The sequence below is a fragment of the Lolium perenne genome, chromosome 3, assembly GCF_019359855.2.
Source record: "Lolium perenne isolate Kyuss_39 chromosome 3, Kyuss_2.0, whole genome shotgun sequence".
Taxonomy (NCBI): domain Eukaryota; kingdom Viridiplantae; phylum Streptophyta; class Magnoliopsida; order Poales; family Poaceae; genus Lolium; species Lolium perenne.
In genome coordinates, this window is record NC_067246.2 from 51400092 (window position 1) to 51472180 (window position 72089).

Below are 72089 nucleotides of genomic sequence, written 5' to 3' on the forward strand. Positions count from 1 at the left end.
TGGTTTGAAGAACCATTCATCGCTCTACGATACAAGGGGATGCTGATACAACTCACACCTACGAAAGTGCTTTAAATGAAACTACTCTTCAGGGTGGATTCTTCGTCTTTACGGGTGATGTGCTTGGCGAGAGGCGAGGGCGTTGTCCAAATCCCTGCGGGTTTTGTACAGCCTGAAGTCCTGGGGTGCTACATAGTGGTTCATCTCCGGGGGTGGGGGCATGATCATCGGTCTTCCCATGGAGTCATGTCTTGGGTAGTAGATGAAGCGAGTGTTCTTGATCTTGTCCTCATTTTGTCCACACAGAAGGGAAATTGCTTCTTGCATAGCTTTGACTAGTCCTTCCTTCCAAGTGTTTCCCGTTACAGAAAACCATATGGTTTCCCATACCGGGGCATCAAGCTTTCTTCGTAGATTAGTAGAAACGTCCCACTGAGGTGGTTCTCCTAACTGAGCTTTGAGGGGTATTCCGAAGAACTCGGGATACGGGTGTCCTAGATAGTCCACTAGTTGCTTCAACTCCTTTTCGAACCTTAGGTCGCCTCCGGAACCAAGCTGATAGGACTCCCATTGGTACTTCATCTGTGAGCAATTAGGATAAGTAAGTTAAAGAAGTAGTCAAGTGTGCAACATTTTAGGTAGGCTTGTAAAGAAAGTAAAGTATAGATTTCTCATTTTTGCAAAAGATCTCAAAGATAAGAGTGAGAATAAGTTTTTCACAAATATTCACTTCATGGGTTTTTGAAACTGGGTTTTTCAGACGTCCATTCTAACTAGGGTCTCCTAAGGTCAAACAATGGCTCTGATACCAACTTGTCAACACCCGGATTTTTAAGTCCAGATGCCTGTTATGCCATACATCGCAATCCCAGGAATATTGTTGTTGCGAGACATAACAGTTGAATATCATAAGTCATCATTCATTACATATCATAGTCGTCTTACAAATAGATCACATGATCCAATATTACAATAATAGTTGAACTATTGTTTCAACACACATCACAAATACATAGCGGAAGCGTAGATAGAAGGGGACTCTATAGTCCACAGGCCAACGCTTGACGTCAGGAGTAGTCCTAGTTGTCGTAGACGTCCTGCTGTCCATCCTCTTCATACTGCTGCTCCTCTTCATAGTCTGGCCATTTGAATAGCCAGGGACACAGCCGTGAGTACTTTAAAGTACTCGCAAACTAAATACTAATGTAAGTACGAACATTTCTGGTAAGGGGGTGCTAAGCTCTAGTTTCTTTTGCATAAAGCCAATTTTAGTTCACAAGTATTTGAAATCAAGACCTTTCATATGCTAACTAACTCAAGTGGGAACATTAGTGTCATTCCCACAACATTGGTTGTAATACAAGTCAAATTCACCATCCACCTTTCAAAAGTAAAAAAATCACAAGTCATATGTCACCTTTTTGAAAAATGGTCTGATGACGGAACAGTATGGCCTTTCCAACCGTCCTTAACCGTGGACGCGGCTATTCGAATAGGTTTACACTCTGCAGAGGTTGTACGCTTGTGCCACAACTTTTGATTACATCCGTCAGGAGTAACCCTGAATAATCGTAACTCAGTACGCGGATCATCAACCAAAACCTTTCACTTACATTTCCTAGTATAGGTACCTCTCCCCATGAGCTTGGCCTCCCAGTGAAGACCAACTGTCAACCTGGGAACTGCACAGGGCTTGGGCCGGACATTCACCTCATCTTTAACGTCGTTTCTTTTGTGGTGGAGGCAGCTTTCGGCATAACCCCGATGACGCTTGTTTTAGAGGGAACCCATACTAAGACACATAAACTTCCAGTTAAGCCCTACCCATAATCAGGTATTGTGGGGGTACTTGTAAATTGGAATGGTATCGCATCCGAACCCAACCATCAGTTTTCGTAAAATTCACCAAGTCATTCACAAGTCATATTCACCTTCAAAATCTTTCAATAGAATGAATAATCATTCCAAGGTTTTCAAAGTCATTTCATTTCACCAGTTCCCATCTAGAGTAGTCACTTTTAATTTAGCACTAGCATCTATGTATGAGGGGTGCTAAGTGTTTTGCTTTGCTTCTAGGCTAACTTTGATACTCTTGTACTAATCCAAGACTAACCAAGTGAATCATGAATCAAAAAGATACTTTGATAAAACAGAAGTAAGTAAAGCTTGTAAAGTAAAACTGGGCAATAGGATCATGAACATAAAATAAATGGGGAATGCCTTGCTCATGGTGAGCTTTGCACTTTGCAAGAGTATTCTTTTGCAAGAATATTAGCTTGCCTTGGTTGGTGTATTGATCAAAATGTTCCTCCTTCTTCTCCGTAGATGTTCTCGTCGTCCCCTTCGTAGCCTTCGGAACTAGCGTCTATAAATGAAAACGGGGTACACAATCATCATACCAAACTTATTTACTAAACTAGGCACACTCATGAAGCACACAACTAAATCTAGCATTATCACATTGTCATCATGTGGGTTGATATGGTTTTATTTTTAAGAAAAAATAATTTCCTCTCGTTATATATGTAAATGATAGTTTCCTTTTAAATTCTTGAGGAATAATTTCCTCTCATTGAATCTTCTTAAGATTTAATTTCTCAAACCATCGCACATGAGTTTATGTTGACCTAAGTCAACCATTCATCATCATCATTTGAGAAAATGACTTAAATGAGGTAGAGATACCTCATACCCTTTAATAATGCCTATTATGATTTAAAATCTCCAAGTATTTCATGTGAGAGTATTTGACCAGAGGTTCAAACTTCATATGAAAATACTTGAGACAAGATTTAAATGAAGTGATACACCTCATATAATTTACACCAGTAACTAGCATCACTCATTACTATTAAGTGGGTAAATGTGTTGTTTTCTTATTTAGGAAAAATAATTTCCTCTCATACTAAATAAGGTGTTACTTTTAATTACTTAGAGAAATAATTTCCTCTCATTGTCTTATTAAGATTTAAATTCTCTCATGAACAATATATGACCTAGGTTGACCAAAGTCAACCTCTTCATACTCATTATTTGAGAAAATGATTTAAATGGGGTTCCATACCTCATGCAATTTAATACTAACAGGGTAGTGATTTAATGTCACTAAATAACTCAACATGAGATTATATAGAATAGTTATTACCTCATGTTAAATTACTTGAGAACAAGGTTTAAATGAGAGGATTACCTCTCATATGATTTAACACATAGTTGTAACTAATTTAATAGAAACTACTATTGAGTTGATTTAATATTCTCAAATAACAGGAATGATACCATGTTGACCAAGGTCAACACTTCACATTTATTATTTGAGCAAAGTGATTTAATTGAGATTCATCATCTCATGTGATTTAAATAACTAAAGCAATTTAAATACTATGTTGATTTAAAATCTACAAGTGAGCAAGCATGAACCTAAGCATTTAAGGGTCAACACATTACTTCATATCACTTGTGAGAAAGATTTAAATGGGGTGCTACACCTCATAGATTTAAATCCTAATTTTGAACATAATTTAAATGAGGTGGTGCACCTCATGCATTTTACTAACACATAGTAATGATTTAATATCATCAACTAATTCAATATGAGATTTAACTAACCATGGTATCTACCTCATGTTGAATTAGTTGAGACAAGATTTAAATGAGAGGGAGGCTCTCATACATTTTAATAAATTATCTTATCTAATTTAAATGATCTAGAACTAGCCATAGGGCCAATCTTTAAACTAGGCCATGATCATACACAGAACCTATATCATATTTTTACATAAACAATTAGAGTTTGTGAAATGTGAATTATGAGAGGTGGAATCACCTCAAAATTCAAAAGGGTTGATTTTTAATAATTTTTCTAAGGCAGAAAAGTCCCTGTCTTGTTTATTTTGCTACTTTAATTCTATAAGAGATCTAGGTTTGAATCCAGTGGCATTTGATAGAGAAAACTCTAAGCTTTCCAAAAATATGAAATTCACTAAAAATGGCCAAGTAGATTTGTCCCTATTTATTTTTGAAGTTGACACCAGTTTGTAATATTTATCTAATCTGGAATTTTTGAATTTAAACTGTGGGCTGGCGGGAAAGGGTTTGGGCCGTAGAGGGGAAAAAAAAGTTGGGCCAGCCCAGCTAGCGTGCTACGCACGCAGCGGGCCGCCTGACGGTGGCCCCCGCTTGTCAGCGGGCTTAACACGCCGAACCGGTATGCAGCGATGTGAGCCATAGGATTAGATTTGGGATCGACGGTCCACAGCCGCTGTCGTCGACGACGAGGGGCAGGGTTACTGGCGGCACTAGGCGGGGGTTGGCGGCTCACCTGAGCTCCGGCGAGGCTGGGTGTCGGCGGCGTTCGACGTTATCGAGGACGGCGCGTCGAACGGTGGTCGAGGGAGGGCTTGAGGAGGACGCAATCGTCGGCGGCTTCTGCGGCGGTGCTGCGGAACTCCGGCTTGCAATTGGGCGGCTACGGCTTAAATTGAGGGGCGGCGCTGCTCGAGGAGGAGTTGTGAGGTGAGGGAGGAGAGTGGGGGTGCAGAACGACGGCTGGGGTGGCCTCTTATTTATAGCGCGAGGTGGTGGCCGTGGCTGCGGGTGAGGTCGTCGACAGCGTCGTCGTTTCAAGGCGGAGAAGGGGCAAGGGATGGGGGCGTCCTGTAGGCGACGTCGTGGCGGTTCGGAAGCGTGACGTGGCGAGGACAGGGAAGGACTGAGCGGGTCACACGAGGAGATGCACTGGCGCGGTATTGGCGGACGGTCGTCGTCCTCGACGACGGTGACAGGGCTCTGGCGAGCCAATGGCGATGTCCAGGAGGGAGCTGGGATCCTGGCGAGCAAGTGGGTGAAAGGAGGGGTCGCGAGATGGTCTGAGGCGACGGGTCGAGCAGGCGTACTGGCGCGCCCGTGACCGTGCTCGTGCGCGCGCTGGCGCGTCTGGACGCGGTGATCACGTCGGGGACTGGCCTGTGTGGTCCTCTCCTGGGCCAGGGCTTGCGCCAGCAGATGCAGGGTGAGATGAGGGTTCGCCAGGACATGGTTGGGCAGGGCTGAGGTGAAGGGAGAGAGGGGTGACATGGGGGTGACTAGGGTGGCCGGCATGGCATGTTCTAGGGTTGTTTAAGCCTTTCTTTTGGTCTCTGAGGGCTTGGCACTGGTGTGTGAGGTGAGTCCAGGCTAGTTGACATGGTGGCCCAGGTTGGAGAGGTCTAGGGTTTGTACATTTAATACAATTCAAAGTGTATGTGACATGAGACAAGATTTTTAGAGCATGGTGGTGATGGGAGGTGACCATGCACTTGGTGAGGTCATGCTAGAGGGTTTTGGGCACCAGGTAGTGTGGATGAGCACAAGGGAGAGAGAGTTGAAGTGATGGAGAGTGGGTGGAATAGTGGTTGTACCTCTATGGAATCATCTTTGATTGTTTAACAAGGTCTCTTGTGTGATGACTTTTGACCAAATTTCTGCATGGAGGGGTTCTAAGTAAGGTTTGACACTTATTGGTGGTCTTGGTTGGAGGTTTGAAGTTGTTTTGCAAAATTTCTAAATTTTGAGAGAAACTAGAATTGGTTTCAAAGTTGCCACTTGGCTTGACTTTATTAGTCAATGGTCAATGATCTGGTCAAAGTGGTCAACACAAAAGTTGCTCACCTTGATGAGGTCTTGGATGACATGGCAAGAGTTGGTCAAGGTTAGTTTGGGAAAAGTCAAAGCCAGGGGTGCAAAGTGGGTAAGATTTTATAAATGGGTCACATGACCATTATCACATGTAAGTTGCATTTGCAAATTTCTTTGATTGGAATTGGGTTTCTTTGATGCATTTGTGTTTGTTATTCATATATAAGGGTTTTACAAGCAATGGCACAAGCCAAAGTGGCCTTGGGTGAAGATTTGCAAATATGGCCATACACATAAGAGGTGATGTGTTAAAATTTATTATTTTTGTAAATTGTTCACCTTGCTTTACTTGGGCATGGGTTAGGGTCAATTTAGTGTTATATTATGTTGAGAGATGGTGTCCCATCCTTTGGTCAAGGTTTAAAGCCATAGGTCAAAGTTTGGTGAAATGGCTATGTGCCACATATGCTTCTATGCATATATTGCATTTGATTTTTGATTTGAGTGTTCTTGGCCCATTTGATGTTGTTGGGTGTTGAAATGGCATATGGAAGTGATCCAACCATTCAAAACAAGTCCTAGGGTCAATCTTCTCAAATTCACAAATTTGCATTTTTCTCTCATATGCCTCTATGGCATTTTTAGTTTCTTTTTATTTTCTTTGGTTTCAACTTGGAATTGGTTTGAGAAGTACTAGATAAGGTGGATGAAGGTTTTCCAAACCTCTAAGCAAAGTAGAAAGTCTTAGGGTAAAGTTTTATAAAAATAGCCATAGGCACATATGCCTTTCTCTTATTTATTTTCCTTTTATTATAATTTCACTAGGGTGGTGAAGAGAGGGGTGAGGTTTAGGGTTTAGTGGGGTTCACAATGGTTCACCACCATTTAGTATAAATAACAAAGGTAGGGTTCAAGATTTACCTATTAGGGTTATATGCCCCTATATGTCTTCTACTTTATTTTGGTTTCTCAAAACAGATCCAAATGATTATTGGAGAAGATTAGGGTTTGAGGTTTTTCTTATTTGATTTCTTTCTCTTTTATTTTATTGGGTTGGTGATCTTCACTTGATCACTTTAGGGTTTTAGGGTTTAGCACATAAGCATAATAACACTCATCATGGCAAAACACAAGATTTAAACAAGATCTATATGTATCAATCTTATTTTAATAAAGATTTTTGTTGGTTCCAAAATTTGGAACTAGGGAAAATCATTTTATTTGTTTTGAAATTTTTGGGTTGTTACACATGTACTGGCAGAGCTTATCCTCGTTCCAAGTCGCCGACTCGGCAACGATAAAATCTGCAACTCGACTTGGTGGTTCATCCGCGATGCAAGCAATAGGTCTCAACATGCCCTCGCGTGGAAGCCATTGGTCGTTCCACGGGTGCGTGTTTTCTCCCGTACCGATTCTGCGGATCAGACCTTGCTTCAATACCTGAATTCCCTCATGTACCGCTCGCCACACTTGAGATGGAGCTGAGCCGACCGTGGCTTGCAATAAATCAGTCCCAGGGAAATACACTGACTTCAACACCCTCGCACTCGGTGACTCTGGGTTTTGCAACATCCTCCACCCCTGTCTGGCCAACAAGGATAGGTTGAACAATTCTATGTCTCTGAAACCTAACCCTCCAAGCTGCTTCGGCTTGCACATTTCCTTCCATGCAACCCAATACGCCTTCCTTTCCCCATCCCGGCTCCCCCGCCAAAATTTGCTTAACATGGAATTGATGTGGAGACAAAGGCCTCGGGGCAACTTGAAACACGCCATCGAAAAGATCGGTATCGCTTGTGCAAAAGACTTAATCAAGACGTCCTTGCCTCCTGACGATAATAGTCTCTCCAACCAACCTTGGATTCTACTCCATATGCGATCCTTGAGGTATTTAAAGGATCCTCCTCTCGAGCGTCCCACGTCCGACGGCATCCCCAGGTACTTCTCATTGAGAGATTCGCTGTGGACATCAAGCGCTGATTTGACACTCTCCTTAACACTTGCAGGACACCTCTTACTGAAATTTATAGAGGATTTGTCTCTGTTAATCCTCTGGCCCGGCGCCAGACAATACTTTTCCAGTAACACCTGAATTTTTTCCGCACTTCCCACATCCGCCTTGAATAGCAACAGGCTTTCATCCGCAAAAAGCAAGTGGCTCACCGTCGGTGCCGATGATGCCACCTTGAGACCATTAAGCTCTGATGATATACTGTGGTATTTTAAAAGGCACGAAAGGCCCTCTGCCGCTAACAAGAAAAGATATGGGGAGATTGGATCACCCTGCCTGACCTCCCTCGAGGGTTTAAATTGTCTGAGTTTCCCTCCATTAAACAGAACCTGGAAAGAAACCGTTGATACCAAACGCATCACCATCCTTACCCAGATTCTGTGAAAACCCAACTTAATCATTACAGCTTCCAAGTAGCTCCACTCAAGTCGGTCGTATGCCTTTCTCATATCCAATTTCAAGGCACGGAAGCGATTTCTCTTCGCCCGATTCCTCTTCATAAAATGAAGGCACTCATAGGCTGTGATAATATTATCCGTGATCAGCCTACCAGGTACAAACGCTGACTGCTCCTCCGAGATAATATCAGGGAGGCATACCTTCAGTCTATTCGCTGCTACCTTCGATGCAATCTTGTAGATTACATTGCATAGACTGGTGGGCCTGAACTGTCCTAATTCTTCCGGACTCGCCACCTTGGGGATAAGGACAATGAATGTCTGGTTAATATCCTCGAGATTGTCCTCCCCTTTCAGTACCCTAAGTAATGCCATCGCCTTGAGCGGAGCCACGATCGCTCCCGCTAGAAGCGCTGTATAGGAGCGCCCCTGAAATAGGGGCGCGCCTACCGGGGTGCTTTACATCGACCTGCTCGGTGGCGAGCGAGGAGCCGCACACCCCCCGTCGTTCTTGGACCCGGCCCACGATCTCGAACGGCTGTTTCAGTACCTGGATAGCTTTTTTAGTTTTTTAGATTTGAATAATTTTCAAATTGGAACAATTTTAAATTGGAACAAATTTTAAAAATTTACTATTTTTTATATATGAACAATTTCCGATTTGAACATTTTTAAATTTTGAATAACCTTTACATTTAACAATTTTCGAATTGGAACAATTTTTATATTTGAAAATTTTCGAATTTGAAAAATTACCATATTTAAACAATTTTCGTATTCGAACAGTTTTTATACTTGAAAAAATTTCGAATTTGAACAACTTTTATACTTGAACAATTTTCGCATTTAAATTCTTTTTATACTTGAACAATTTTCGATATTTGACTTTGTTTCGAATATTTGAGATAGAATATTTTACATTTAAAATATATTTAAATTTGAAAATTAAATCTTAAGAACAAAAAAAATAGAAAAGAAAATAAACAAGAAAATAAAAGAAAATAAAAAAAACAAAAAAATAACACGAACTGGGCTGACCAGACCGGCCCATACCGCGCTCGCGGGGATGTGCGGCGCGCGGTAACCACCGACCTGGTCGGCATATAGGATTTTCCCGCCTACCACCCGCTCATTATCGGGAGCGACCATGCATCGCCTGAAGGTAATCCTGTGTGGGCTGGCCCATTAACTTATTTGCTCGGTAGAAATAATTACGGTATTTTCTCGTGTTGTAATTCAAATCGAGCAGTAGCTCACTGGTTGCATACTCATGGTGCATACTCAGGAGATGCAAGTTTGAACCCCAGTGCTGATGAATTTTTAACCTTTTTCGAATCTGATAGAAAATTTGGATTTAAAAAAACTTCGGATTTGGAAAAAAAACATACCTAAAAAATTACAAAAATGTTCATGTTTAAAAAATAAAGAGCTTGAAATTTTCTTAAATTTGAAAAATGCACGAATGTGAAATCTGCTCGAATTTGAAATTTTCACAAATTTAGAATTTGCTCAAATTTGAAATCTGCAGAAGGTTGAAAAAATGTTGATTTGAAAACTGCTCATATTTGAAAACGGTTCAGATTTAAATTGTTGAAATTAAAAATATTCAAACAATAAAAGAAACAGAAAAAAAGAGAAGAGTAAAATGCATCAACCGTACCTAAACTTGACACCTAAAATCAATACGATCACCAACCTTTCGAATACGCGACATATGGTACCTAAATATGGTGTAGTGTTCATCTACACCTAAATACGAGTTACTGGGTCACGGTACAACTCCGTATTCGCTGATGCAGCGAATGTTGACTGGTGCAGGTGCAAGTGCAGCAGCTGCTGGTGCTGCTGGTGCTGTTGTATTGCCTTTCTCAGCGTCATCCAAGAGAAAACCTGTGATATCCCAGACTCGGGATCAGTAGGTACTTCTTCCAAGTCCGGATCAGCAAGCGCTTTGATCTGGTTCACCAGTGGTCAGGATCAGCAGGCGCTCCAAACTGGTTCCCCTCGACGTTCCGTTGCTTGTGATCAAAATCCTCGCCACATTCGTTCGAGAGCTGCGGATAATCATAATAGTCGCACGGCGGAAATCCGACCGCGGTGCCGGTGCCATCCGGACGGTCCGCGCCGTCGTCTACCTGCGCTTGCTGGGACTGGGACGGGTCGTCAGGAGGAGGAGCATTCTGCAGCTGCTCGTCCTCGTACGCCTCGTCGGCGACGACGAGCGCTGCTTGCACACCGTGAACCTCCTCCAACATCTGATCCGCCCCCGCGTTGCGCGCGATCCTGCACAGCGCCCACTCGTTCAGCTGGAGAAAACACAGAGAAAACATAGGTCAGTTATTATTCAGTAATACAGATAGAAAATGCAGCCAGGGATGTCGACACGCGTAGGTCAGATGAGCATTGACCAGCATTTTGTCAGGCGCCGAGGAGATGGGTTTGTCGGTGTCTTTAACTCTTTGGCGACGAACTCGCACATCTTCCACTCAGTGGCGAAGTCAGAACTTAAAATCAGTGTTGTCATTTCAAATCTGTGATGTTTTTACTTATTTTAAATACTTTTTATAAGATTAATACCAAAATACAAAGAACATGGCAAAAAGTTGTGTGGTCAATTGACCACACAGCTCTCAACGTGGCCCACTCCGTCTTCACCATCCGCCGCTTGGACCCCTGGGGTTGGACGGCGTTGTGCACGAACTTCTCGTACGAGAGCGTGGACTTGTGCCCGGTCATCTTCTCGTCGGCGCTCCAGACCGGACCGTCATGGCCCACCGGCTTGGCGGCTTCCAGCGGTCGTCGGTGCCCGTGCTCCGGCTCGGCCGCTTCCCCTTGGGGTACTTGTGTTGCCTTGACGTGAACGCGTGCCAGAAGGGCATCTCCAGCGGGCCGACGCTTTTCGGACGTCTGAAATATCCGTTTGCGTCGGTCCGCGGACGCGTTGTGGGTCAAGATGACCGTTTGCGTCGGGGGTAGCTCCAGCGCTGCGGACGCATATTTTATCCTGGGACAGCGTCAAGGTCGCTAATCCGCCCCGCCGTGGCTATATATGGTGGACACCGGCGGGGGCGACGGGCACACCTCAAGCTACCATCCATCCATGGCCGACCACATGAATTGGGAGCACGTTGTTCACATGTGCCGCCAGCTCCACCCGGAGGAGGAGGAAGACGAGGTAGCCGCCGCCGGCGTTGAGGCGCAGCAGCTGGACCTGGAGGTGGTGGCGGAGGTCGCGGAGGCGGAGGCGGCAGAGCGCGCGGAAGGGCGCCTCGCGGCGACCAGGGCTGAGATCGCCAACGCCATGGCCGAGCTCGCCGACGCCGGGGCCGAGCTCGCGGAGGCGCGGGCGGCCATCGCGGCCCTCCGGCCGACGCCGTCATCCACGACATCGTGGACGACGACGTCCCCGTGCCCATGCGCTTCGAGTGAGCCGGTGACCAGCCGGTTCTGCTCCCGTCCTTCGAGTCCCCGGGCCGGGGACGCCCGGCGCCGTCGGGCTTGGCCGGCGGAGGAGGAAGCCCACGGCTATGCGATGGCCATGGGCGGGGGTTAATGTGCTCCGACCCGGACTCACTCCGGCGTAGGGGGCCCTTCTCCCGCGCGGGTCGAGCAGAGAACCGGGAGCTGGAGGTCGCCATCGCCGGCAGGGACGAAGCCGTGGCGGCGGCTAGGGGCAGGGCCCGCTCGCCGCCGACGTGGCGGCGATCCGTGCGGCGGTCCAGGCGGAGGAGGACGCGGCGGCGGTGGGGCGGTCCAGCGGCGAGCGGAGGAGGAGGCCCGGGCGGCTGCGGCGGTCCGTGCGGTGGCAGAGGAGGAGGAGGCCCGGGCGACGACGAAGGCGGCGGCTACCAAGGTGGTCGTTGCGACGGTGACGGCCCTGTGGGACAGCTCCATGGCCGAGGCCCTCGAACGCCGCAGGCGGCAGGACGAGCAGTCTGTTCGCCGGCGTGCGCGGCGCGTGGAGTGCAAGAAGCGCTCCAGCTTCGACGACGGCGCCGGCCCATCCGGCGGCCAGTAGTAGGGCACGCGACTGCGAGTAACCGAGGCCGGTGTAGGCCGCGCGACTGCGAGTAGGTACGGCCTTTGTAGTTTTAGGTTAACTCGACTAACCATCTCTGTAAAGATGGTCCTTTTGGCCAATCAATAGTAATGAAAAAATCTTTTGCTTACCTAGTCACTGCCGACCGGGCCCGGATGTACCCAACGTGGACATTTTCCGCGACCGCCGAGCGTCCGCGGAGACGCAAACCTGGCGCATATTTGGGCCAGGTTTGCGTCTCCGCGGACGGCCCGGTCACTTTGCGTCGCCCCGCTGGAACAGGCCCCAGACGCATTTCCGGTCACGGTGGACGAAAACGGTCGCTCAGCGACCGTTTGCGTCGCGCCGCTGGAGATGCCCGAAGTCCTCAACCCTGTCGCCCAGTCTCCCGGCTGCCATCACCAAAATCATCAAAACCAAGTTCGACCCCAAAACTTGAGCAACCATCAAGTTCTTGTTGGATTATTAGGCAATTTCCGTGTGAGTTTAGTTACCGAAAACAAGATTACAGATGCACAAGCATACTTAACCATACACATCAGACTAAGCACATGCATCAGATCTGAACATGGAACAAGTAGCAGTGCAAGGTAGAAGAGGGAAATCACGTACATCGCGACCGGGAAGGTCGCACCAGCAGTACCACCACCACCACCATGGGAGTTGTTGATGTCGCCCATGGTGTAGTCGAAGTCGTCGATGAAGCAGACGAACCGGCGAAGATGAAGACGAACAGCAGCGAGCAGTCGTGCCGAGGCGCTCCCCAAAAACCTTATCGCCCGTCTCCCGGTGCAGGATCTCAACGGACGGAGTTTCGGAGGCCTGCTCTCCCGGACGGCTATGCACGCAGTCGCCGGGATGGGGAAGACTAGAGAGTAGCACAGCAAAAGGAACTTCAAGAGAGAGAGATCTAAGAGCACTTTTTCCAGATCTGATCGGTCTCCTTGTATACACCTGGGAGGAAGCCGACCCGCCCGCGTTGACACGCGTAGGAAGCCAGGGACACGCGGCGAGCATGCACATGCAGGTCGACACGTACCCAACACAGTTGGTGCACCAAGCAAAAATTTAGGCTTCCTTGAGTGTGTCTCGAACTCGAACTCGAGTCACGAAACGCGACGTGCGTGACGTGCCGAGCCGAGACGGGCGGGCGGAGGAGGAGGAGTGCGCGAGGGCTTCTTCTATTCTCACTCACTTGGAATGACTAGAACAGCATCCCTTATATACCACTCCAACTCTCTCCCAACTAGCAATGTGGGACTAAACTTTGTCCCCCAAGGCTGTCTCAAGCTGTCAACGTGATGGGCCTTGAAATTTCAGGAATTGTAGACCACATGGGCTGCCTTATTGGGCTGCAGCCCATCTACATTCAACAATACCCCACCAGATCTCATATGCACATCAGATGACACATTAGTTCCATTCACTGTTTAATATACCTGCACTTCGGTGGAGACTGTTAAGTTGAACTTCCACTTAGGCAAGGTGCTACGCTTGACTACAACTGAACAATGGACTATGCCTTGAATTGTCAGTCTTTGTGCAGCAAGTTTCGCTCAATGCCGGCATGGTACTGGCTACCTTAGCCTTCCCCTCGGGTGGAGCTTATAAGTCATACTCCTCGGCCCTTCATGAGCTTACTAGAGATTCACCCAAATCTCCCACACTATGACCGGTAGTGTCACTCATATAGGTGTGTTCTTCAAAAGATCGCCCTGTAGGACGGCGTCTTCGCTCATCAAGAGCCGCTCAGAACACATTAAGACATTGTCAACCTGCCTTACAGTAGCTATGAGAGAATTGCATCTGCAGCGGAGTGGGAGTATTAAATTTTCTCTCAACTCAGTTACTCCGGTTTGTTTTCCCAGGTCCTACTTCACGGAATTTCCGATTACATAGGTTGGGTTACCCCCTCGGCAACTCAAGTGGGTCTCAAACCCATCTCCATTGATGCAAGGTCTATCATATTTCTTGATAGTCCTTTTGTGAAAGGATCTGCCAGATTCTTAGCACTTTGGATATAATCCAATGCTATCACTCCGGAGTTTCTCAGTTTTCTGACAAACTTCAGTCTCCTCTTGATATGTTTGGAACTTTTCATATTATCCTTAGAACTTTTCACTTTGATAATCATAGTTTGATTATCACAGTTCATGAGGATGGCCGGTATTGGTTTTTCAACCATAGGCAAGTCCATCAAGAGCTCACGAAGTCATTCCGCTTCGATAGTAGTTGTATCTAATGCTGTGAGTTCTGCTTCCATAGTTGACCTCGTTAAGATGGTCTGCTTGCAAAGACTTCTAGGAAACAGCGCCACCACCAAGAGTGAAAACATATCCACTTGTGGCCTTCATCTTAGCATCAGAAATCCAATTGGAATCACTATACCGTTCAAGTCCTCTTGGATACCCGGTATAATGAATTCCATAACTCATGTTCCCTTTAGATAGCGCATTACTCTCTCAAGAGCTTGCCAATGATCATCTCCTGGGTTGGCCACAAACCGGCTAAGTTTGCACACAGCAAACGAGATATCAGGCCTCGTAGCGCAAGCTAAATACATGAGTGAACCAATGATTTGAGAGTATCTCAATTGGTCTCTAGTTGCCTTTTCATTCTTTCGAAGCAAGACACTAGGATCATAAGGTGTGAGAGAAGATTTGCAATCAGCATAGCCAAATCTGTTCAACACCTTCTCAACATAATGAGATTGCACAAGTGTAATCCCATTATTCTCATCTCTCAATAACTTGATGTTCAAAATAACATCAGCTTCTCCAAGATCTTTCATCTCGAAATACTGAGATAAGAAGGTTTTTACCTCCTCAATCACTTTGAGACTTGCCCCAAAAATTAGTATGTCATCCACATACAAGCAAAGGACAACTCCCTCACCCCCACCATGGCGGTAGTACACACATTTGTCGGCTTCATTAACAACAAAACCCACAGATGTCAAAGTTCTTTCGAACTTCTCATGCCATTGTTTGGGTGCTTGTTTTAGACCATACAAAGATTTCTTTAATTTACACACCTTTCTTTCTTGACCTTCTAGTACGAAACCATCAGGCTGTTCCATGTAAATTTCCTCGTCCAACTCTCCATTTAGGAAAGCCGTCTTAACGTCCATTTGATGAACGAGAAGACCGTGTGAGGCAGCCAATGACAGTAGTACTCGAATGGTGGTCAATCTCGCCACAGGTGAGTAAGTATCGAAGAAATCTTCGCCTTCCTTTTGGGTATAGCCTTTGGCTACAAGCCGAGCTTTGTACTTCTCAATAGTACCATTAGCTCTAAGCTTCTTCTTAAATACCCATTTACATCCTACAGGTTTGCACCCATAAGGACGCTCAGATAACTCCCATGTTTCATTAGCCAAGATGGAATCCATCTCGCTTTGAACTGCTTCCTTCCAGTAGTCTGCATCAGGAGATGCGAGAGCTTCTGAAATGGTAGTGGGAGTATCATCCACAAGATATACAATGAAATCATTACCAAAAGACTTTGCAGTCCTTTGTCTCTTACTCCTTGTGGGAGCTTCATTGTCATCTTCATCAGAATCTGAACTCTCATCATCAGATTCCTCATCAGACTCCATAGGAGTTTCATGTATTGGATCAGATTCCCAACTAGACATGCCATGCATATCTCTCATAGGGAATATATCCTCAAACAATGTAGCATCTCTTGATTCAAAGATGGTGCCAACATTCATGTCATCCACTCCAGATTTCACCACAAGAAATCTATAAGCAATGCTATGGGCAGCATAGCCAAGAAAGACACAATCCACGGTTTTTGGTCCAAGCTTTCGCTTCTTGGAGATTGGCAAATTCACTTTTGCCAAACAACCCCAAGTTCGTAGGTAGGAGAGCGTTGGTATTTTCTTTTCCCACTCCTCATAAGGGGTAATCTCTTTATTCTTGGTTGGAACGTGGTTTAGGACATGACACGAAGTCAATATAGCCTCCCCCCACCATTCCTTGGATAAACCCGAAACATCTAACATGTCGTTAACCAAATCTGTTAGAGTACGGTTTTTCCTTTCCGCAATCCCATTGGATTGTGGGGAATTGGGAGGCGTCCTCTCATGGATTATACCATGTTCCGCACAGAATAAATTGAACTCATTAGAAAAGTACTCTCCACCACGATCGGACCGAACCCTTTTTATCTTTCTTTCAAGTTGATTCTCAACTTCAGCCTTATAGATTTTAAAGAAATCAAGAGCCTCATCTTTGGTTTTCAAGAGATACACATAACAGTACCTAGTGGAATCATCAATCAAAGTCAAGAAATATTTCTTTCCACCTCTTGTCAATTCACCATTCATCTCACATAGATCTGAATGCACGAGCTCTAGTGGTGCCAAGTTTCTTTCCTTCGCATGCTTGTGAGGCTTGCGAGGTTGCTTTGCTTGCACACAAGCATGGCACTTAGTGTAGGGATTCGTTGCATAGAAAACAAAAAATTTCCTACCGCGAGAACGCAATCCAAGCCAAGATGCAATCTAGAAGATGGGAGCAACGAGGGGATGAACGAGACTAACCCTTGAAGATTTCCAAAGCCTATAAGAGTAGGCTCTTATTGCTGCGGTAGACGATCACTTGCCGCTTGCAAAAGCGCGTAGAAGATCTTGATCACGGTGCCACGATCGGGCAGCACCTCCGTACTCGGTCACACGTTCGGTGTTGATGACGACGTCCTTCTCCCCGTTCCAGCGGGCAGCGGAAGTAGTAGATCCTCCTCGGAATCCCGGCAGCACGACGACGTGGTGGCGGTGTCGATGGAGATCTCCGGCGGAGCTTCGCTAAGCATATGCGGGAGAAGTAGTGGAGGAGGGGTGCTAGGGTTTGGGGAGAGGGGGTGCCATGGGCGCCGGCCTCAAGGGGGCAGGGGTGGTGCGGCCAAGCCATGGGCTGCCCCTCCCTCTCCTCCTCATTATATAGGTGGAACCCCAAGGGTTTGCCCAAAGTCTTCGAATAAGACCCCAACAGAAAAACTGCCTTATGGACGAAACCTAGAGGGACAGGGACTCTCCCCTTCCCCCTTTTCTTGGCCGGCCAAGGAGGTGGAGTCCACCATGGACTCCACCCTCCCACTTGGTTGGCTGGTTAGGGTTTGCGGAGTCCCTCCGGGACTCCTCCTTCCATAGTAATTTATTTCCGGATAATTCTAGAAACCACCTTCCATAAATTCACCGGATCATTTCCAAACTTGGAAAGTGACTTCCTATATATGAATCTTATTCTCCGGATTATTCCGGAACTCCTCGTGATGTCCTGGATCCCATCCGAGACTCCGAACAAAACTTCGAACTCCATTCCATATTCCATATCTACTTAAACGACATCAAACCTTAAGTGTGTCACCCTACGGTTCGCGAACTATGTAGACATGGTTGAGACTTCTCTCCGACCAATAACCAATAGCGGGATCTGGAGATCCATAATGGCTCTCACATATTCAACGATGACTTTAGTGATCGAATGAACCATTCACATACGATACCAATTCCCTTTGTCACGCGATATTTTACTTGTCCGAGGTTTGATCATCGGTATCACTCTATACCTTGTTCAACCTCGTCTCCTGACAAGTACTCTTTACTCGTACCGTGGTATGTGGTCTCTTATGAACTTATTCATATGCTTGCAAGACATTAGACGACATTCCACCGAGAGGGCCCAGAGTATATCTATCCGTCATCGGGATGGACAAATCCCACTGTTGATCCATATGCCTCAACTCATACTTTCCGGATACTTAATCCCACCTTTATAACCACCCATTTATGCAGTGGCGTTTGATGTAATCAAAGTACCTTTCCGGTATAAGTGATTTACATGATCTCATGGTCATAAGGACTAGGTAACTATGTATCAAAAGCTTATACCAAATAACTTAATGACGTGATCTTATGCTACGCTTAATTGGGTGTGTCCATTACATCATTCATATAATGACATAACCTTGTTATTAATAACATCAAATGTTCATGATCACGAAACCATGATCATCTATTAATCAACAAGCTAGTTATACAAGAGGCTTACTAGGGACTCCTTGTTGTTCACATAACACACATGTATCAATGTTTCGGTTAATACAATTATAGCATGGTATGTAAACATTATCATAAACACAAAGATATATTATAATAACCATTTTATTATTGCCTCTTGGGCATATCTCCAACAGTCTCCCACTTGCACTAGAGTCAATAATCTAGTTTACATTTGTAAAGATATAACACCTTGGCCTTCCGGTGCTTTATCATGTTTTGCTCACGAGAGAGGTTTTAGTCAACGGATCTGACATGCTCAAAACCGTATGTTTTTTGTAATTTATTTGCGTCTCAACGCATCACTCATTTCCAAATGAGTCGGCATTAAATATGTTTGGTCTTCTGGTGGAACCTTAATTCCGCGGTCTGAAATACTCCCTCCGTTCCTTTCTATAGTGCCTATAGATTTTTAGCATTTGTTTCAGAATATAAGGTTGTAGCTTAGCTTTTTTTCAATTACCCCCTCCCCGTTCTGCTCCCAAATCGTTCAGCTCCCAAAATCGCTATGATAAGTTTGGAAGATATGGATTTCCCAAATTTTACGTTGATCTCAAATCGTTAAGCTAGGGGTCTTGTGTAAAAAATACTCTTGCGCTAATTTCCGTGCCAAAAAACAATAGGCACTATATAATGGAACAGAGGGAGTATGTCACTAATATTGTCACACACAATATAGCTTCAAAGTTCTGACTCTGTCGGAACTACACCAAGTTCTAAAAGAACCTCTTGACTTAACATCCTTTGTCATTGTCAAAAACAATGACATACTCTGCCTTCTTTTGTAGAATCCGTCACAATATTTAGAACTCTTCTAAATCTAGCATAGAGAACTTCTAGCTCATTGTGCTACCTTTTAAACAACACTTAGTCTAATTTGAAATTGAAATTTTATTTTCATATGTGACAAAACAAATATCGGTGCAACACTTTACAACGATTTGTTTGTCATTTCTTCATACAAAAACTATATATATATTCTTGGTTCTTCTTAAGTACTCAAGAATATTCTTACTGTTTTTCAATGATCATCACATGAATCATTCTGGTATATGCTCCTAACTTTTTAGAGCACAAGATATCTGATTATATACATATTATTCATGATCTAAAATCACTCATGTGTTTTTACTCATCGAGTGTCAGATACACTCAAGTCTTGTTAAACCTTCACATGACAAGAATATTTTCTTAATATTTCTATATTGAACTACTTCAATATCCATTCTATGTACTTTGACTTAAACTTATTATGTGTTTCAATCTATCTTCATAGATCTTGACACTAAATTTGTTTCAGTCCATATCCTTTCATTGAAGTTAATTTCTCAATGAAACCTTTTTAATCAAGTATATAATTACATCATTTATAACCAACTATATGTCATCTACATAAAGTATTATAAATATGTCTCAGCGCTCCCACTTAATTTCTTGCAAATGCAAGTCTCTTCATCTTCTCTGATGAAATCAAAAACTCTTTGACTATTTCATCTGGTGAAGATTCCAACTCCATGATACTTACTTCATTCAATTGAAGTTTGTATACCTATCTAGTATTCTACGGACCAGCAAAACTCTTGGTTGTATCTTGTATACACCTTTAATACACACTTCTGATAAGTAATGTATTTTGCCATCTTACTATCATATCTCATAAAAGAAAAATGTAGTGATTACTAGAATAATCCACATAGACTATAAGCATTGCTACAGAAGATCTAATCTTATTGTATTCAACTCTTTGAACTTTGTCGCAAACAACTTTTCGACAAGTCAAGCTTCAACTATTTATAGATCCATTTACTTTCAATAAGTATTCATCTATTTTGGATTTCATGGCGTATTGCCATTTTAAACGGAGTCAGGGCCCATCATAACTTCTTTGTTTGTAGTTGGTTTATCATTGTTCAAAATCAATCCTTTGTCCACAAATCATTTATTTGAACACAAAGTAAACCATACCTACAAGGTTCAATATGTACTTCGATCTCCATGGCTAAAACACTTTGTAGTCATGGGAGCCATGATCGTCGTGGCCGCTTCCGGAACCAATTCCGATGTTGCGCTACTATGATCATTATGCTCAGGTTCATAAACCTTATCAAGTTCTATTGTCCTCCCACTCAAATACTTCGCTAGAAACAATTTCTTGGAAATAAGAAACATTGACAAACACTTTTGTCTTTGTCTACATAGTGGGAAGAATTCCCAATCAATTCTCTGGGATAACCAACAAAGACATTCATCCGATTTTGGTTGTAAACTTATTTACTTATGCTATGCATACCAAAATTTTAAGAAAAGACTATTAGGATTCATACCCATGCCATAACTCGTATGGTGTCATTTCAACGGATCATGATGATGCTCTATTAAGTGTAAAAGCGGTAGTCACTAAAGCATAATCCACAAAAAATATAATGGCATCAATATTTTATCTCATCATTGATCCAACAAGGTTTGGATACATCTCTCGGATACTATATCATCATTATGATACTCCAAGAAATGTGAGTTTTAGAAAAATTTCATGACTCTCTTAGATGTTCGCTAAAACTCGTAATTCAAATATTTTCCCAATGATCCAATCATAAATATTTGATTTTTCTATTACGATGATTTCCACTTCATGCTGAAATTTATTTGAATCCATTCAAATGTTTCAAACTTCTTCCTTATCGAATATATCCACATATATATACTCAATTTATTGTTGGAAGTTTTCATGAAGTAGAAGAATCTCCCGCACACAACTATGCCTAGTGAACCGCATATATCATCATGTATGTTTTCACTAAGTTAGTGGCCCGTTCAACTCTTGGCCTATGAACGATATTTTAATCATTCTCTTTAGAAAAGATTTGCAAGCGCCAAATGATTCAAAAATCAAATGACTCCAAAAATCCATTTGCATGGAGTTCCTTCATGCGTTCCTTTCTAACATGACCTAAATGGCGGTTCCACAAATAAGTGGAATTCAAATCATTTGCCTTATGGCATTTTAGCGTCAGTGTTATGTATGTGTGTTTCACCATTTATAATAACTTATCCATCGTATATGGAGTAATGTCATAATTTGAACAACTCATTGTTTTCATTTGACCAGAGTAAAATAACAATTATTAAGTTCTTTATTATAAATTCTAAGGGCTAGATAGAATGCTAATGACGAACATAATAACACTTTATTTTGTTCCAGTCGTGCATTCCTATCATATTCCTTGTCAGTCACTTAGGCCATTGTATTCTTGTATTGCGTTGTTTTGTATGACAGTTCATACCAACCAATATAGTACTAATACCCAAGAATTTCATAGTGTGACTTAACTAGAAATACAACCATAACATGTATATCATTTATATACACCTGAGCTAGACTTTCTAGTCTTTTCTTTCTTTCTGCCAATAATCTTTTGTAGTTTCTCTTTTAGCTTTCCTCATTATTCAGAAAAACACTTCAACATCAATAACTTCTAGGTTTGTTGGTCAAATACCAATAACCTTTAGGTTCTTACTTTGAAGTTGATCATCATATGACAAGTGTTCCGTATTTCACTATTAGTAACCTTGTAATATGATGAACAATTTCACTCATAATTTTATCCATTGTATCATGATGACTTTCTGAGACCATGTCTGTACATGCTAAGCTCATAAAGTTTAATCTTAGTATTCGCATGTGCAAATCTGGCTTGCACCCGTTGTATGCACACGTAGAATCTATAACACCCGATCATCACGTGATGCTTCGATACGACGAGTCTTAGCAACGGTGCATACTAAGGATGATAACTCCATGGATATGCGAATATTATTAGTGCCCCAATAGTTGGAGGATTGTGACGCCTGGCGTCTTCAACCTTCATACATTCCCATAAAACTTATGAGTTTATGTAGTCTCACCAAATTATATTCTATCATCTTGCAATAAGGTCTTAGATATCACACATATCTCATACCTTGATTATTTCTGAAAACTAAATTTTCAGCTCCTTACTTTTCAAACAGATTTGAACGGAGACAAGATAACTTTAGGTACTAATTGAAAACATAGCTCTTTGAATCAACAATGTGAGGTTTACTAAAAGTTTGCAATAGTACTTAATCAATTCTTGATTCTTAACAATACGGTACCAATCCGTAAAGTTTCTTGTCAGATTTTAATAATATTTCTATCTCAATTACAAGACTAGCGCATAGTAGTAAACGGATGCCAATACTACAAAATTAATTCAAAATACTACTCAGACTAAGTTTATGATAATTAGTTCATGTTTTAATCTAATTACTAATGAACTCCCACTTAATACAACATCCCTCATAGTTGTTAAGTGGTACACGATCCAAATCCACTACACCAAAACCGATCATCACGTGAGATGATGTAGCTTCAATGGTGAACATCAACATGTAGATCATATCATCCATATGACTCGTGTTCAACCTTTCGGTTTCTGTTGTCCCGAGGCCATGTCTGTACATGCTAGGCTCGTCAAGCAAACCCAAGTATTCCGCGTGTGCAACATGGCTTACACCCGTTGTATATGAACGTTGAATCTATCACATCCGATCATCACGAGATACTTTGAAACGACGAACTTTGGCAATGGTGCATACGAGGGGAGAACACTTTATTATCTTGATATTAATGTGAGGGATCATCTTATAATGCTACCGTCGCGTTCTAAGCAAAATAAGATGCATAAAGGATTAACATCACATGCAATTCATATGTGATATGATATAGCCCTTTTGTCTTTGCGCCTTTGATCTTCATCTCCAAAGCACGGACATGATCTCCATCATCAACGGGCATGATCTCCATCATCGTCGGCGTAGCGTCAAGGTCCATGGCGCCGTCTTCATGGTTGTTCACCTCATGTAGCAACTATTACAACTACTTTGAAATACTACTCAACATGAAAATTAAAGACAACCATAAGGCTCCTGCCGGTTGCCACAATACAATAATGATCATCTCATACATATTCATCATCACATTATGGCCATATCACATCACCAAACCCTGCAAAAACAAGTTAGACGTCTCTAATTTGGTTTGCATATTTTACGTGGTTTAGGTTTTTCGAGAGAGATCTAATCTACCTACGAACATGAACCACAACGGTGATACTAATGTTGTCAATAGAAGAGTAAATTGAATCTTCACTATAGTAGGAGAGACAGACACCCGCAAAGCCTCTTATGCAATACAAGTTGCATGTCGAACGAGGAACAAGTCTCATGAACGCGGTCATGTAAAGTTAGTCCGGGCCGCTTCATCCCACTATGCCACAAAGATGCAAAGTACTCAAACTAAAGACAACAAGAGCATCAACGCCCACAAAACCATTGTGTTCTACTCGTGCAACCATCTATGCATAGACACGGCTCTGATACCGCTGTAGGGATTCGTTGCATAGAAAACAAAAAATTTCCTACCGCGAGAACGCAATCCAAGCCAAGATGCAATCTAGAAGATGGGAGCAACGAGGGGATGAACGAGACTAACCCTTGAAGATTTCCAAAGCCTATAAGAGTAGGCTCTTATTGCTGCGGTAGACGATCACTTGCCGCTTGCAAAAGCGCGTAGAAGATCTTGATCACGGTGCCACGATCGGGCAGCACCTCCGTACTCGGTCACACGTTCGGTGTTGATGACGACGTCCTTCTTCCCGTTCCAGCGGGCAGCGGAAGTAGTAGATCCTCCTCGGAATCCCGGCAGCACGACGGCGTGGTGGCGGTGTCGATGGAGATCTCCGGCGGAGCTTCGCTAAGCATATGCGGGAGAAGTAGTGGAGGAGGGGTGCTAGGGTTTGGGGAGAGGGGGTGCCATGGGCGCCGGCCTCAAGGGGGAAGGGGTGGTGCGGCCAAGCCATGGGCTGCCCCCTCCCTCTCCTCCTCATTATATAGGTGGAACCCCAAGGGTTTGCCCAAAGTCTTCGAATAAGACCCCAACAGAAAAACTGCCTTATGGACGAAACCTAGAGGGACATGGACTCTCCCCTTCCCCCTTTTCTTGGTCGGCCAAGGAGGTGGAGTCCACCATGGACTCCACCCTCCCACTTGGTTGGCTGGTTAGGGTTTGTGGAGTCCCTCCGGGACTCCTCCTTCCATAGTAATTTATTTCCGGATAATTCTAGAAACCACCTTCCATAAATTCACCGGATCATTTCCAAACTTGGAAAGTGACTTCCTATATATGAATCTTATTCTCCGGACCATTCCGGAACTCCTCGTGATGTCCTGGATCCCATCCGAGACTCCGAACAAAACTTCGAACTCCATTCCATATTCCATATCTACTTAAACGACATCAAACCTTAAGTGTGTCACCCTACGGTTCGCGAACTATGTAGACATGGTTGAGACTTCTCTCCGACCAATAACCAATAGCGGGATCTGGAGATCCATAATGGCTCCCACATATTCAACGATGACTTTAGTGATCGAATGAACCATTCACATACGATACCAATTCCCTTTGTCACGCGATATTTTACTTGTCCGAGGTTTGATCATCGGTATCACTCTATACCTTGTTCAACCTCGTCTCCTGACAAGTACTCTTTACTCGTACCGTGGTATGTGGTCTCTTATGAACTTATTCATATGCTTGCAAGACATTACACGACATTCCACCGAGAGGGCCCAGAGTATATCTATCCATCATCGGGATGGACAAATCCCACTGTTGATCCATATGCCTCAACTCATACTTTCCGGATACTAAATCCCACCTTTATAACCACCCATTTACGCAGTGGCGTTTGATGTAATCAAAGTACCTTTCCGGTATAAGTGATTTACATGATCTCATGGTCATAAGGACTAGGTAACTATGTATCAAAAGCTTATAGCAAATAACTTAATGACGTGATCTTATGCTACGCTTAATTGGGTGTGTCCATTAAATCATTCATATAATGACATAACCTTGTTATTAATAACATCCAATGTTCATGATCACGAAACCATGATCATCTATTAATCAACAAGCTAGTTATACAAGAGGCTTACTAGGGACTCCTTGTTGTTCACATAACACACATGTATCAATGTTTCGATTAATACAATTATAGCATGGTATGTAAACATTATCATAAACACAAAGATATATTATAATAACCATTTTATTATTGCCTCTTGGGCATATCTCCAACACTTAGAGCCTTTGACGAAGGTGAATTTCGGAATTAAACTCATATCAGCAAGCCGCGTCATACAACCAAAATTAACATGACAAAGTCGTGAATGCCAAACATTAGTTTCATTAACACTAGTGCTTACATGGTTCACAACATTATCAAAGAAGTCTTCCAGAGAGAAGCGAAACATTCCCTCACATTCATATCTCTTTCCAACAAAAGTTCCATTCTTAGACAGTATAACTTTATTGGACTCAAACACCAACTTAAACCCATCTTTCATAAGACGGGAGCCACTAACGAGATTCTTCTTGATAGAAGGGACATGCAGCACGTTCCTCAGTTGCATGATCTTTCCTGAAGTAAACTTCAGATCTACCGTGCCAACACCACGAACAGTAGCATGTAACCCATTCCCCATCATTACTGAGGAACCTCGGGCCTGGTAAGAGGTAAACATGGAGATGTCAGCACACACATGAACATTGGCACCTGTATCAACCCACCATTCCGTGGGCTGAAACACCGAAAGAACGGTAGGTAACATATTACCATACCCTGTAGTTCCTTCCTCTGTGTTTCCAATGACCATGCTGACAGAATTTGAGTTCTATCCAGCCGGACATTTCTTTCCTTTGCGTTGTGGACAACGATTAGCCCAATGGCCTGTCTCGCCACACACCCAGCAAGGATCTTTCTTCTCCGTTTTCCCCTTCTTCTTGAAGTTGGTAGTCTGGGAGACTCCCTTGTTCTTTCCCTTGGACTTGTGGGCATTTTTCTGTACCATATTGGCAGCAGAACGTCCCTCGGTTCCTCCAGTGTGTTTGTCTTTTGCCCTCGCCTTCTCCTTAACATCCAGAGAGCCCATGATAATCTCAACAGAGAACTCATGCCTCTGATATTTCAGGGAAGTGGCAAAGTTCCTCCATGAAGGGGGAAGCTTAGCGACAATGCATCCCGCGACAAACTTGTCCGGTAGCACACACTTGAGGAGCTCGAGTTCCTTTGCCATGATCTGTATCTCATGAGCCTGTTCTACTACAGATCGGTTCTCAACCATTCTGTAGTCATTGAACTGCTCCATAGCATACAGTTCACTTCCGGCATCGGCAGCACCAAACTTAGCGTCCAGTGCATCCCACAGTTCCTTCCCATTTCGAATGTGCAGATAAGCATCAAACAACTTGTCTCCAAGCACACTCAGAACGGCACCCACAAAGATTACGGTGGCATCCTCGAACGCTTTATCCTCGTCAGGAGTAAGCGGACCTCTGGGAGTACCTTCCGCAACTTGGTGCACGCCCATAGAAGTGAGCCACAAGAGGGTCTTACTCTGCCATCTCTTGAAATGAGAACCCGTAAACGGGCTCGGTTTGAGCGCAACAACAAAACCATACGGTGAAAATTGCCTAATCACATAAGGTTTTTGGATTGTTGGATTATTAGGCAATTTCCGTGTGAGTTTAATTACCGAAAACAAGATTACAGATGCACAAGCATACTTAACCATACACATCAGACTAAGCACATGCATCAGATCTGAACATGGAACAAGTAGCAGTGCAAGGTAGAAGAGGAAAATCACGTACATCGCGACCGGGAAGGTCGCACCAGCAGTACCACCACCACCACCATGGGAGTTGTTGATATCGCCCATGGTGTAGTCGAAGTCGTCGATGAAGCAGACGAACCGGCGAAGATGAACACGAACAGCAGCGAGCAGTCGCGCGGAGGCGCTCCCCAAAAACCTTATCGCCCGTCTCCCGGTGCATGATCTCAACGGACGGAGTTTCGGAGGCCTGCTCTCCCGGACGGCTGTGCACGCAGTCGCCGGGATGGGGAAGACTAGAGAGTAGCACAGCAAAAGGAACTTCACGAGAGAGAGATCTAAGAGCACTTTTTCCAGATCTGATCGGTCTCCTTGTATAGCCTGGGAGGAAGCCGACCCGCCCGCGTTGACACGCGTAGGAAGCCAGAGACACGCGGCGAGCATGCACATGCAGGTCGACACGTACCCAACAGGCAACACAGTTGGTGCACCAAGCAAAAATTTAGGCTTCCTTGAGTGTGTCTCGAACTCGAGTCACGCGACGCGACGAGACGGGCGGGCGGAGGAGGAGGAGTGCGCGAGGGCTTCTTCTATTCTCACTCACTTGGAATGACTAGAACAGCAGCCTTTATATACCACTCCAACTCTCTCCCAACTAGCAATGTGGGACTAAACTTTGTTCCCCAAGGCTATCCCAAGCTGTCAACGTGATGGGCCTTGAGATTTCAGAAATTGTAGACCACATGGGCTGCCTTATTGGGCTGCAGCCCATCTACATTCAACAGTTCTATGATCTAAATGCATATCGATCTTTTCTGCATCTTAATAAAGATCGGCCGCTGGCCTTCGACTAAATGCATATCGATCTTTTTGCCCGTACGGAGTACTAATCTAAGAGTAGAAAACTCCGTATTCGCTGAATGACCCCATGAAATATTTCGGAAGTCCATATACTTGTTTGTCTGCCTGACTGATGTTTGGCTGAGCAAAATAAGCTTTTCCACATGCATGTTCTGTACTACTGCAATTTTTTTCTAAGCTTCCTATCCTATTGATCTGGTGTCTTTCATTTCATTTAGTGTCTGATTTGTCTCAATTGTTTTCCTATTAAGGTTATACGGCCAAGTTCTGTCCCAAAAGTGTGCATGCATGTTTTATTCCTTCTACTCATTCATTGACAGGTCCACTGAAGTAAATTTTCTGGTGGTGCAAAATGTGTGAGATATCAGTAATGTTCAGGGATTACTACTACTACTATAGAGGTTAGCTATATATGTAATATCTCCATAACTATGTTTACTTATGTATGTATATATTATTTGTATACAAGGGCATGATTTCTGGACTCACACAAGCAAGAGATAAACATGCACATGCCAATTAAAGTGATTTTGTTATTGCCATCTTATATTTAAGCTATCTTTTTTTGTCGGGCTATACGCTGCCTCTGTAGATATTCAGCTTTCTTTTTGTCACACATTCGAGCATACCACAATAGACAAGTCTGATGTGGGCGGTGACGACTCGGGCAACCACGATTGTTTGTTAGGTGGCCACACATAGCAGAGCGAGAAGATGATTACCCCATTTGTTCGAGTGAAACACTATTGCATCTATCAACACCTGAACACCGAACAACATTGGTAGATGAGAATGTAGAGCATATATATTTGTTGAAATAAATAAAATATGGTGCACAATTATATTACCCGATAATTGGGTGAGTGAGCCTGCCCCTACAAAATTGGACTGGGCGATAAGAATAGGTCTAGTTCCTCCTGGTCTTGATTGCATCTGGTATGCACCATTTCTGTGCAACCAATCGAACTCATCGTCACCGCCCACCTAGGATGCATAGTGCTGAACATATGGAGCCATGCCTATAAATACATTGCAGTTACAAAATCATCCCTTGATATAACATGCCACATATATGTTGCAAGTATAGAATACATGTTCTTCTTTAGTAGCACTTTAATGTATCTGGGTGACTCTAGATTGTCGAGTGACATGTGTATTAGATGGGTATGTTTTCCTCAGTCACAGCGGCCGTTGACTGTTTTTTAAGCTCCTGTAATTAAAACCTCATCTTTATTATTTGCATACCTCTCCCTATCCCTCCTCCTTTTGACCTCTTTAGGATCTGCATACACATCACACTTCAGTATGGCACATAATAATGATGGCACTGAACATTGCGTTTTTTGTGAACTACCTTGACTTTTCCCGTTGGTTATATCCTGAAAATGGAGTCCGTCTGGAAGATGACATGCTGATTTATGCTTCTTCTATCCCGTAAAATTAAGAGGTACTAAGCAATGCTGATTCCCTGCAAATTGTAATAGTATCAATGAATATATTGGAGAATTGATTGTAAATCCGATTAGCATTGTGGTTTGAATATATGGTTCAGAAATTGTCCCCTACTGCTCTGGCCCTTGCACTATATACTATTGATCTTTTTTGCGGGTAATTATAGATTTATGGTTTTGATATTGCATCTAGTTAACTGACCCATCTAGCTTCAAGTGCTTTAAATTAGTGGTAACTTTTCCAGGTGCTGGTCGCTAGATCGGTGCATTCCATTTAATTGCTAGACCCATCTAGCAAAGACATCTATTGTCAAGTTGGATATACTACTATGATGAACACCAGCATCAACAAGAATGAGTGCACTGAACCTAGGCAAACTGTAGATTAGTCAAGTGGGAGTGTACTAATCTATATTCGACTTGACTCACAGCATAGTCACCATTACATCTCTTGATGTCACTTTCTGCTTATTGATACAGGAAATGACTCCTGATCATGGTTAACTTTAGAGCCAACATACTGCATGGTTTGAAGTTTGATCACTAGGCAGGAATAATATGTAAAAAAAATTATGAAATGTTCTAGTGCGTTATATAATTTCTCAACCATTGCATAATTGCATTTTATATTATGTCAAAAGATTCTGAACATGGTGCTAAATATGAATTGCAGGTTCTGTGCCGCCGTTGCTTACTTCATACTTGAAGCAATTCTAAACATGATTCTAAACATGGCTTTACGAAGCATAGTTCGTGATCCCAGACGGAAATCTGTCGAGTCTTCAGATGAGCTGCAGGATAGTATTGTGGTTATTCAGCAGAGAAGTTGTGATAGAATTTCGCCGGGATGTGTTTACAAGGTTGGAGGAAGATGACACAATTGGCCATCCCGCAAGGATATAGTTAGGAATCCAGAATTTTGTGGAAAGTTCACCTTACCAGTATGTCTTAAGAAGATAAGAGTGAGTTCAATCTGTATTTAATTAGCTTGAGTTTCATGAAATCCTGTTAGGTTAGCACCTCGTCGGTGAGGGTTAGACCTCACAGATTTGCTCTAAAGTGTGAGATTCTTGCATATGATACCTGATGCTTCATCTTGTTGCAGTGCCAAACTCATCCGGCGTTCGACGTCCGGCGTCCGGCCAGTGCCGTTGTCGTCAGTGGTGTCAACTCCCCGTCTACGGCATGCAGTTCGGCCTGGAGTCCCGGACGTGCAGGCGGCCTCGATTCCGTGTCGTGGAGGGCGTTCATGATTCCCGTGCGTGGAGGGCATTGGCGTTGAGGGTTGAGGGCGTCGGCGTGGAGGCGACAGGGCCGCAGGTCGACAACGGCGAGGACTGCGGTGGTGTTTGAACTGCGTCATGGATGGCGAGAAAGAGTGTTGCTGAGTCGTGGTAAACGGTTCGTTTTTTGTTCGCGTTCGTGGGGATAAATTGGTTAGCGCTGGAGCGGGCGTCTGCTTCCTCAAACACGGGAGAGTTTTAAGGCGTTGGATATTTTGATTGCAGGGCTAAAATTTGTTGGATGGGATCGACTCTCTGAGTCGATGATGATGGTGATGATCAGTATTTAGGCTACTACTTTTGACAAGGTTAGGGAACCCAATCCGGTAGCTCACATTTTAGCTATAGAGGTTGGCGACCAGCCAAATGTGTGGTTTGATGACCCACCAAGCTTTATTATTCAGTTTCTAATTGATGATGATGTAACTATTATTTGATTAATAGAACTTTTTCATCCTAAAAAAATAGCGTTCATCCGATGATATGCGGGACCACTAAACGGAAGACCTAGAGCAAGCAGAGCTCTCTATTTAAGTATGAACTTGTTTTGAGCTGTTTCTAGGCATTTTGTGTTCTGAAAAGACACGAGATGTCACATATATGCATAGGGGCTAGACGAGAAAATAGGCATAGGAAAGTTACATCATGAATCACATTCCTCACGCATAAGACGTAGGGTTGTTAATAACCATAATTAAATCAGAGAATAGTGCAATTACACTATTTACAAAAATTGCCCACGATAAAATGGTAGGCATGACACAACCAAAATGTGTAATTTGATCACAACATAAAAAGAAAGGGATTTCACCATGACTTTTCATAACCCTTCGACGATAACTTTAACATGAAAATATACAACTGCGACATTAGTCAAAACAAATTTTATTGGCATTTAGAACACAAGCAGAACCCGAGTGAACACTGACATTTAGTGAAACTTTCGCCAGCGACTCTCTGATGGTGATGGAATGGCCTGGAGTAGATGTGGGATTCTTAACCAGTAACCACTTAACCCTTTCTAGCCTTCTCGCTGATTATTTTTAGGGTCATCTTCTCCATCTATCCTTACCCAATTCCACTCACATCATTGTTGAAGCCGCACAAAGTGTTGCCGCCGTGCCCACAAAATTGGACACGACTCGAAAGTAATGGGGCGGCAGCTTTTCCTGAAGCGAGGGAGACTCAGTGGAAGTGGCATGCCTAGGAGTCCCGAGGGCCGAGGCGGCAACGACTCTGCGACCGTGATGGCAACTCGATGAACATAGTGCTGCTCCACGCGATGGTGGATTGGCGGCTCGCACTACAAGAAAGTAGGCTATAGGCCCAGGTTTACCACCGGTACGCCTAGATTAGTGCACGCCGGTGGTAGTTGCCGCAGGCGCATGCCCTTGAAGGCTCGCCAGCCGTATCTTCTTACCGCCAGCGCACGGTCATCCCGTTCCGCCGGTGGAAATGGCTGGCACGGACTGGATCAGGTCCAAGACATACCGCCGACACACAGCCCGGAACAGCGCCGGCAATATTTGCTTATCTCCAATGCACGGTGGGTACATGCGCCGGCGGTAAGACTCCCACAGATTTTTTCCCTCCACACACACACACCCATCATCTTTTAAGTTTTTGAAAAATAGAAGAGAATGATACAAAATTTAGAAATTAAAATCCTTGGAAATGCCCATGTGTTATACTATCTAGTTTTAGTGAAAATTTTAAAACATGAATTTCGGTATTATGCAAAATAGCGTCATGTTTCGGTAAAACAGGATTTCTGGTTGCATACGAACCTTCGATAAAAAACTTTTTATATCAAAATATATCTACGCGAAATTTTCTATCCGATTTCAATCACCTACGATCCCGTTTAGACAAAAATGGCTTCGTAAATTCAAACTAGAAAAAGGAACTTTTTCAGCTTTTAGATTTTGATGAAAAATTTACCCCAGACGCACCACCATATTAGGTGCGCCGGCGGTAACCGGTACTATATATGCAAAACTAGCCCGCTGGCCTCTTCTTTTTCCTCACTTCTCCTCCTTCTCCTCTTTCCCTCCTCCTCATCATATTCTCCTTCCTTCTCTTTTTCTCCTCCCTAACAGTCTCCTCCTACTCCTCCTCCTCCACCTCGGGCCTCCTCCTCCTTGATCTCCTCCTCCTCCTCCACCTGGGGCCTCCTTCTCCGGTGACCTCCTCCTCCACCTCCGGTGACCTCCTCCTCCACCTCGGACCTCCTCCTCCGGTGACCTCCTCCTCCTCCACTTCCACCTCCGGCCTCCTCCTCCTCCTTCACCTCCACCTCCTCCTCCTCCTACTCCTACACCAGCGCGACAATGACAACAAGGCGGCCCACGGCCACAGCTTTCGAGCTAGATGAACCCTAGCTAGATCTAGATCTAGATTCGTATTTTTTAATTTTAAAAAATATACCGTCGGCGCACTAGTTGAGTTGCTGCCAGCGGACCAAGCCGTGCGTCGGCGATTGATGGCGTGTGCTCGTCGTATGCAGACACGCTGTTGGGGAACCCAAGAAGAAGGTGTGATGAGCACATCAGCAAGTTTTCCCTCAGTACGAAACTGAGGTTTAATCGACCAGTAGGAGAAAGGCGTGACTTCTGAAGGTGTTGCTGGCTTACTGGTGACAGGGCGCACTACCAGCGTCACCAACAGCGTGATATCTGCACACAACACAACCAAAGTACTTTTCCCAACTTACAGTGAGGTTGTCAGTCTCACCGGTTTGGTGAACACAAAGGATTAGACGTATTAAATGGAAGGATGTGTTTGCAGAAAGTAAAAAGAACAGGATTGCAGTTGAATTTATCAGTAAAGGAAATAGGATCGGGGTCCACAGTTCACTAGAGGTGTCTCTCCATAAAGAAATATCATGTTGGGTGAATAAATTACAGTTGGGCAATTGACAGCATATCGACCATACATGACAAGATGATTACTATGAGATTTGATATTAGGCATTACAACATAATACATAGACTGTAATCCAGTTGCGTCTATGACTAATAATCCACCTTCAGGTTAGCGTCTGCACCCTTTTCAGTATAAAGTTGCAATCAAAAGACTATCGCATTAAGCAGTGTGTGTAAAGTCAACAATAGAATTACCCTTGGATAAAACATTGTTGGGTTATCCCTAGTAGCAACAACACATCTACAACCTTTGAAGTTATAAAGTCACTCTCCCAGGAAACTAGAGGCATGAACCTACTATCGAGCATAAATACACCCTCTTGGAGTTGCAAGTGTCCACTTGGCCAGAGTTTCTACTAGCAACGGAGAGCATGCAAGATCACAAATAACATATGACATGAATATATAATCAATCTCAACATAGTATTCAACATTCATCGGATCCCAGCAAGCCAAACATAGAGGATTACGTAAATATGATCTTAATCATGTAGGGTAGCTCACAAGATCTATACATGAAGCACAAAGTGGAGAAGACAACCATCTTGCTACTGCTATGGACCCATAGTCCAGGGATGAACTAATCACGCATCACTTCGGAGACGGGCATGGCGATGATTTCCCCCTCCGGCAGGGTGCCAGGAAGAGCTTTAGAACCCCCCGAGATGGGTTCGGCGATGGCGGCCGCGATGAAATTTTTCGTGGATGGAGGCTCGGGTATCCAGGGTTTTCCCGAGAAGATGTATAACTAGGCAGAGGATTCAGGTCGGTGGGGCACTTGTGGGCCCCACACCTACCCTAGGCGCGGGCCACCCGTAGGCCGCGCCTAGGGGTGGTGTGGGCGCCCTGGTGCGCCTCTCCGTCCCACTCCGGACTTCGTCTACATTTCGGTAAAATATTTACTTCGGATTTTGTTTCGTCCAATTTCGACAATATTTCATGTACAACTTTTCTGAAATACAAAAACAGCAGAAAACATGCAACTGGCACTGTGGCATCTTGTTAATAGGTTAGTGTCGGAAATCATGTAAAAGTGCAACAAATTGTAAACAAAACACATATGAATTGGTGTAAAACAAGCATGGAGCATCAAAAATTATAGATACGTTTGAGACGTATCAGCATCCCCAAGCTTAACTCCTGCTCGTCCTCAGGTAGGTAAGTGATAACAAAATAATTTTTGAGGTGACATGAAGCCAACACAATCTTGATCAAGCATGTAAAGCATTGTGAGATGGGATCTAAGTACTCTAACATAGGCATGATATATATAATTCAATATAACTTAGCAACTATGTTATAGCATGAAGAGTAACTCAAACAAAAGATCATGAATAATAGTGCATTGAAAGCAACTGTGTGTTTAAAAGCATAGAGTAAATATAACAAAGTGGTACTCAACATGTCGTTATGGTATAGCAAAACATAAATGCAAGGACACCTTCAAAGTTAAAAGGGTGAGTAGATACAAATAATTTGAGAGCAAGCAATACCACAATCATGAATCAATCAATAATAATTTTACTATGCATATTGCACTAAGAATGACAACTATGCTCTCTTAATCGGTGCATAAATTAGAATATGAAGACTCAACATAAAAGTAAAAGAAAGGCCCTTCGCAGAGGGAAGTAGGGATTACCCATGTGCTAGAATTTTTTATTTTGAAAGCAATAGGAGTGTTGAAAATATTTATTTTGAGAGGTCCTACTTATGTCAACGGTAGTGATAAATACTATTGCTTACGCATAATTACTTCCTATAAGTTTTCTTGCCTCATGCATAATATACCAATAGTTCTCACATCTTATCCTAATTAGCTTGGACTTCCATGGATTTTCATCGCATACATATGTTTTAACCAAGTGTCACAAAGAGGTACCTCCTTTCCTCCTGTACAAAGGTCCTTAGAAGATGGATCTCATTTGATTTCTCAATTTTGATGAATCTCAACTTTTTTGGACATCCATTCCGGGAAAACAAGGACAACAGATATTTGGACTTTTGCCCAGCTACAACTTCCACCATGTGAACATGGCTTTAGTTGGTGGCCCAATGTACCTCTCTAACAATATGCATACTCCTATCTTTGCCACTCATGATAAATCTCCCTTACTTCAAACAAGATGAGAATGCATAGTAATTCACATGATATTCAACAAAAACATATCGATGGTGTTCCCCATGACAACATGGTTATCACACAACAAGCAACTTATATGAACTAAAAATGCATAGGACATAGTACTTACTACAATAGTTTTTAGACTACTTTCTCATGAGCTATAATTTATACAAAACAGGTGATTATTTTTGAAGTTTTTAAAGGTAGCACACAAGCAATTTACTTTGGAGTGGCGGTGAAATACCACATATAGGTAGATATGGTGGACACAATTGGCAACTTTGGTTTCTTGGTGGTTGGATGTACGAGTAGAGCTCATACTCAGTACATGTGAAGGCTAGCAAAAAGACCGGAAGCAACCAACTAAGAGAACAATAATGACCATAATCATGCATAGCGACAAAAAACTATCAATCAAAGCATAAAGTGATATTACAAATCAAAAACTAAATGATCATAGAGACTTTAGTTGACTGGTTATAGTCATAGCATGTTATAAGCATGCACCAAGTCAATCCAATAAAGCATCAAAGGAGAATACCACAATAATATGCTTTTATGATAAAAACAACACATGATTCTTTAAATGATACATTATGCACTCTCAGACATTTGAAACAAGTCATGCTAAAACAATAAATACTAAGCATATGACAAGAATAACATCCAACATGACATGCAAAAGTCTAGACAAAAGCTTCCATTTGCATCACTATAGTCATAAAATATTTTACTCGTATCCAACACCAATCAACTTATTTGAAATAACTCTCAGAGATGAAATACAATATGGACTAGAGAGCTAATAATACACAAATAAATAATACTAACGTGCTTGATACGTCTCCGACGTATCGATAATTTCTTGTGTTCCATGCCACATTATTGATGATATCTACATGTTTTATGCACACTTTATGTCATATTCGTGCATTTTCTGGAACTAACCTATTAACAAGATGCCGAAGTGCCAGTTCCTGTTTTCTGCTGTTTTTGGTTTCAGAAATCCTAGTAACGAAATATTCTCGGAATCGGACGAAATCAACGCCCAGGTTCCTATTTTGCCCGGAAGCATCCAGAACACCCGAGAGCCGCCAGAGAGGGGGCACAGGCCCACCAAACCCTAGGCCGGCGCGGCCAGGGGGGCCCGCGCCACCCTATGGTGTGGGCACCCCTTCGACCCTCTGGCGCCGCCTCTTCGCCTATTTAAAGCCTCCATCGCGAAAACCCTGATACATTCGACGAAACCCACAGAAACCTTCCAGAGCCGCCGCCATCGCGAAGCCAAGATCTGGGGGATAGGAGTCTCTGTTCCGGCACGCCGCCGGAACGGGGAAGTGCCCCCGGAAGGCTTCTCCATCGACACCGCTGCCATCTTCACCGCCATCTTCATCACCGCTGCTGCTCCCATGAAGAGGGAGTAGTTCTCCATCGAGGCTCGGGGCTGTACCGGTAGCTATGTGGTTCATCTCTCTCCTATGTACTTCAATACAATAATCTCATGAGCTGCCTTACATGATTGAGATTCATATGATGATGCTTGTAATCTAGATGTCGTTATGCTAGTCAAGTGAATTTTACTTATGTGATCTCCGGAGACTCCTTGTCCCACGTGTGTAAAGGTGACAGTGTGTGCACCGTGTGGGTCTCTTAGGCTATATTTCACAGAATACTTATTCACTGATGAATGGCATAGTGAGGTGCTTATTTATATCTCTTTATGATTGCAATGTATTTTGTATCACAATTTATCTATGTGCTACTCTGGCAATGTTATTAAAGTAGTTTTATTCCTCATGCACGGTGTAATGGTGACAGTGTGTGCATCCGTGTTAGTACTTGGTTTATGCTATGATCATGATCTCTTGTAGATTGCGAAGTTAACTATTGCTATGATAGTATTGATGTGATCTATTCCTCCTTTCTTAGCATGAAGGTGACAGTGTGCATGCTACGTTAGTACTTGGTTTAGTCGTATTGATCTATCTTGCACTCTAAGGTTACTTAAATATGAACATTGAATTGTGGAGCTTGTTAACTCCGGCATTGAGGGTTCGTGTAATCCTACGCAATGTGTTCATCATCCAACAAGAGTGTAGAGTATGCATTTATCTATTCTGTTATGTGATCAATGTTGAGAGTGTCCACTAGTGAAAGTCTAATCCCTAGGCCTTGTTCCTAAATACTGCTATCGCTGCTTGTTTACTGTTTTACTGTGTTACTACTGCTGCAATACTACCACCATCAACTACACGCCAGCAAGCTATTTTCTGGCACCGTTGCTACTTATTCATACCACCTGTATTTCACTATCTCTTCGCCGAACTAGTGCACCTATTAGGTGTGTTGGGGACACAAGAGACTTCTTGCTTTGTGGTTGCAGGGTTGCATGAGAGGGATATCTTTGACCTCTTCCTCCCTGAGTTCGATAAACCTTGGGTGATCCACTTAAGGGAAAACTTGCTGCTGTTCTACAAACCTCTGCTCTGGGAGGCCCAACACTGTCTACAGGAAAAGGAGGGGGGCGTAGACATCAAGCTATTTTCTGGCGCCGTTGCCGGGGAGGAAAGGTAAAAGGTACTCACACTCCGGATCTCGGCTACCAAGCTATTTTCCGGCGCATTGTAAGTACTCAAAGCTATTTCCTTTAGATCCTGCAATTGCATCTTTTTGTTTCTTGTTTACACTAGTTTGGCATAATGGACAAGAATGAACTTCTTATGCTATTTCCTGATTTAAAACATGGATTGTTTGATGCGAAAATTAAAAAACATATGGAATCTTATTTGCATGCTGGTAGTAATATTAGTATGAACGCTTTGAACACCATTGTCGATAATAATATAGAAAGTTCTAAGCTTGGGGAAGCTGGTTTTCATGAACTTTTTAGTCCCCCAAGCATTGAGGAGAAAATTTTCTTTGATGATACTTCGCCTCCTATTTATGATGATTATAATGATAGTGGTCTTGTGCCACCTACTATGGAGAGTAAATTTTGTTGTGATTATACTATGCCTCCTACACTTGATGAGAATAATAATGATAGCTACTTTGTTGAATTTGCTCCCACTATTACTAATAAAATTGATTATGCCTATGTGGAGAGTAATAATTTTATGCATGAGACTCATGATAAGAATGCTTTATGTGATGGTTATATTGTTGAGTTTGCTCATGTTGCTACTGAAAGTTATTATGAGAGAGGAAAATATGGTTGTAGAAATTTTCATGTTACTAAAATGCCTCTCTATGTGCTTAAATTTTTGAAGCTATACTTGTTTTATCTTCCTAATCTTGTCACTTTGCTCTTCATGAATTTATTTGTGTACAAGATTCCTCTTCATAGGAAGCATGTTAGACTTAAATGTGTTTTGTATTTGCCTCTTGATGCTCTCTTTTGCTTCAAATACTATTTCTTGCGAGTGCATCATTAAAACTGCTGAGCCCATCTTAATGGCTATAAAGAAAGAACTTATTGGGAGATAACCCATGTGTTATTTTGCTACAGTATTTTGTTTTATATTTGTGTCTTGGAAGTTGTTTACTACTGTAGCAACCTCTCCTTATCTTAGTTTTGTGTTTTGTTGTGCCAAGTGAAGCCTCTAATCGAAGGTTGATACTAGATTTGGATTTCTGCGCAGAAACAGATTTCTATCTGTCACGAATCTAGGCTGTTTTCTCTGTAGAAAAATCAGAAAAATATGCCAATTTACGTGCGTGTTACTCAGATATGTACGCAACTTTCATTAGTTTGAGTTTTCTGATCTGAGCAACGGAAGTATTTATTAAAAATTCGTCTTTACGGACTGTTCTGTTTTGACAGATTCTGCCTTTTATTTCGCATTGCTTCTTTCGCTGTGTTGGGTGGATTTCTTTGTTCCATTACCTTCCAGTAGCTTTGAGCAATGTCCAGAAGTGTTAAGAATGATTGTGTCACCTCTGAACATGTGAGTTTTTGATTATGTACTAACCCCTCTAATGAAGTTTATGAGAAGTATGGTGTGAAGGAAGTTTTCAAGGGTCAAGAGAGGAGGATGATATACTATGATCAAGAAGAGTGAAAGCTCTAAGCTTGGGGATGCCCCGGTGGTTCACCCCTGCATATATCAAGAAGACTCAAGCGTCTAAGCTTGGGGATGCCCAAGGCATCCCCTTCTTCATCGACAAATTATCAGGTTCCTTCTCTTGAAACTATATTTTTATTCGGTAACATCTTATGTGCTTTACTTGGAGCGTCTGTATGCTTTTATTTTTGTTTGTGTTTGAATAAATTGGATTACATCATGCTTGTGTGGGAGAGAGACACGCTCCGCTGTTGCATATGAACACATGTGTTCTTAGCTTTTAGTATTCATGGCGAAGTTTCTTCTTCGTTAAATTGTTATATGGTTGGAATTGGAAAATAATACATGTAGTAATTGCTATAATGTCTTGGGTAATGTGATACTTGGCAATTGTTGTGCTCATGTTTAAGCTCTTGCATCATATGCTTTGCACCCATTAATGAAGAAATACATAGAGCATGCTAAAATTTGGTTTGCATAATTGGTCTCTCTAAGGTCTAGATAATTTCTAGTAAGGTGTTTGAACAACAAGGAAGACGATGTATAGTCTTATAATGCTTGTAATATGTCTTTTATGTGAGTTTTGCTGCACCGGTTCATCCTTGTGTTTGTTTCAAATAAGCCTTGCTAGCCTAAATCTTGTATCGAGAGGGAATACTTCTCATGCATCCAAAATACTTGAGCCAACCACTATGCCATTTGTGTCCACCATACCTACCTACTACATGGTATTTCTCCGCCATTCCAAAGTAAATTGCTTGAGTGCTACCTTTAAAATTCCATCATTCACCTTTGCAATATATAGCTCATGGGACAAATAGCTTAAAAACTATTGTGGTATTGAATATGTACTTATGCACTTTATCTCTTATTAAGTTGCTTGTTGTGCGATAACCATGTTTCTGGGGACGCCATCAACTATTCTTTGTTGAATATCATGTGAGTTGCTATGCATGTTCGTCTTGTCTGAAGTAAGAGAGATCTACCACCTTATGGTTAAGCATGCATATTGTTAGAGAAGAACATTGGGCCGCTAACTAAAGCCATGATCCATGGTGGAAGTTTCAGTTTTGGACATAAATCCTCAATCTCATATGAGAAAATTATTAATTGTTGTTACATGCTTATGCATAAAAGAGGAGTCCATTATCTGTTGTCTATGTTGTCCCGGTATGGATGTCTAAGTTGAGAATAATTAATAGCGAGAAATCCAATGCGAGCTTTCTCCTTAGACCTTTGTACAGGCGGCATAGAGGTACCCCTTGGTGACACTTGGTTAAAACATGTGCATTGCGATGATCCGGTAGTCCAAGCTAATTAGGACAAGGTGCGGGCACTATTAGTATACTATGCATGAGGCTTGCAACTTGTAAGATATAATTTACATGATACATATGCTTTATTACTACCGTTGACAAAATTGTTTCATGTTTTCAAAATCAAAGCTCTAGCACAAATATAGCAATCGATGCTTTCCTCTTTGAAGGACCATTCTTTTACTTTTATTGTTGAGTCAGTTCACCTATTTCTCTCCACCTCAAGAAGCAAACACTTGTGTGAACTGTGCATTGATTCCTACATATTTGCATATTGCACTTATTATATTACTCTATGTTGACAATTATCCATGAGATATACATGTTACAAGTTGAAAGCAACCGCTGAAACTTAATCTTCCTTTGTGTTGCTTCAATACCTTTACTTTGATTTATTGCTTTATGAGTTAACTCTTATGCAAGACTTATTGATGCTTGTCTTTAAGTACTATTCATGAAAAGTCTTTGCTTTATGATTCAGTTGTTTACTCATGTCATTACCATTGTCTTGGATTGCTGCATTCATTACATATGCTTTACAAATAGTATGATCAAGGTTATGATGGCATGTCACTCCAGAAATTATCTGTGTTATCGTTTTACCTGCTCGGGACGAGCAGAACTAAGCTTGGGGATGCTGATACGTCTCCGACGTATCGATAATTTCTTGTGTTCCATGCCACATTATTGATGATATCTACATGTTTTATGCACACTTTATGTCATATTCGAGCATTTTCTGGAACTAACCTATTAACAAGATGCCGAAGTGCTAGTTCCTGTTTTCTGCTATTTTTGGTTTCAGAAATCCTAGTAACGAAATATTCTCGGAATCGGACGAAATCAACGCCCAGGTTCCTATTTTGCCCGGAAGCATCCAGAACACCCGAGAGCCGCCAGAGAGGGGGCACAGGCCCACCAAACCCTAGGCCGGCGCGGCCAGGGGGGCCCGCGCCACCCTATGGTGTGGGCACCCCTTCGACCCTCCTGCGCCGCCTCTTCGCCTATTTAAAGCCTCCGTCGCGAAAACCCTGATACGTTCGACGAAACCCACAGAAACCTTCCAGAGCCGCCGCCATCGCGAAGCCAAGATCTGGGGGACAGGAGTCTCTGTTCCGGCACGCCGCCGGAACGGGGAAGTGCCCCCGGAAGGCTTCTCCATCGACACCGCTGCCATCTTCACCGCCATCTTCATCACCGCTACTGCTCCCATGAGGAGGGAGTAGTTCTCCATCGAGGCTCGGGGCTGTACCGGTAGCTATGTGGTTCATCTCTCTCCTATGTACTTCAATACAATAATCTCATGAGCTGCCTTACATGATTGAGATTCATATGATGATGCTTGTAATCTAGATGTCGTTATGCTAGTCAAGTGAATTTTACTTATGTGATCTCCGGAGACTCCTTGTCCCACGTGTGTAAAGGTGACAGTGTGTGCACCGTGTGGGTCTCTTAGGCTATATTTCACAGAATACTTATTCACTGATGAATGGCATAGTGAGGTGCTTATTTATATCTCTTTATGATTGCAATGTATTTTGTATCACAATTTATCTATGTGCTACTCTAGCAATGTTATTAAAGTAGTTTTATTCCTCCTGCACGGTGTAATGGTGACAGTGTGTGCATCCGTGTTAGTACTTGGTTTATGCTATGATCATGATCTCTTGTAGATTGCGAAGTTAACTATTGCTATGATAGTATTGATGTGATCTATTCCTCCTTTCTTAGCATGAAGGTGATAGTGTGCATGCTACGTTAGTACTTGGTTTAGTCGTATTGATCTATCTTGCACTCTAAGGTTACTTAAATATGAACATTGAATTGTGGAGCTTGTTAACTCCGGCATTGAGGGTTCGTGTAATCCTACGCAATGTGTTCATCATCCAACAAGAGTGTAGAGTATGCATTTATCTATTCTGTTATGTGATCAATGTTGAGAGTGTCCACTAGTGAAAGTCTAATCCCTAGGTCTTGTTCCTAAATACTGCTATCGCTGCTTGTTTACTGTTTTACTGTGTTACTACTGCTGCAATACTACCATCATCAACTACACGCCAGCAAGCTATTTTCTGGCACCGTTGCTACTTATTCATACCACCTGTATTTCACTATCTCTTCGCCGAACTAGTGCACCTATTAGGTGTGTTGGGGACACAAGAGACTTCTTGCTTTGTGGTTGCAGGGTTGCATGAGAGGGATATCTTTGACCTCTTCCTCCCTGAGTTCGATAAACCTTGGGTGATCCACTTAAGGGAAAACTTGCTGCTGTTCTACAAACCTCTGCTCTTGGAGGCCCAACACTGTCTACAGGAAAAGGAGGGGGGCGTAGACATCAGTGCTCTGAACAAAATTAAAGTGAAATAACAAGAGCTAAACGCAGTACCAGAAAACTAGAACACTCACAGAACAATAATAGCGAAAACTAGAGCGTTCTATGCAATTAAAAAGGAGCGGGTCTTTCTCCAAAAAAAATGTGCCGGGATCCAACATATGCTACAGCAAACAAAAAAATCAAAAACAAAAAAATAAAGACGCTCCAAGAACAACACATAGCTTATGAAGCAATAAAAATATAGCATATAGAGAGATGACTTGTTGCTTTGTTGATTAAGAGGGGATGCCTTGGGCATCCCCAAGATTAGAACGTTTGTACCTCTTGAATATGTCTTTGGGGTGCAGGGGCATCCCCAAGCTTGAGTTTTTATCCATTCGCCATCTTATCACATCATTCTTCTCTCCCTACACTTGAAAACTTCCTTCATACAAAAACTTCACACAATTCTTCATTAGCAGCATTAGTATAATCAAAATAAACAAATTCACTTGTGTTCAGTACTAACATATATCAAACATATATTAAAGATAAGCTACTGTAGCAACCTTTCAAAAAGCTCTTTGATCATAAGAACTCACAAAGAAAGAGATTTAAGAGGCAAATGCAAATAGTGCAGAAATCTGTCAAAACAGAACAACAGGTAAAGATCGATTTTTTAAAAATCCTCTATTGCTTATCTCGAAAAGTGGTCAACTAACAAAGTTAGATAATAACCTGGGGGATATGCATAAAATATGACAGCTCAAAATTCCGCTCTGGCTATTTTTACGAATTTTTATGGTAACAACACATAATCTGTTTTCAAGACAGCAACTTCCCCAAACATTACTTTCTCCCTATTAGAGGCTATTCTTGGCACAAAAACAAAATAAAAATGATAATGAGTTGTCATTACAGTAGTAATAACTTCTAAGACTCAACAAAATGAAAAATTACTATAAATAAAATATGGGTTGTCTTTCATAAGCGCTTTTATTTAACGCCATTCAGTTAGGCGCAGTAAAAATGCGAGCATCAAGTATTATCAAGTGAAGAAGCATTAAGATCAATGCGAGAAGTCTTTTCAACAAAGATTTGTATTTTATCAATATGAGTTTTAGAAGACCCTTTCTCTGCATTTTTAGGTTCACTACTTTCATCAAATAGATTTTTAGGAATAGTCCAATCAAAATTCTTTTCCCAACTTTCATGCATTACTACTAATTTGAAAGGTATGGTATTCTACCTTCTTTACTACTTTTGGTTTGGTCAAGTGTACTAAAGATATCTACACATGAGCCTAGCTTATCAAACCGGTCAAAAACTTTTCTAGCTTCTGAAGGGATTCGTTGCATAGAAAACAAAAAATTTCCTACCGCGAGAACGCAATCCAAGCCAAGATGCAATCTAGAAGACGGGAGCAACGATGGGATGATCGAGACTAACCCTTGAAGATTTCCAAAGCCTATAAGAGTAGGCTCTTATTGCTGCGGTAGACGATCACTTGCCGCTTGCAAAAGCGCGTAGAAGATCTTGATCACGGTGCCACGATCGGGCAGCACCTCCGTACTCGGTCACACTTTCGGTGTTGATGACGACGTCCTTCTCCCCGTTCCAGCGGGCAGCGGAAGTAGTAGATTCTCCTCGGAATCCCGGCAGCACGACGGCGTGGTGGCAGTGTTGATGGAGATCTCCGGCGGAGCTTCGCTAAGCATATGCGGGAGAAGTAGTGGAGGAGGGGTGCTAGGGTTTGGGGAGAGGGGGTGCCATGGGCGCCGGCCTCAAGGGGGCAGGGGTGGTGCAGCCAAGCCATGGGCTGCCCCCTCCCTCTCCTCCTCATTATATAGGTGGAACCCCAAGGGTTTGCCCAAAGTCTTCGAATAAGACCCCAACAGAAAAACTGCCTTATGGACGAAACCTAGAGGGACATGGACTCTCCCCTTTCCCCTTTTCTTGGCCGGCCAAGGAGGTGGAGTCCACCATGGACTCCACCCTCCCACTTGGTTGGCTGGTTAGGGTTTGTGGAGTCCCTCCGGAACTCCTCCTTTCATAGTGATTTATTCCGGATAATTCTAGAAACCACCTTCCATAAATTCACCGGATCATTTCCAAACTTGGAAAGTGACTTCCTATATATGAATCTTATTCTCCGGACCATTCCGGAACTCCTAGTGATGTCCTGGATCCCATCCGAGACTCCGAACAAAATTTCGAACTCCATTCCATATTCCATATCTACTTAAACGACATCAAACCTTAAGTGTGTCACCCTACGGTTCGCGAACTATGTAGACATGGCTGAGACTTCTCTCCGACCAATAACCAATAGCGGGATCTGGAGATCCATAATGGCTCCCACATATTCAACGATGACTTAGTGATCGAATGAACCATTCACATACGATACCAATTCCCTTTGTCACGCGATATTTTACTTGTCCGAGGTTTGATCATCGGTATCACTCTATACCTTGTTCAACCTCGTCTCCTGACAAGTACTCTTTGCTCATACCGTGGTATGTGGTCTCTTATGAACTTATTCATATGCTTGCAAGACATTAGACGACATTCCACCGAGAGGGCCCAGAGTATATCTATCCGTCATCGGGATGGACAAATCCCACTGTTGATCCATATGCCTCAACTCATACTTTTCGGATACTTAATCCCACCTTTATAACCACCCATTTACGCAGTGGCGTTTGATGTAATCAAAGTACCTTTCCGGTATAAGTGATTTACATGATCTCATGGTCATAAGGACTAGGTATCTATGTATCGAAAGCTTATAGCAAATAACTTAATGACGTGATCTTATGCTACGCTTAATTGGGTGCGTCCATTATATCATTCACATAATGACATAACCTTGTTATTAATAACATCCAATGTTCATGATCATGAAACGATGATCATCTATTAACCAACAAGCTAGTTATACAAGAGGCTTACTAGGGACTCCTTGTTGTTCACATAACACACATGTATCAATGTTTCGGTTAATACAATTATAGCATGGTATGTAAACATTATCATAAACTCAAAGATATATTATAATAACCATTTTATTATTGCCTCTTGGGCATATCTCCAACAGTCTCCCACTTGCACTAGAGTCAATAATCTAGTTTACATTTGTAAAGATATAACACCTTTGGCCTTCCGGTGCTTTATCATGTTTTGCTCACGAGAGAGGTTTTAATCAACGGACCTGACATGCTCAGAACCGTATGTATTTTGCAATTCATTTGTGTCTTCACGCATCACTCATTTTCCAAAGGAGTCGGCATTTAAATATGTTTGGTCTTCTGGTAGAACCTTAATTCCTTGGTCTGAAATAAGTCACTAATATTGCCACACACAATATAGCTTCAAAGTTCTGACACTATTGGAACTACACCAAGTTCTCAAAGAACTTCTTGACTTTAACATCCTCAGTCATTGTCAAAACAATGACATAATCTGCCTTTGTTTGTAGAAACCGTCACAACATATAGAACTCATCTAAATCTAACATAGACAACTTCTATCTCATTGTGCTACCTTTTAAATAACACTTAGTCTAATTTGAGATTGAAATTTTATTTTCATATGTGACAAAACAAATATCGGTGTAACACCTTACAGTGATTTGTTTGTTATTTCTCCATACAAAACTATATATATATCCTTGGTTCTTCTTAAGTACTCAAGAATATTCTTTACTGTTTTTCAATGATCATCACATGAATCATTCTGGTATATGCTCCTAACTCTTTAGAGCACAGGACATCTGATTTTGTACATATTCTTCGTGATCTAAATCACTCATGTGTTTTTACTCATCGAGTGTCAGATACACTTAAGTCTTGTTAAAACTTCACATGTCAAGAGTATTTTCTTAATATTTCTATATTGAACTATTTCAATATCCATTCTATGTACTTTGACTTAAACATATTATGTGTTTCAATCTATCTTCATAGATCTTGACACAAAATTTGTTTCAGTCCATATCCTTTCATTGAAGTTAATTTTTCAATGAAACCTTTTAATCAAGTATATAATTACATTATTTATAACCAACTATATGTCTTCTACATAAGTATTATAAATATGTCTTAGCGCTCCCACTTAATTTCTTGCAAATGCAAGCCTCTTCATCGTCTCTGATGAAATCAAAAACTCTTTGACTATTTCATCCGGTGAAGATTCAAACTCCGCGATACTCACTTCATCAAATTGAAGTTTGTATATCTATATAGTATTCCACGGATCAGCAAAACTCTTGGTTGTATCTTGTATACACCTTTTAATACATACTTCTGATAAGTTATGTATTTTGTCATCCTACTAACATATCTCATAAAAGAAATATGTAGTGATTACTAGAATAATCCACATAGACTATAAGCATTGCTACGGAAGATCTAATCTTATCGCAGTCAACTCTTTGAATTTTGTCGTAAACAACTTTTCGACAAGTCGAGCTTCTTCAAGGATATTTAATCCAAGTCCATCAATTTTATAGATCTATTTACTTTCAAAAAGTATTTATCTATCTTGGATTTCATGGCGTATAGCCATTTTAACGGAGTCAGGGCCCATCATAACTTCTTTGTTTGTAGTTGGTTTATCATTGTTCAAAATCAATCCTTTGTCCACAAATCATTTATTTGATCACAAAGTAAACCATACCTACAAGGTTCGATATGTACTTCGATCTCCATGGCTAAAACACTTTGTAGTCATGGGAGCCATGATCATCGTGGTCGCTTCCGGAACCAATTTCCGATGCTGCGCTACTCTGATCATTATGCTTAGGTTCATAAACCTTATCAAGTTCTATTGTCCTCCCACTCAAATACTTCGCTAGAAAACAATTTCTTGGAAATAAGCAAGTAACATTAACAAACACTTTTGTCGTTTACTTCATAGTGGAAAGAATTCCCAATCAATTCTTTGGGATAACCAACAACGACATTTATCTGATTTTGGTTGTAAACTTTTAGACCAAAATTTAAAGAAAGGACTATTAGGGTTTATACCCATGCCATAACCTGTATGGTGTCATCTCAACGGATCATGATGATGCTCTATTTAGAGTAAAAGCGGTAGTCACTAAAGCATAATCCACAAAAATATAATGGCATCATTTTATTTTATCATTAATCCAACAAGGTTTGGATACGTCTTTCGGATACTTCATCATCACTATGATACTCCAAGAAACGTGAGTTGTAGAACAACTTCATAACTCTCTTAGATGTTCGCTAAAACTCGTAATTCAAATATTTCCACCATGATCCAATCATAGATATTTGACTTTTCTATTACGATGATTTCCACTTCATGCTGAAATTTATTTGAATCTATTCAAATGTTTCAAACTTCTTCCTTATCGAATATATCCACATATATATACTCAATTCATTGTTGGAAGTTTTCATGTAGTGGAAGAATCTCCCGCACACAACTATGCCTAGTGAACCACATACATCATCATGCATGTTTCCATTAAGTTAGTTGCCCGTTCAACTCTTGGCCTATGAACGGTATTCTAGTCATTCTCTTTTTAGAAAAAGATTTGCAAGCGCCAAATGATTCAAAAATCAAATGACTCCAAAAATCCATTTGCATGGAGTTTCTTCATGCGTTCCTTTCAAACATGACCTAAATGGCGGTTCCACAAATAAGTGGAATTCAAATCATTTGCCTTATGGCATTTTTGCGTCAGTATTATGTGTGTGTGTTTCACCATTAAGATTTATAATAACGTATCCATCGTACATGGAGTAATGTCATAATTTGAACAACTCGTTGTTTTTATTTGACCAGAGCAAAATAACAATTATTAAGTTCTTTATTATAAATTCTAATGGCTAGATAGAATGCCAATGATGAACATAATAACACTTTATTTTTGTTCCAGACGTGCATTCCTATCATATTCCTTGTCAGTCACTTAGGCCATTGTGTTCTTGTATTGCGTTGTTTTGTATGACACTTCATACCAACCAATATAGTACTAATACCCAAGAATTTCATAGTGTGACTTAACTAGGAATACAACCATAACATGTATATCATTTATATACACCTGAGCTAGACTTTCTAGTCTTTTCTTTTCTTTTTGCCAAAATATCTTTTGCAGTTTCTATTTTAGCTTTCCTCATTATTCAGAAAAACACTTTAATATTATTAACTTCTAGGTTTGTTGGTCAAATACCAATAACCTTGAGGTTCTTACTTTAAGTTGATCATCATATGACAAGTGTTTCAGATTTCACTATTAGTAACTTTGTAATATGATGAACAATTTCACTCATAATTTTATCCATCATATCATGACGACTTTCCGAGACCATGTCTGTACATGCTAGGCTCGTAAAGTTTTAACCTTAGTATTCACATGTGCAAATCTGGCTTGCACCCGTTGTATGCACACGTAGAATCTATCACACCCGATCATCACGTGATGCTTCGAAACGACGAGTCTTAGCAACAGTGCATACTAAGGATGATAACTTCATGGATATGCGAATATTATTAGTGCCCCAATAGTTGGAGGATTGTGACGCCTGGCGTCTACAACCTTCATACATTCCCATAAAACTTATGAGTTTATGTAGTCTCACCAAATTTATATTCTATCATCTTGCAATAAGGTCTTAGATATCACATATATCTCATACCTTGATTATTTCAGAAAACTAAATTTTCAGCTCCTTACTTTTCAAACAGATTTGAACTTCAAGTTTCACGGAGACAAGATAACTTTAGGTACTAATTGAAACCATAGCTCTTTGAATCAACAATGTGAGGTTTACTAAAAGTTTGCAATAGGACTTAATCAATTCTTGATTCTTTAACAATACGGTACCAATCCGTAAAGTTTCTTGTCAGATTTTAACAGTATTTCTATCTCAATAACAAGACCAGCGCATGGTAGAAAATGGATGCCAATACTACAAAATTAATTCAAAATACTACTCAGACTATGTTTATGATAATTAGTTCATGTTTTAATCTAATTACTAATGAACTCCCACTTAATACAACATCCCTCATAGTTGTTAAGTGGTACACGATCCAAATCCACTACATCAAAACCGATCATCACGTGAGATGATGTAGCTTCAATAGTGAACATCAACATGTTGATCATATCTTCCATATGACTCGTGTTCAACCTTTCGGTTTCCGTTGTCCCGAGGCCATGTCTGTACATGCTAGGCTCGTCAAGCAAACCCAAGTATTCCGCGTGTGCAACATTGCTTACACCCGTTGTATGTGAACGTTGAGTCTATCACATCCGATCATCACGAGATGCTTCGAAACGACGAACTGTACAACGGTGCATACGAGGGGAGAACACTTTATTATCTTGATATTAATGTGAGGGATCATCTTATAATGCTACCGTCGCGTTCTAAGCAAAATAAGATGCATAAAGGATTAACATCACATGCAATTCATATGTGATATGATATGGCCCTTTTGTCTTTGCGCCTTTGATCTTCATCTCCAAAGCACGGACATGATCTCCATCATCAACGGGCATGATCTCCATCATCGTCGGCGTAGCGTCAAGGTCCATGGCGCCGTCTTCATGGTTGTTCACCTCATGTAGCAACTATTACAACTACTTTGAAATACTACTCAACATGAAATTTAAAGACAACCATAAGGCTCCTGCCGGTTGCCACAATACAATAATGATCATCTCATACATATTCATCATTACATTATGGCCATATCACATCACCAAACCCTGCAAAAACAAGTTAGACGTCTCTAATTTGGTTTGCATATTTTACGTGGTTTAGGGTTTTCGAGAGAGATCTAATCTACCTACGAACATGAACCACAACGGTGATACTAATGTTGTCAATAGAAGAGTAAATTGAATCTTCACTATAGTAGGAGAGACAGACACCCGCAAAGCCTCTTATGCAATACAAGTTGCATGTCGAACGAGGAACAAGTCTCATGAACGCGGTCATGTAAAGTTAGTCCGAGCCGCTTCATCCCACTATGCCACAAAGATGCAAAGTACTCAAACTAAAGACAACAAGAGCATCAACGCCCACAAAACCATTGTGTTCTACTCGTGCAACCATCTATGCATAGACATGGCTCTGATACCACTGAAGGGATTCGTTGCATAGAAAACAAAAAATTTCCTACCGCGAGAACGCAATCCAAGCCAAGATGCAATCTAGAAGACGGGAGCAATGAGGGGATGATCGAGACTTACCCTTGAAGATTTCCAAAGCCTATAAGAGTAGGCTCTTATTGCTGCGGTAGACGATCACTTGCCGCTTGCAAAAGCGCGTAGAAGATCTTGATCACGGTGCCACGATCGGGCAGCACCTCCGTACTCGGTCACACGTTCGGTGTTGATGACGACGTCCTTCTCCCCGTTCCAGCGGGCAGCGGAAGTAGTAGATTCTCCTCGGAATCCCGGCAGCACGACGGCGTGGTGGCGGTGTTGATGGAGATCTCCGGCGGAGCTTCGCTAAGCATATGCGGGGGAAGTAGTGGAGGAGGGGTGCTAGGGTTTGGGGAGAGGGGGTGCCATGGGCGCCGGCCTCAAGGGGGCAGGGGTGGTGCGGCCAAGCCATGGGCTGCCCCCTCCCTCTCCTCCTCATTATATAGGTGGAACCCCAAGGGTTTGCCCAAAGTCTTCGAATAAGACCCCAACAGAAAAAACTGCCTTATGGACGAAACCTAGATGGACAGGGACTCTCCCCTTTCCCCTTTTCTTGGCCGGCCAAGGAGGTGGAGTCCACCATGGACTCCACCCTCCCACTTGGTTGGCTGGTTAGGGTTTGTGGAGTCCCTCCGGGACTCCTCCTTCCATAGTGATTTATTCCGGATAATTCTAGAAACCACCTTCCATAAATTCACCGGATCATTTCCAAACTTGGAAAGTGACTTCCTATATATGAATATTATTCTCCGGACCATTCTGGAACTCCTAGTGATGTCCTGGATCCCATCCGAGACTCCGAACAAAACTTCGAACTCCATTCCATATTCCATATCTACTTAAACGACATCAAACCTTAAGTGTGTCACCCTACGGTTCGCGAACTATGTAGACATGGTTGAGACTTCTCTCCGACCAATAACCAATAGCGGGATCTGGAGATCCATAATGGCTCCCACATATTCAACGATGACTTAGTGATCGAATGAACCATTCACATACGATACCAATTCCCTTTGTCACGCGATATTTTACTTGTCCGAGGTTTGATCATCGGTATCACTCTATACCTTGTTCAACCTCGTCTCCTGACAAGTACTCTTTACTCGTACCGTGGTATGTGGTCTCTTATGAACTTATTCATATGCTTGCAAGACATTAGACGACATTCCACCGAGAGGGTCCAGAGTATATCTATCCGTCATCGGGATGGACAAATCCCACTATTGATCTATATGCCTCAACTCATACTTTCCGGATACTTAATCCCACCTTTATAACCACCCATTTACGCAGTGGCGTTTGATGTAATCAAAGTACATTTCCGGTATAAGTGATTTACATGATCTCATGGTCATAAGGACTAGGTATCTATGTATCGAAAGCTTATAACAAATAACTTAATGACGTGATCTTATGCTACGCTTAATTGGGTGCGTCCATTATATCATTCACATAATGACATAACCTTGTTATTAATAACATCCAATGTTCATGATCATGAAACAATGATCATCTATTAATCAACAACCTAGTTATACAAGAGGCTTACTAGGGACTCCTTGTTGTTCACATAACACACATGTATCAATGTTTCGGTTAATACAATTATAGCATGGTATGTAAACATTATCATAAACTCAAAGATATATTATAATAACCATTTTATTATTGCCTCTTGGGCATATCTCCAACAGCTTCTATAACATCATCTATAAATTCTCGAAGCAAAATTTCTAGGATAAAAAAATTATTTTCATCATCCTCAATTTCATGGAGTTTAAAAAACATTTGCTGCATAAATGGATTGAGGCTAACAAATCTAGCGTTCAGCACTTGAACTAAACAAGCTGCAGCAGTTTCATAATCAGGAGCAAGTTCTACCAGGGATTTATCCTTAATATCTTTACGCTTACTAACATGATTAAAGAATTTTTCAATGTTACCTTTCCCAATTATACAACCACTACCTACAGATAAGTCCTTCAAATCGTACTTAGGAATCCACATAATGAACTAGAAACGAAATAACAACTATGTAAGAAACTAAATTTTTTGTGTTTTAGATATAAAGACAACTATAAAAGTAAATTAATTTTTTGTGTTTTTTATATAATGAAATCAAACAAAACAAAGTAAAGTAAACTAAGCAAACTATAACAAAGTAAAAAAGATTGGAGATGAGAGACTCCCCTTGCAGAAATCCCCTTTGTCCTCGGCAACGGCGCCAGAAAAAGTGCTTGATAGCGTGTGCTCGTCGTATGCAGAAACATTGTTGGGAAACCCCAAGAGGAAGATGTGATGAGCACAGCAGCAAGTTTTCCCTCAGTATGAAATCAAGATTGTAGGAGAAAGGCATGACTTCTGAAGGTGTTGCCGGTTGACTAGTGGCAGGGCGCACTACCGGCGTCAGCAACAACGTGGAATCTGCACACAACATAACCAAATTACTTTGCCCCAACTTACGGTGATTTTTTCAATCTCACCGGTTTGCTGAACACAAAGGATTACAGAACAGGATTGCAGTTGAATTTATCAGTAAAGGAAATAGGACCGAGGTCCACAGTTCACTATAGGTGTCTCTCCATAAAAAATAGCATGTTGGGTGAACAAATTACAGCTGGACAATTGACAGAATATCGACCATACATGACAAGATGATTACTATGAGATTTGATATTGGGCACTACAACATAATACATAGACCGTAACCAACTACGTCTATGACTAATAACCAACCTTTAGGTTAGCGTCCGCATCCCTTTCAGTATAAAGTTGCAAATAACAGACTATCGTATTTAGCAATGTTTGTAAAGTAAACAATAGAATTATCCTTGGATAAAATATTGTTAGGTTATCCCTAGTAGCAACAGCACATCTGCAACCTTAGAAGTTATAAATTCACTCTCTCAGGAAACTAGAGGCATGAACCTACTATCGAGCATAAATACCCCATCTTGGAGTCACAAGTGTCCATTTGGCGAGAGTTTCTACTAGCAACGGAGAGCATGCAAGAACACAAATAGCATATGACATGAATATATAATCAATCTCAACATAGTATTCAACATTCATCGGATCCCAGCAAACCAAACATGGAGGATTACATAAATATGATCTTGATCATGTAGGGCAGCTCACAAGATCGATACATGAAGCACAAAGTGGAGAAGACAACCATCTAGCTACTGCTATGGACCCATTGTCCAGGGATACTCTAGTCACGCATCACTTCAGAAGCGAGCATGGCGATGTAGATGCCTCCGGCGATGATTTTCCCCTCCGGCAGGGTGCCGAGAAGAGGTTCAAACCCCCCGAGATGGGTTCGGCGATGGTGGCCGCGACAGAACTTTTCGTGGATGGAGGCTCGGGTATCCAGGGTTTCCCGAGAAGATGTATAAATAGGCGGAGGATTCAGGTCGGTGGGGCGCATGTGGGCCCCACACCTACCCTAGGCGCGGGCCAGCCCTAGGCCGCGCCTAGGGGTGGTGTGGGCGCCCTGGTGCGCCTCTCCGTCCCCCACTCCGGACTTCGTCTTCGTTTCAGGAAAATATTAACTTCGGCTTTTGTTTTGTCCAATTCCAAAAATATTTCATGTACAACTTTTCTAAAAACAAAAAACTGCAGAAAACAAGGAACTGACACTGTGGCATCTTGTTAATAGGTTAGTGCCAGAAATCGTGTAAAAGTGCAACGAAGTGTACACAAAACACATATGAATTGGTGTAAAACAAGCATGGAGCATAAAAAATTATAGATACGTTTGAGACGTATCAGCGAAAAGTCGATATATTGCCGTCGTACTAGGTGGTGCGCCGGCGGTAAGGCGATACCACCGGCTTGTTCCCGCCGACGCAGCTTGGTGCGTTGGGGATAGGCTTTTCATGCGAGCCGGGAGAACCTAATTCCTAGTAGTGTCAACTGCTCGGCAACGGTAACCAAGACTCGAAAGACGCGGTGCTGCCGCCAGGGCCCGTTTGGTACCTTGGGCCAAATTTTTGCACCATTGCACCAATGAGAAGAAACACAGTGCGCGTTCCATACAGGCCACGGGCCTGAAAATATATGTTATTTGGTAGCCCACGAAGCCATTTCCTGCACCGGAGAGAGAATACAACCCCATTGCTTGGTTGCTCCCATGCTTTTGCTAGCCTCACATATATGGCAACATGATGATCTTACCTCATCCATCACAAGCATCAGCACGTCGCCCACCACGAAGCCAGCCACCACCATGGCACCATCGTTCACGCTGGTCACAAGTACCACCATGTCGCCGACCACGAAGACGAACACTACCATGACACCGCCGTACACGCCGGTCACAAGCATCACCACTCCCCAGGGCAAGCGTAGCTTAAAATCTTCGACCTCGCTCTGATACCAATTGTTAGGATTCGTCCACGGATCAATCACATGAAACTAGACGAACACACGCAAACACAAAGTTTATCGCCAAAGGCACATATCGTGTCTTGTCTTTATTTTCTGTTTTATGAACTCACCTCTTTCGTCGCTGTGTTCTTACAACTCAACGCAACCCTGTGTATATATACACACATGAACCGACCTAAGCAAAGCTAACCTACTTGTACTAGAATTCTAGACCAAACCGACTCAATCTCACGCCTAGACACTACACGCGATCTTCTAGTCCTGGTACAACACGACTAAGAAACCCTGCCGGACTAGCACAAGATTAGAAGCTCACACACGTACAACCTACTAGCTCTTGGATTCCTAATAATCCTATTAGGCAACTACTTAGAGCATCTCCAGCCGCGTCCCCCAAAGTGTCCCCCAAAGCGCGCCGGATTGAGAAAAGCGCGCTGGATTGAGCGTTTGGGGGACGTGTTTTGTTCGTGTCGCCTTTGGGGGACGTCCCTCAGCCGCGTCCCCCAAACGCCGCCCCCAAACATTTAAAATACTTTTTTTTAGCATTTTTATTTCAATTTCCACAAACTAATACATAATTGGGAACGTGGTTTTCCACAAACTAATACATAATTGGGAATGTGGTTTTCCACAAACTAATACATAGTTTGAACCGTCGTGGACACAAATATAAAATTTTGCAAAGAAACTAAACCTAACTAGATCGTGCATCGAAGGTTTCCTGTGTTCGCTGCTAAGAAAGAACACTCGAGGGCACATCCAGTCACCTAAACTGGAAAATCCAGCGGGAGGATGGTGCCCTTGTTGGTTCTACCGATGAGGCGAACAGCCAGAAACCTCCGTGCACGTGTTCGCTGCGAAGAAAGAACACTCAGTCGTCCTCCTCGTCGGTGCTGTCGCCGTGGTAGTCCCGGCGGCACCGCGTCTCGTCGAAGACCTTGACGCTCATGTCCCTGTCGCCGAAGTAGGAGAACAGGAGGATGAAGCCGGCTTGGAGGCTGTGGTGCCGCGCGAACTTCTCCCAGCCGATGTTGAGGTACATCTTGCCGCGCGCGTCGTAGATTACGTCGACGATCCACCGGTAGTAGCCGCACGCAGCCTCCTGCAGATGCATCGTGCGCGGGCGATCGTCACCGGCGACGTAGTCGGCGAAGGAGTCCGGCAGCCTCTGGATGCCGCGCGGGTCGCCCTTGAGGACGAGGACGCACTCACCGCACGTCCGGCTCCACGTCCATCTCCGACGATGATGAAGCCGGCGGCGTGGAAGGCGACGGCGAGCGTTCAGCTCTGCCGCGGCCACGACCACGACCACGGCCGCGAGGTCGGCCTCCGCCTCTACCGGACATAGCGTCGAGTCTTGTTGAGATGGTGGCGGCTAGGGTTTGGGAGAGAGGCGCTAGGGTTTGTGTGTGAGAGGGACGATGAGAGGCGGCCCTTTTATAGGCCGGAGGGAGGCGGGGGAGCGGTGGCGCGCATTAACGCCGACACGCAGAGCTAGGCGCGACGGGACGCGTTGCTGCGTCGCTGCGGGAACTGCACCGTCGCTGCGTCGCTGCGGGAACTGCACCGTCGCTGCGTCGCTGCGGGAACTGCACCGTCGCTGCGTCGCTGCGGGAACTGCACCGCCAATAACTTCCGTCGCGAGGTAGGCGACGGTTAGGTTAAAAATTTATTGTGCCGCTGACGAGTCGGCCCCGCCACTCCCCGCCTCGCTTTTCGTTGTGTCCGGCGTCCCCGGTGCGTCCCCTGTGGGACGGGGACGGGCTCGGGGCGCCGGACATCGTATGAGGACGCGCCGGACAAAAATGGGCTTTGGGGGACGCGGCTGGAACGGTATTTTTATCCGGCGCGCCCCAAATCGATTTGGGGGACGCTTTGGGAGACGCGGCTGGAGATGCTCTTAGACATTTAACTGACGCTTGATCAAGGGCAAGATTATTTCCAACAATCTGCTGAGCTGAGCTCTTTTCTTCGTTTAAAAGTGACAATTACAGGGCATCCTTTTTTTCTGGGGGGAATTACAGGGCATCCTTGCTTGTGGTTCAGTTTGACCAATACATAAACAAACAAAATGCCAAATACAGAATACTACTTCATATTGCATAGATTTAGTTTGAAAAACAATTGGGAGTTCTTCCATTGCTTGATTTGCTTCCGTGTGATAAAACGGAAAGCTCGTAGAACAACTGCTACATTCAGAGATGCAGATAATAATACAGCTCGCAGAGAAACTTCAATACTCAGCGTCTCAGCATGATAATACAATTGGAAACTTATCTCGTACCACACTGCCAAAAATGGTAAATTCTGGAAATAATAAAGCATAGTAAATCAACGGAATGAAATATATTGACAACAGCGTTGACTCTTATTCCACTACCATGTTTCTGAATGGCAGGTGCTAACCACCTAAGAAAGAATAAACTGTTCTTTAAGAAATACGAAATCAGTATACTGGCATCTTAAATCAAATTTTCTATTTTTTTCCAAGAAAAAATTAACTAGCACGTGTTCCATATGCATTCAACTATGACCCTGATTTGCTAAAGTTGTTTCCCTTGAAGCTTATGGAATTAAGGGAAATCATTCAAAATATATCAGCTGATCAACAATGTAGGATGGTCTTTAAAGAAAAGTCTAATTGAAATCTTGTGCTTGCCACGGGTTCTTAAGTTCTTTTGATCGTTGCACATATCTTACATGTAAACATAATTCACCTGAGTCACATGTATAGAAAAAGATTCACGCATGATTATCGATTCTTTGAATCTTGTATATCTTTATGAAAATGCATCGAAACATTCGCTGGTAAATTTTTGAACCTCGTAAATCATGCAACTTCAACACAGTTGAAACCATGTAATGAAACTGAAGCTTGTAACAAAATTAGTGCATTCATCTTCTCATCACTACGAAAAAGATATGTGAACTCGACATAAGAAATTATTACACAAGAATGACACTCATTGTACTCCATTCAAGTACCTATTTCACTGTGCGGAATTCGCAGAGTATAATGAGATTTCAGTTTGCATAAATATTAACATAACTTAGTCAGGTATAAACAGTAAGCAATCTCATACATTTATCCTATTGTTGTAAGCAATCTATCTATAGTCAGGTCTGCTCTGCCCTACAGTAAGGAACAGTGATAAAGACGGTTTTTCTTTGGGAAACAAGACCCTATATTGTCTGAATAAGAGCTGTGATGGGATAGTGAATACAGAGGTTTAAACAGGCCAGCCCCTGTAAAAACCAACCAGGCACACTCCATCAGGTAACAAACTCAAATCTTGTTTATCAGTTATACTTATAAGTGAGGAGCTAAATTTGACTCATGGCTTACAAAGGGAAAATGAAACTGGGAACATGCAACTGAAGAGTGGTGTGTGATTGCCATTTCAGTGCATTTTTCAGAAGAAGGTACATGCATGATTCAACCACACTTCACAACAGAATTCTTATCAACAGAATTTCAGTTCTACAAAGATGATCACAAGATTTCAGATAACATCAAGAAGCAGTGGTTCAGCGAACGAACTCGGCGGGATGGGTGGCCAGCCTGGCTGGCATCGGGGTGGGCTCAGCGAGAGCAGCGCTGAGAGCGAGGCGGTGGCCGGTGGCCTCCGCCGCGAGCCTGTCGTACAGCTCCAGCAGGCGCACCTGGTCCCTGCAGAGCTTGGCGCACTCGCGTCGCGCCTGAGGGTCCACGCGCGCGGCTAACTCGTCCATCAGCTGGTACACGTCGACGAGCTTGCCTCGGACGTCGGCGATGTCTGCTGCCTCCTCTGCTGCGGCAGCGGGGAGGGCGGCGACCTCGTCATTGTTCCCCATGTGAGCATTGAGCTCACCCACGGGGAGGGCGCCGACCTCGCCGTCGTCCTCCGCGTGGGCATGGAGCTCGTCGCCGGGGATGGGGTCGCCGCCCTCCGCGTCGGCATTGAGCTCGTCGCCGGGGATGGGGTCGCCGCCCTCCGCGTCGGCATGGAGCTCATCGTCCTGGCGGGGCGCTGGCGCCGGCGGAGGTGTACCTCTGAGCACCCCTGCGTCGAGATGCAGTAGACTCCCGGCGGCGCCATGGCGAACCGCGTCTGGGGCCAGGCGGAGCGGGGTGCGGTGAGCCGGTGACGCGGGAGATCACGCCGAGCAATACCTGTGTCAGTCTCCAGAAGCAGGACCGCCCACGCGACCTCCCAATCAGGGGGTCCTCCTCGGAGATCGCCGTGAGCAGCAAGGGCGCGGCCGTCAAAGCACCCCACCAGGCTGCCATCGGCGCGGACGACCGGAACCCGCGCGCTTGCTGCCTCCAGCAGGCTCTTGACGCACGGCACCCAAAGTAAGCACGCCCGTGGCGGTGCCTGCTTGGTCTTCCTGTGCGGCTGGTGGTGGCGACGAGGCTGCGCCCTCCGCGCTCCTGCTCGCACCTCGGCACGAAGCGGAGGAGCACGAGGTCCTCGCAGCGGCGCGTCGCGCTCCGGGGACGCACGCCCGGGAGCAGGTGCGCGCTGGGAGGCAGGGGCGCCGTGGTGATGGTGACGCGGTGGAGCGTGCGCGTGGCGACGCGCTCCTGCCCACACCTGGGCACGAGGCGGAGGAGCAGGAGGTCCTCGGAGCGGCGCGTGGCGACGCGCTCCTGCTCGCAGCTCGGCACGAGGCGGAGGAGCACGGGGTCCTCGGAACGGCGCGTGGCGCTCCGGGGACGCACGACCGGGGCCAGGTGCGCGATGGTGAGGACCTACGGGCGCACGCGGTGGAGCCTGCCCGTGACGGCGAGGCGCGTTCCCGGCGCGGGGAGCGGGAGGAGCGGGAGCGTGCGGACGGCGACGTGGATCACCGGGGGAGGCGCGGCGGCGGGGAGGAGCACGCTGGTGCTGGCGGCCACGAGGACCGTGGTGGCGGTCCATGGCTGGGGGTTGAGGTGGGTGCCAGTTGGGGCGGGGAGAGGGAGGTTGTTACAGGTAGTAACGGCAGGCGGCTCTTAATATACGCCGGCGTGCGACGAGGAGCAGGAGGAAGAGAAGGCTGAGGCTTGCTGTGCAAGCCGACGGCAGCCCTTGGGCGCGCGCCGCACCGGCAGCGGCAGGGTAACTTGGGCGCTGAGCTACCCGCGCCGGGCCGTGCCGTGACGTGGCGAACGGGGTTGAAGCGCAGAACCATCATCGGATCGCTGATTTCGATTTTCCGATTCTTCGATTTGGGGAGGAGGAGGCAGAAGCTCGCGGGGAAGAAGGAGAGGGTGAGAAATTGCACACACAGCCCCTTGTTGGCGCTGTTTTGCACAAAATCTCCCCTGGAATTTATTTTTGCATACAACACCTCTTTTTGATGTAATAATTTTCTAAAGATGTAAATTGTGCACCTCATAGGGCCTCCCGGTAAATAAGATTTGACTAGCCGTTCCATCGAGAGTCTCCGGCGATTCTAGGTCGTCCGTTCTTTTACCACGGCATTGTAAAACAGTGAAAAACCATAACTGTCGGTCCCCAATCCACTCGTGAGATTCCTTCCTCCCAATCCGTTCGTGAGTTCGTCCTTCCCAGCCCCCTTCACCTTCCCCGACGCCACCATCTCCACCTCCCTTGTCCACTGCTCTCGCGACTATGGAGTCGAGGTCGGTCACCCACAATTCACGGTGGCGCGGGCACGCGACAGGCATGTTCGCCACCACACGGCTCCTACAATCTTGCATGCCTGCGTCATGTGCGTGGCCGAGGTACGCTGCCAATGCACTATCGTGAGCCAGCGACGATGTAGTCCATGGAGGTGGTGGCCTCCTCCATACCAAAATTATTCTAAAGGTCTACAAGAAGATAAAAAAGAGTAAGGGATTATATGAAGAACTATGTACAAAAGAATAGGAAAAAAGAGCTCGAATAGAAAACTAGAATCGGACTCAAGTTTCGAAGTAATTACTTATAATAGAAAAAATGACTCAGGTTCCGCCCGGCGTCCTCAAGGTTGCTTTGCTGCGATAGTAATCTGGTGCACTCCGTCCTAGTGGGCTCCTCCTCCGACCTCATCGGGAACACGTCCGATGCGGCGCCTCTCCGCTCTCCTCTCTCTCTCTCGTCCCTAGAACAAATCAATCTAATTGTGTGTGCTTGTTTCAATTTAACTAGAGTTGGGGTTCTTATTAGGATCTGCAGTCCATGTGTACACACGCGTTTCGTTTCTCAAATCCAAATCAAGCGCTCATACAGTCACCGCAGGTCAACGAACCAACGGAAACGCGAACATACCTACCCGCGCTGGGCCGACCAGTAGTGGCGCGTTGGCAAGCGGGCCCACGGCCTAGAGTGCAGACCTGTCGGCAGAGGGAAATCTTATTCATCGCCCTGCTGCGGGGCGTCAGCTAGCGGGCCGCGGCCCAACTAACTTCTAATTTCGGTTTTTAGTTAAATTTCTCGTCTGATTTTTCGTTTTTTGCGGTTTTCTTTGGATCCTCACTGGTTTGATCGGTTTTCTTCAGGTCTTTGACAGTTTTTTTCTTTTTCTGTTTATTTCTTTCGATTTTAAACAAATTTTAAATCCGAGAAAATTTCAAAGTTAAGCGAATTTTAAATTCGAGCAAAATTCAAAGTTAAGAAAATTTTGAATCTAACAAAGTTGAGCAATTTCAAATTAGAATTTTTTAAATTTTAAACATTTTAAAATCTGTACATTGTTTTGTTCGAATTCAAATTTTGTTCATACTATTTTTTCGGATTCGAAATTTGCTCAAATTCAAATTTTCTTTAGGTTTATTTTTTCTATTTAAATTAAAATTTGAATAAAATGGTTGAGACATCGTCGACGTCAGGATTCAAACTTGGGTCAGCGCTAACGTGCACAGGTGTGACAACCACTAGGCTAGACATCGGATGATGTGCAAAGAGAAAAAAAAATGATACTTCTTTTGAACCGAATGAACAACTAGTGGGCCGGCCCACACGGGATTGCCTTCAGGCGATGCATGCTAACTCCTGCTAATAAGCGCTGAGTAGGTGCTTCCGTCCGCAAACGACCCCCTTTTCCCTTATCGCGGATTGGTGCGCTCTAGATGTCGTGGTTGATGTTGGCGAGGTCGTCACACTTGCGGTCCGGCGACGCGAGGAGGCATACGAAATTCACATGCTACTTTGTATAAAGAGTAAAATGAATCGATGGTACTAGAACCTTGAGAGGGAATCGATACGGTCATCGACCTATGAAAGGTAACTAAATATGGCATACGAATTATTTACATCACTGGCTCACTGTATAGAAATGTATTTGCTGATCTGGAAAGTGGTGGAGCCCGTTTAATTTGTCAGCCTCCCGGGGAGCAGAATAATAATAAAAAACACTGCATAAAGTCAGAAAATAAGTAAGAAGGAGCTAAATTGCAAAGCTAACAAAGGGATAAGGATCTCATCAGCGCATTCCCGTGCATGCCGCCATGCCCCCCTCCCGCTGCCCCCCCCCCCCCCCCTCGAGCCCAAGCCGAAAATGAGCCTATTTGAAATAGCGCATCACTAATTTCTTTTTCTGAAAACAGGCCACACAGTTTGTCATTCGTGGCCTTATCAATCCTGGGTTCAATTAAATCCAGCACATCCCTTACATCAATAACATCCTGTCGAGTGTACAGATTTTTGAAGGAAAAAAAAAAGCAGTAGCCAGATCATATCCTAATTTTGTAAGAGACATATGTATTGTTTCGGGTGTGTTTTCGTGGATCAATTTCGGAGAATTAGCTTATGGTTTGATGGTTAGAAGAGTAACACCTCTAGCCCCTAAAGTTTAAAATGTAAATTTAATACTTTGGTGTCTTATAAAATCAGTTTTTTTTTTGTGGGAGACAACATTCCTACCGACAGTAAGGTGTCTATGGTAATTTGGTCAATCTCAAGATCGTCTGAAACAGTTTATTAGACTCGGTCTCTTGGAAGGTAGGGGTAGAGTGTTCGTGCGGGCGTTCATAGGGGTGATTGTATATACGTTTTTGTAAGCGCCTATGTTAGTACCGTGTTAAAAAAAGAGATCCATTTCTGTATAGTACCCCAATGTGAGTGAGAGCAGCGCGCTCTCTCGGATACATTTGCTCCCTTTATCCAGGGGCGGAGCCACGCCCAGGCAACAAGGGTCATGGCCCGGGGCGCAGCAGGTTGTCCGGCCTGTTACTGATAGAAATTTTTATTTGGCCCGGGATGCAGCAGCAACCCATATTCTCTCCCTGTGATATGGCCAGGAGGATACAATACAACGCGCCGGCTCGAAATCTTTCTTCATGGCTCCACTTGCGCTGCCACGCCATTCCCGTAGGCTCTCCAGACGACCAGAACCCTTCCCAGCCGTCTCGTCTCTCTCTTCGCTACTGTTCCTGAGAGCGTTTTTCTCTTCCCCGGGCCGAACCGAAGCCGGCCTCGCCGGCAATGCCGGCCGAGGGAGGCGGAGGGGAGGTGTTGGGTCCTTCTCTGTAGATAGTAGGGTTAGTTTTTGGCTTGATGCCAGTAGTTTTTGTGCAGCTCCGGATTTGCTCAGCGAGATCTGGAGGCTATGGATCTCCCTCGGCCTAGCTCAGCTACCCTGGACGGAGCTGGGAACGGCGTCGGAGACCACTGCACGCCTGAATAATATCGCTGGCTGCTTCCTTTTGCAGGTACAGTCTTCTTCTGCTGTGTTCCCCTCTCTAGCCGGCCGAGGTGGCGGGGGATCTAGGCGTGCATAGCAGCGGCTGTTCCGGCGACGGCGTTCCGAGCGACTTCACCATCTCTGGCCGGCCATGGAGGCGAGGGAAGGTGGTGCGGCGGTTCTTGTTCGCCCACGCCAGCATGGAGGCGGGCTTTTCTGGCCTCTGCCCTTCTGTTTCCCTTCTCTCTTCTTCCTCTGGACAGCCGAGGTGGCGAGGGGAGATCTGGAAGAGAGGAGAAGCAGGAAGCAGAGGCTCAGCAGCTCGGGGACGCCTTGAAGCTCGATCTGCGGCGGATCTCAAGCGTCAGCAAATTTTGCTGCCGCTATCTCTGGCCAGAGAGGCCTCGCCGTTCCTCGGCGACTTCTGCTCCGAGGAGTATCAACTTCCTCCGCGCCGTTGGGCTGTGGGGGGATATCTACAAGCGCAGCACGGTGACCCATCCCGTTGATGAACCAAGTGGCGTAGTCCCCGGTGTCGTCGACGGAGACCGTCGTCTGCGTTTGATTCTGTGTTGCGGTGGAGAAGGAGGACTGGATTGCTTTTAGTATTTTCTTTTTGAGGTCCTTCTTGTAATCTTCCAGGACGTCTGTGCTATTACCCTGAAAGACAAGGTCCTGTATGTAATGTTGCCCACCGATTAATGGAGCTTCTCCTTCCCTGTTCAAAAAAAAAAATAGAAAAAATGACTCAGATCCCGCCCGGCGTCCTCAAGGTTGCTTTGCTACGATAGTAATCCGGTGCACTCCGTCCTAGTGGGCTCCTCCTCCGACCTCATCGGGAACACGTCCGATGCGGCGCCTCTCCGATCTCCTATCTCTCTCTCATCCCTAGAACAAATAAATCTAATTGTGTGTGCTTGTTTCAATTTAACTAGAGTTGGGGTTCTTATTAGGATCTGCAGTCCATGTGTTCTAGAAACAGATCAATAAAGTAGCTAATTGTTAGCTCAGAATTAGGGGAGCGTTTGTGTGTCTAACTGCTTGAGGTTAGGTAAATTGGCTAAAACGGTTATGTTTCTTAACCCATCACATTTAGCCTCCATTGTTCTAACTAAGTGCTTTTTTGTTTGAAATGTGTTGTTCCCTGACCAAGAGGAAATCTTGGACAATAGATCTACAATATTATTTAGTGAAGCTAGTGCAAAATAATACACCATTGCCAATCAGCTTCGCCATGGATTAAGTATTCTTAATTCGAAAACCAGCTACACGCGGTATGTGGCCTGGCGGCCGGCTCGCCCGCAACCTGCCGCCTCCACCTCCAACACTGTTGTCGGACGTGCCGCCCCAGGCCGCGTGGCAGGGGCAGATGGCCCGACCAGCACTGGAACAAGAAGTGCTACCGATGTGCCCTGCTTGGCCGTGGCCACTAGCGTGGCAGCCACAGGCCCTGCCAGCCTACCTGGAGTACCCTGCTTGGCTGCAGCAGGGGCTATGGACGCCGCCCACGCTCGTTGCCCCCACTAGATGAAGACAGGAAGTAGGCGGCGACGCCGTCGATGCTAGCACAGGGCGCGCCGGTCGTAGTTAATTATTTTCCTTTTTTATTTCCATGTAAGTTATTTTTAATGAATGAAAATTTTCAAAAATTTCACAGGGTTTAGTGTTTAAATTTAAATTACATTTTCGCCCACCATGCGCGTAAAGGCCACCAGCCATATCTTGTTTAAAAAATAAAGACTAATAGCGCAACCCTACCATGCGCCACTGGGATGTGCACATGCCAGTGATGCATCAAACCCATGCGCCACTAGTCATTACACATAGACTCGAGGTGCAGATGTGTATGAAAAGGATCAGATTGCTCTTCCGCTAAGATTGCTATGGCCCTTTTTTGTAAAGTGTGAGCGCTATGCAGGGCCGGTCCATACAAATTGGGGGCCCCGGGGCAAAACAAAATTTTAGGGGCCTTTTGCCCGGCCTGGAGCTGTAGAGCAACGTAAGGGCATGATCAATGGAGGCAGCTGTCCAACTAGATTTGGATAAAACTTTTGACATATGCATGCCATGTTATGGTTCCATTAATATATCTTTCTCTCAAAAGCTGATTTGATTTTTCTCTTTCTCTCTCAAATTTTCACTCAGTTTTCACTTTATGGCTGAAGAGGCCGCCTCCTGATGAAGAGGCTATCTTCTCATCCGAACCTACTTTGGATCACCCGAACCTAACTAAAGTTGTACGGCAGTACCTCTAGGGCAGTGCATTGGGCATGCCCTAACAATACACAAGTAGATGATCTCTAAACTTCGAAATACATAAACATAAACTACTTCCCTTTCCATAAAACGATATTTTAGATTTGTCTAAGTTTAGATGTATATTTAGACTCAATGTTGTGTAGACTCATTCAAATTTGAGGCACTTTAATGCATGGAGGGAGTTTCTTTTTTGAATGTTAACAAGGCTTAGCCCGGATGGTTGGGTATTGATACCTCTGTACCCACGAGTTTAGTGCCAGAGCTTGTTATATACACCCAAAACTCTTCTAATAAACTGCTTGGAGGATCATCTAAAAATCCCAAGTCGCATAGTTGTTTCGAATAATCTAACGAGACTACTTGCAACAAAACCACAGTATATGGATAGATCTGGATATTAAAGGTTGGATCGAAACCAAGAACTAAGAACAATTGGATCCCTTGAACAAATAATCTTCTCTAGTAATTAGGAATACCTCTAAAGCCAAACACAACTCTTTTTATGAAACTCATTTTATATTTTTGTCGAGTAGCTATGCATTCATTATTCAACGGCGTACCGTACCATCTTAAAATCATCTATTCCTAGAGGTGAGTTGATATAGAACTGAAGGAGGCACGCTTTAAAATTGATGGGAATACAACAGTGATGATTTTGGAGAAAACAGATGACAGTGACGATTCTCGCGAGGAGAAGTTGAAGATGCGGCAATGTATTAAATGTATTGCGTATGCATGGGGGGGAGAAGAGGGCCGCGTGCGTAGACTACTTGTGGGCTTAATCCTACAGCTGGGACGGGGCCTTGATTCTCTCACTTATCTGGATGCAGCCTTGTTTGGGCCAGGTGTTCTCACACGAAGACATATATTATAGGCAGCAGTAGTACCAGGGCCGGGGCCCTTGCCCTCAGGGGGCCCAGTGCGGTCGCACCTTTTGCCTGCCCTATGGGCCGGCCCTGGCGCTATGTTAGATTTATTCTTTCTTTTACGGTCCTCTGTATTTGTAATCCCTCCGTTGTTAAATGAATGAAGTTTCCAGGCCCTTCGAAGCTCTTCCTTGTAAAAAAAAATCAATATGGACTCTACTTCCGTAGAAGTGTCGATGCCATGAAAATCACTTTAATGTAGGAAAACACTTACCATCATCTGGGGTAACGCATGGCCCGCTTCCTCGTCCTTATGGGCGTGACAACGCTTCCTCGCGTGCCAGGAAAGAAAAGACAGCACTACCTCATCTCTTCACACGGTCAATTTATCCAAATCTTTCCTCTCATAGAGCCTGCTTCCATCGCTGGGGATGGAGCACTGCATCGCCCGCACGCTGCCGCACGCTGTCTCCCCATGCTGCACCGCCGTCACCCCCACGCTGCCTCACCACCGCCGCGCTAACCCCCACCATGGCTCCCACCGCTCATGCTTGCTTTGTCCCGCCCCACCTTGATTCGCTCCGGATGGGAAAACCGGATGTGAGAGCCAGGGAAGTCGTCGACCGGCACCAACTGCCACCTTCACTGGTGACCACCAAGGCTGACCCCTTTGATTCCGCCGCACGCCTATGGAGAGCACCGCTGCCGCAAGGGGGTGGGAGCTGGTGCAAGCTGGCCGTCGCAGCGGCAAATTGGGCGTTTGTTTGCTGCAAGGGGGCGATGTCGGAGCTGCTAGGGTCCACCATCGATGCTACACAAGTCCGCCGGTGCTGCTACACCCGGCCGCCACCACTGCTACAAGAGGGCACCGCCACTACTACAGGAGCCCTCTGCCGCTGCTACATGCGGCCACCTCGGTTGCTACATCAGGCCACCACCACTGCTACATGCGGCTGCCGCGGCACCGCCGGTGCTACATCTGCCGCCGGTGCTGCTACATGATGCCTCCTCCGTTGCTACATGAAGCTGCCACTTATGCTACATCCGGTCACCGGTGACCACCATTGCTAGTGGAGGCCATCGCCGTAGCTACTGCAAGTGGGAGTCACCAGATTGCGTCTCGTCCGAGCAAGCGCTGACCAGGGAGCCCTCTCGTGTGAGAGGAGATCTTTTTGGCTTGTGGGGTCATATCGTATGGTTGTCCACTGGGGGATAGGAGGTTTTGATCCCCAGGGTAACTGCACCAGATTGGCAGTATAAGCCTCTCCAAGTAAGAGGCCAGAGAAATAAATGAAAATTTTACGATACTATTACATCACCACGAAACTTGCTCAGTAGATAAAACAGAAGCAAAAAAAGGTCACATGAATACATCCTTCAGACTACACACGCGTTTCGTTTCTCAAATCCAAATCAAGCGCGCATACACGCACCACAGGTCAATGAACCAACGGAGACGCGAACATACATACCCGCGCTGGGCCGACCAGTAGTGGCGCGTTGGCGCGCACCTCCTCCGCCTGAATGCAAGCGGGCCCATGGCCTAGAGCGCAGACCTGTCGGCAGAGGGAAATCTTATTCATCGCCCCGCTGTGGGGCGTCAGCTAGCAGGCCGCGGCCCAACTAACTTCTTATTACGGTTTTTAGTTAACTTTCTGGTCTGATTTTTCGTTTTTTCGGTTTTCTTTGGATCCTCACTGGTTCGATCGGTTTTCTTCAGGTCTTTGCTATTTCTTCGGCTCTGTCAATTTCTACAGTTTTTTATTTTTCTGTTTATTTCTTTCGATTATTAAACAAATTTTAAATCCGAGCAAATTTCAAAGTTAAGTGAATTTGAAATTTGAGCAAATTACAAAGTTAAGCAAATTTTAAATTCGAGCAAATTTCAAAGTTAAGAAAATTTTGAATCTGAGCAAAATTCAAAGTTGAGAAATTTCAAATTTGAATTATTTAAAATTTTAAACATTTTAAAATTTGTACATTGTTTTGTTCGAATTCAAAATTTGTTCATACTATTTTTCAGATTCGAAATTTGCTCAAATTCAAATTTTCTTGAGGTTTATTTTTTCCGTTTAAATTAAAATTTGAAAAAAATGGTTGAGACATCGTCGACAGGATTCAAACTTGGGTCAGCGCTAACGTGCACAGGTGTGACAACCACTAGGCTAGACATCGGATGATATGTAAAGAGAAAAAAAAAATGATACTTCTTTTGAACCGAATGAACAACTAGTGGGCCAGCCCACACGGGATTGCCTTCAGGCGATGCATGCTAAGGGCATCTCCAACCGCGCGACCCAAACCGCGCCCGTGCGTCCGTTTGGGTCGAGCCGGACAAAAACGCGGCCCAACGCGGGGACGCACCGCAAAAGCGGACGGCCGCGGAGTCCGGAACGACGCAAACCCGGCCCAAATCTGGGCCGGTTTTGCATGGCCGCGGATGGCACACGGCGTCCTCGCGTGTCCGCCTCGTCCGCGTGGCTGGCCCACCTGTCGGTGCCCCAGTCCTATTAAATGTGGACACTGTCCCTATCCAGTCCCCACTTTCCACTCCGGCCGCACGCGCGAGCTCGAAGCTTCCGCGCCGCCATGGCCCCGAAGCGCGAGTTCTCGCCATCCGCCAACGACCACGAGGCCGGCAGCAGCCGGCCAGTCGCGCCGGCGCCGTTCGCCATGGGGCCGCCGGCGACGCCGAGACGCGACCGGATCTACGTCACCGTAGCGGTGGCGCGGATGTTCGGGGACGCCGGCGTCCCAATGCCGTGGGGACGTGCACCTCCCCACGGCGGCACCTGAGCCCGGATCGGGTTCCGGTGCCGCCCATCCCGGCTCCGGCCGTGCCCGCTACGCCGAGATCCGGAGGCGCCGCGCTCAACTGCCGGCGGACCTCCAGCAGGACACCGCGTACGGCGACGCAAGTCCCAACTGGGACTTGTGGTTCGAGGTGGAGCACGATGCGCGCCGGCGCACGTGCTTCACATCCGCGACGGCGCGGCCTCGCGCGCAGCCGCGCACACCTGCTAGGCGGGCTGGCCGCCGCCCCGGCGGCCTCTACATCAACGAGCCCGCGCCCCGGCCCTAGCCACGGCCGCGGCCGCAGCCCCGGGAGGAGGAGGATGACCCGGAGGCTGCAGGCGGCGCTCGCGGCATCCCGCGAGCAGGGCGACCTCGACGAGCTGGCCAAATGGCTGCACCTCGCCGAGACGCCGCGCACCTCCGCGCTGGAGGAGGCGGCCAGGAAGGCCCGGGAGGACGCCCGGGCGGAGGCGTGGGCCTTCCTCGAGCCGGCGCGCCGTCGTCGGGAGGAGGCAACGCGTCGGGCGGCGCTCCGGAGGAGGAGGAGCGCCGGGCCGCGCGCCCGGCGGAGGAGGAGCGCCTGGCCACGCTCCGGCTACAGGCGGAGCTGCAGGCCGCAGCGGAGGAGCAGCTCCGCGGTGAGTCCGCGCGGAGGGCACGGCTGCGCAGGCCGGCGAGCCCGCCGAACCCGGACTCCGCCTGGGAAAGGGCGCAGTGGTCGCCCTGGCCGGAGTCCCCGGTGCCCTCCGGCGTTTCGAGCCGGAACAGCGCGTCGCCGCCGGGAGGCGTCGTCGTCATCGACGCCGACGACGACGAGTACTACTGGGGGTAGTACTGCCGGCGGCCACCGCGTGCTCGCAAACCCTGGCTAGGGTTTTTATTTAGTTTAAAGCCATGTATGGCTTTCTTTTGTGTAAAATTTGCCCAAAATAGGGCTAAGTTTAATGACCAACTAGTTTAAATTTATGTTTTGTTGTTTTCCTTTTTTATTTTCATTTTTGTTTTATTTTATTACAAATGCGCTGCGTCCGCGCGTTGGGCGCAGCGCGCGACCCAAACGGACACGCGGACGCGGGCCGCTGTCCGGGTGTCCGCTTGGCCACCCAAACGGCCCAAAACGGACGGCCCAGCGCGTCCGTTTGGGTCAGCCGGTTGGAGATGCCCTAAATCCTGCTAATAAGCGCTGAGTAGGTGCTTCCGTCCGCAGACGACCACCTTTTCCCTTATCGCGGATCGGTGCGCTCCAGATGTCGTGGTTGATGTTAGCGAGGTCGTCACACTTGCGGTCCGGCGACGCGAGGAGGCATACGAATTTCACATGCTACTTTGTGTAAAGAGTAAAATGAATCGATGGTACTGGAACTTGGAGAGGGAATCGATACGGTCATCGACCTATGAAATACGCGATGTTCGGTAACTAAATATGGCATACGAATTATTTACATCACTGGCTCACTGTATAGAAATGTATTTGCTGATCTGGAAAGTGGTGGAGCCCGTTTAATTTGTCAGCCTCCTAGGGAGCAGAATAATAAAAAAACACTACATAAAGTCAGAAAATAAGTAAGATGGAGCTCAATTGCAAAGCTAACAAAGGGATAAGGATTTCATCAGCGCATTCCCGTGCATGCCGCCATGCCCCCCTCCAGCTGCCCCCTCGAGCCCAAGCCGAAAACGAGCCTATTTGAAATAGCGCATCACTAGTTTCTTTTTCTGAAAACAGGCCACACAGTTTGTCATTCGTGGCCTTATCAATCCCGGGCTCAATTAAATCCAGCACATCCCTTGCATTAATAACATTCTGTCGAGTGTACAGAT